Source organism: Ovis aries, chromosome 1, assembly GCF_016772045.2.
Source record: "Ovis aries strain OAR_USU_Benz2616 breed Rambouillet chromosome 1, ARS-UI_Ramb_v3.0, whole genome shotgun sequence".
Classification (NCBI taxonomy): Eukaryota; Metazoa; Chordata; class Mammalia; order Artiodactyla; family Bovidae; genus Ovis; species Ovis aries.
Window position 1 is genome coordinate 76,660,305 of NC_056054.1, and position 72,089 is coordinate 76,732,393.

At 39.1% G+C, this 72,089-nt stretch overlaps 1 protein-coding gene across 1 annotated transcript; it reads left to right on the forward strand.

Moving 5' to 3' along the window:
* The first annotated feature begins 5,622 nt into the window (after positions 1–5,622).
* On the forward strand, positions 5,623–58,366 carry PLPPR4 (phospholipid phosphatase related 4). Its single transcript, XM_042251310.1, has 7 exons — positions 5,623–5,801; positions 36,046–36,231; positions 44,122–44,251; positions 46,383–46,578; positions 48,360–48,417; positions 49,180–49,353; positions 54,513–58,366. The coding sequence occupies exons 1-7, from the start codon at positions 5,724–5,726 to the stop codon at positions 55,839–55,841; spliced, it is 2,151 nt and encodes a 716-aa protein (XP_042107244.1). The 5' UTR covers positions 5,623–5,723; the 3' UTR covers positions 55,842–58,366.
* The last annotated feature ends 13,723 nt before the right edge of the window (positions 58,367–72,089 follow it).

A 72,089-nucleotide genomic window follows, 5' to 3' on the forward strand; every position in this document is an offset into this window, starting at 1 on the left:
TCACACACATAAAGTAACTTTGGTAGTAGTGAGAAACACATCTGGTTAATAACATGATAATTAATAATGGAATCAATTAACATTATTGAACATTTAGTAGGTGGGAGAAGCTGCTACATGATTTTATGTGCATCACTTAACAGACTCATCCATGTTTTTAAACAAATATTTACTGAAGATCTATTATTTTCCAGAAACAGTTCCACTAGCTAGACACATAATGATTTTTTAAAAAGTGCTCAATATTATAGAGCTTACATTCTAGTGGGAGAGAAGGCAATGAAAAAGCTGGGCAATCAATACTTCATAAGCTATCAGATAATTATAAGTTATATGAAGAAAAGAAAATAATCTGTAAGAATAAAGAATAATGGAGGCCTGGGATGATTAATTGGAGAAGGAAATGGCAACCCACCCCAGTATTCTTGCCTGGAAAACTCCATGGACAGAAGAGCCTAACAGGCTACCATCCCTGAGGTTGCAAAGAGTTCAAGTCTCTGAGATAGTAGAAATAGTCCTTGAGATAGTACAAAGCTAGATTGGGATCGCCAAACCAATAAGGCACAAAGCACTATGAATGAGGTCCATGAGTCAGGCAGGGTACCTGGGCTTTGAAGAAGAGGTTTGGATTTTCTCCTGAATGTGATGGAAAGCTCTTACAGGGTTTGGGAAGAATGACAAAACTAATTTTATTTGTCAAAAGATCTTTCTGGTTGCTGAATAGGGACTTATTTGTAGGTTATAAGGGTAGCAAGGGAAGAAGCTGGTAGAACACTTGGAAGCTATGAAGCCAGTCCAGGAAGGAGACAGTGGTGCCTGTGAAGGATGGAGGTTGGAGGGAAGTAGTCAGGTTTGAAAGAAGGCAGAATTCTCTTCTGATTAATTTCATTCTCTGATTAAAATTCAACTCCAGCTTCTTTGGCATTAGTGGTTGGGGCATAGACTAGGATTACTGTGATATTGAATGGTTTGCCTTGAGAGCAAACAGAGACCATTCTGCAAAAGTAGGAAGTCAAGAGATACTTGTAGTAATAGGCAAGTTTGGCCTTGGAGTACAAAATGAAGCAAAGCAAAGGCTAACAGAGCTTTGCCAAGAGAATGCACTGGTAATAGCAAATGTGCTCTTCCAACAACACGAGAGATGGCTTTACACACGGACATCACCAGATGGTCAATACCCAAATCAGACTGATATATTCTTTGCATCCGAAGAAGAAGAAGCTCTATACAGTCAGCAAAAACAAGAGCAGGAGCTGATTCTGACTCAGATCATGAATTGCTTATTGCCAAATTCAGACTTAAATTGAGGAAAGTAGGGGAAATCACTAGGCCATTCAGGTATGACCTAAATCAAATCCCTTATGATTATATGGTGGAAGTGACAAATAGATTCAAGGGATTAGATCTGATAGAGTGCCTGAAGAACGATGAACTGAGGCTCAGGATATAGTACAGGAGGCAGTAATCAAAATCATACCCGAGAAAAAGAAAGGCCAAAAGGAAAAATGGCCATCTGAGAAGGGCTGACAAATAGCTGAGAAAAGAAGAGAAGCAAAAGGCAAGGGAGAAAAGGAAAGACATACCCATCTGAATGCAGAGTCCCAAAGAATAACAAGGAGAGATAAGAAAGCATTCCTAAGTGAACAATGCAAAGAAATAGAGAAAAACAACAGAATGGGAAAGACTAGAAACCTCTTCAAGAAAATTAGAGACACTAAGGCAATATTTCATGCAAAGATGGGCACAATAAAGGACAGAAATGGTATGGACCTAAGAGAAGCAGAAGATATTAAGAAGAGGTGGCAAAAATACACAGAAAAACTATACAAAAAAGATTTTCATGAGCCAGATAACCATGATGGTGTGATCACTCACCTAGAGCTAGACATCCTGGAGTGTAAAGTCAAGTGGGCCTTAGGAAGCATCACTATGAACAAAGCTAGTGGGGGTGATGGAATTCCAGCTGAGATATTTCAAATCTTTAAAGATGATGCTGTTAAAGTGCTGCATTCAATATGTCAGCAAACAGAAAACTCAGCAGTGGCCACAGGACTGGAAAAGGTCAGTTTTCATTCTAATCCCAAAGAAGGGCAGTGCCAAAGAATGTTCAAACTGTAGCATAATTGTAGTCATTTCACATGCTAGCAAAGTAATGCTCAAAATTCTCCAAGAGAGACTACAACAGTATGTGAACTGAGAACTTCCAGATGTTCAAGCTGGATTTAGAAAAGGCAGAGGAATCAGAGATCAAATTGCCAGCATCTGTTGGATCATAGAAAAAGCAAGAGAATTCCTGGAAAACATCTACTTTTGCTTCATTGACTATGCTAAAGCCTTAGATTGTGTGGATCACAACAAACTGTGGGAAATTCTTCAAGTGATGGAAATACTAGACCACCTTACCTGCCTCCTGAGAAATCTGGATGCAGGTCTAAAAGCAACAGTTAGAACTGGATATGCAAAAACAGACTGGTTCAAAATTGGGAAAGTAGAACATCAAAGCTGTATATTGTCAACCTGCTTATTTAACTTATATACATAGTACATCATGTGAAATACCTGGCTAGATGAAGCATAACCTGGAATAAAGATTGAGAGGAGAAATATCAATAACCTCAGATATGCAGATGACACCACCCTTATGGAAGAAAGCGAGGAGGAACTAAAGAACCTGTTGATGAAAGTGAAAGAGGAGAGTGAAAAAGCTGGTTTAAAACTCAACATTCAAAAAACTAAGATCATGGCATCCTGTCCCATCACTTCAAGGCAAATAGATGGGGAAACAATGGAAACAGTGAGAGACTTTATTTTCTTGGGTTCGAAAATCACTGCAGATGGTGACTGCAGCCATGAAATTAAAAGTCACTTGCTTCTTGGAAGAAAAGCCATGACAAAACTTGACTGTGTATTAAAAAGGAGAGACATTACTTTGCCAAGAAAGATCCACCTAGTCAAAGCTATGTGTTTCCAGTAGTCATGTATATATGTGAGAGATGGACCATAAAGAAGGCTAAGCACTGAAGAATTGATGCTTTTGAACTGTGGATTTGAAGAAGACTCTTGTGAGTCCCTTATACTGCAAGTCCAGGGACCAAACCAGTCAATCCTAAAGGAAATCAGTCCTAAATATTCACTGGAAGGACTGATGTTGAAGGTGAAGCTCCAATACTTTGGTCACCTGATGCGAAGAACTGACTCATTTGAAAAGACCCTGATGCTAAGAAAGATTGATGGTGGGAGGAGAAGGCAACGACAGAGGATGAGATGGATGGCACCACTGACTCAATGGACAAGCAAGCTCCGGGAGATGGTGAGGGACAGGGAAGCCTGGTATGCTGCAGTCCATGGGGTCTCAAAGAGTCAGACACGACTGAGCAACTGAACAACAGAACTGAATGAAAGCAAGTTAAAGCCATTAGCTGAAAATGTCAAGGTTTGAAGAGACTAGAGGAGGTGTGAGTTTGTCCTCAGAGAATAAGAAAGTGAATATACTAAGGCTATGTGAGAAATAGTAGAGACTACTTGAAGTTTGTAGTCCTGAGTCTGATCTGGCACAAAACCACATGGTTGTGAGTTCTCCATCCACGTTCTGGTAAAGGCAGAGAATTGGGTGTAACTGTGCTAGGGTTTTGCCAGGTGAGTGTGGTGAACAAGAAGTAGAAACTGAGAGATTATACTTTTGAATTCTGGAACCTAAACCAGTAGGAGAAAGTAATGGTATGAGATGGCAGTGGTAGGTCAGAAATATGGACATTGGTAGATCAGACTGTCCTGATGCTGCCAAAGAGCGCCTGGAGTGTGTGATGGACTGAGTATTTGTGGCTCCTCAAAATTCATATATTGAAACCTAACCCCCAAGATGACAGCATTTGGAGGTGTGATCTTTGAGGGGCAGTCAGATTTAGATGAGGTGATGAGGATGGTTTTTCTAGTAGTCATGTATGGATATGAGAGTTGGACCGTAAAAAAGGCTGAACACCGAAGAATTGATGCTTTCTAACTGTGGTGTTGGAGAAGACTCTTGAGAGTTCCTTGGACTGCAAGGAGATCCAACCAGTCAATCCTAAAGGAAATCAACCCTTAATAGTCATTGGAAGGACTGATGTTGAAGCTGAAGCTCCGATACTTGGGCCACCTGATGCAAAGAGCTGACTCATTTGAAAAGACCCTGATGCTGGGAAAGACTGAGGCAGGAAGAGAAGGGGGTGACAGAGGATGAGATGGTTGGATGGCATCACCGACTCAATGGACATGAGTTTGAGACAGCTCCAGGAAGATGGTGAAGGGCAGGGAAGCTTGGTGTGCCGCATCCAGGGGGTCAGAGAGAGTCTGACAGGACTGAACAACTGAAAAATAACAACAAACGAGGGCAGTGCCCTCATGATGGATTAGTGCCCTCATAAGAAGAGATCAGAAAAGTAGCTCTCTTTTTCCTTTAGGTAAGCATACAGCCAAAAAGAGAATCCTCACCACAACCTGATCTTGCTGGCAGCCTGAACTGGCACTTCTAGCTTTCAGAATGGTGAGAAACTGTTGTTTAAACTACCCAGTCTATGTGTTTGCTTGTTTGTTTGTTTTATAGAAGCCCAAACTAAGACAGGCTAGCAATTGGAGTGAGTTGAAAAGTGCGGTGGGAATTGGCTCTCAGATGCTTAATGTGGAGACTTTGAAATGACCAGGGCCATGTAATCCTGGAAGTGGGTTATCTTACTTAGCATAACACAGTATTTTATATTTTTGAGTTTTTTCTCCTCTATATCATTTGACACCTCTGGGTTGCCAAAATAATCCTAAAGTTGAGACAAGCCAAGAACATCACCAATAAAGTGAAGGACTTAATTTAGATTGTCAATGGCTGAGAAGTGTCTCCTTTTACGGTGATGACTGTAACATTGACGTGGTTCCGGGGGTGCGATGATGAGGTAAGAGCATAATATCGTGGCTTTGGGGCTATATGAGGATGCCCACACATCCGCCTCCACCAGTGCCTCACCATTCCCAGACAGGCAACAGTGAAAGTTTATCAGCAGGTTAAGTCTGCGTCCTAGGGAGCCAGGGAGTCTCCTAGGCAGAGAATCCTCAGTCGGGGAAGTCATTCCTGGATGGCAGCCAGCTCTCAGTGAGTTCCCACCACGGCCTACTTTTCAGTGTGGGATCTAAGTTTTAATCTTGCGCAGGTGGAGGTCGGTTTTCGCGCTGCGGGTCAGTGCGCAAGAGCTGAGCTTCCGCTCTCCAGCAATCCTGAAGTTAGAGTTCCTGGAGGGATCCAGGAGGCTTCCCGGGGGGCCGTGGGTGCCTGGTCTCCTCAGCCTCTCTGCTGCAGCATCCAGGGGTGCGTCCCCCTTTGCCGATTCTTGACGTCAAGCCCCGACCGCCACGAAGCCTCGCCAGGGCTGTGGAGAGCAGCGGGAGGGTGGCGGGGAGGGGAAGCCATTGCAGCAACAGCTTGGAGGAAGGAGCTGGACGTCTCCGCCGAGAAAAACCGGGGGTGGCAGCCAGAGTAGAGGAGGCGGAGGACCTGCTCGCTCTGGGAGCCGCTGGGTTGCTGCAAAGAGGGGCGGGGAGAGGCGGGGGCGCTGCCTGCACCGCGCTGGCTCCAGCGGTGCCCGCGGGGAATGTGACATCAGCGGCGCCGGGCGCTTGCGGCTGGAGGAGGCATCTCGCCTTGGCTGCGCTGTGCACACCTCGCCCCGGGGAGGACGCATCCCGGGCAGGCGGCAGGGATGTCGGCGAAGGAGAGGCCAAAGGGCAAAGTGATCAAGGACAGCGTGACCCTCCTGCCCTGCTTTTATTTCGTGGAGGTGAGTTGGCCCAGCGCCTTGGCGTAATGCAGATCCTCCGGGGGGCTCCGGAGCCAGTTCGGGTCCCGGGAGGTGTTGGAGGCGCAGAGACCGTGCTGGGTGCGCGCTGCTGCCCCCAAATGCCCCCACGCTCCCCTTTCCCCCTAGGTTTCTCGGGATCTCCCCGGAGTGTGCCTGTGAGTGCCCGCCAGCCAGGGCTGGTTGCCAGTAGCGTTGCCACTGCTAGGTGGCCTGCAGACGGGGAGATACCTGTGTGAGTGAGTGTGGGGCTAGTTCCCTGGCCCTCCTGGACTGCCTGTGTGCACAGCGTCGTCCCTGGCCCGGAAGGGCCATGATGCTGATATTTTGGGATTTGTGTCCTCAATCTACGAGTACCTGTCTAGAACTCTGTGAGCTTTCTCAGGGAGTTCAAATACACAGTCATGCCCTGGGTGTCTGAGGGCTGGGGATGTTTATATAGGATTAGGAATATCGATTGCTTTATTACACAAAAACAAAAACAAAAAGCCCCTCCCCTATTAAAATTACTATGGTGTTCACATCTGCTTCTAAAATTGGGCCCACATCTCTAGGTATCAATCTATTGGCTTTTTTCCATGGTTAACAAAAATTATATGCATATATACATGTATATGTATATTTATGCATATGTATACGTATGTATATTTTTAAAATAAATGACATCATCTGATTTTACATGTTTGTACATGTGCATTTATTCTGTGCTGAGCAGTATCACAGATAAGCAGTTAGCATGCAGATATATTCATAATGAGCGTCTAAGTTACCAAAATGCGGTATTTAAGGGAGGAACAATTTATGGGAGGGTTATAAAGATTGACAGGCCCAGTGATTCCATGCACTGTGGTCCATTGCATTAGGAAGACATTTTTAAGCAAGAGGTTTATTAAATCATAGGTAGAGAAAAGATGTGTTGGATATGTTTAGTGAAATCATATGTTTTTTAAGCATAAAACTATATTCTGTGTAATTAGAGCCTGGATTGCAGAGAGAAGTATAAGACCATTGCTGAATTATAAATATCCTTCCTTGGCTGTCTTTTCAGCCAAATATGGAGGTTTAGCACTTACAAGTACAGATAGTAGATTCTGTATCTGATGATTGTGAGGCTTATCTGTGTTGAGGTATAGTCACTGTTTTGAAACTTGAGAGAAGTGACATTGTCAGATTGTTTTTATAGATAACAGTATACCTGCAAGTTTCTCTTAGGTTTTGCAAATTTTTTAAAAAATGGTTTCAGGATTAAGAAAGATGTACATGATTTGCATAAGTCTCAGAGAAATGATGGGTGATTCCTTCATCCATGACCCATAGAAAAGAAGGGAAAAAATTGACCTGTTTATTTAAAATAATTAATTGATTCATTTATTTTTGTCCTTTCTCTTTTCACAAGGGATTTTGAGGCCACGGTTTAGATAATTTTGTTGAAAGCTTATGAAGAGTTTTCCCGAGGAAAAAAATGTGGGCACAGAAGATTTCATGATGAACAGGGTAAAGGGATAGAGAGATGAGATTCCTGCCTTCAAGTTAAATCCTGTCAGGCCACTTGTCGCATTGCTAATCCGCTGTGGTTTTGTGCAAAAGCACGTTCATTCCCTTCTGGATCTATTACATCTGCCCAGGAGAAATCAGTTAATTGCTGGCTTCTGCCTCCAGGACAGAGCACACCTGAGGTCAGCTAGAATCTGACCACATTTAGATTGCAGCTGTATGGCTTCGAGGAAAACACTTTCATGAAAGAGGATGCAAACCAGAGAATTAAGGAGGTACCCTAAAAGAATCTATGTGTGCACTTTTGAGGTGCCTTTAATAGGAATACACTATCTTTTAATTTAAAATTTTAAAAGTAAAAATGCCTCAAAAGACATTTGAAATATGTTCTCTAGGAACAAACATCTCACAAATGTTTGTTCTTTTCCATGAATGGAAACAGCCCAAAATCATTACCTTCACTTTGACCCATTCAGATACCCTCTATGGATTCCCTAGTAGGGCAAGCTATAGAACAATTGCTTGAAAACAATTCATGGAGCCTGGATGTGTACTTATGACATTATGTCTTGAGAGTAACAGATTTCAAAGGAGGAGCCACAGAACTGGATTGCAAATGATCTCTCCGAAATTCATATTCATGATGAACCACTAAAGAGCCTCTCAAAATTGGAAGGAGACATTAGTACACTGATTATTTAAATAGTAATGGCACTTTGCTTTCCAGCATAGTTTCCCCAGACCTTAGTAATTAAAATGGAAGAACGAAATTGAGTGAGTCTTTCACCACATATCAACCCAAAGCACATATTCAAGTCTTTTCTGCTACGTCAGACAATAATGTCAGGAATAAAAAGGTAAAAAAGACCAGAAGTTGAGGAGAAAATGGGGCCTAAGAATTAAGTTAGGTTCCTACCATATCCCATACAAAAATAAATTCCAGATAGACCAATAATTTAAATTTTAAGAAATGGCTAAAAACTAAACAGTAATAATAGCATAACCATATATTTTTTTTAGATTTTACAGTGTGAAAGACCTTTCTTAACATATAACTAAAGTCAGAAATAATATAGGAAAAGACTAACACATTTTCCTACCATCCCAAATAAAGTTTCTCTATAACAGAAGATAAATTTTAGAGAAAAAGTCTCTGGGTCTCAAGTCAGTGATACCATGGACAATTTAAACTTTGCCTTTCTTCTTGGAGTTCAGGCTGTTTTAAATTGCTATTCATGATAGGCATTAAATATGAAAAAACTAGGTCTTCCTTGGTAGCTCAGTTGGTAAAGAATCCACCTGCAATGCAGGAGACCTGGGTTCAATTCCTGGGTCAGGAAAATCCCCTGGAGAAATGAAAGGCTACACACTCCAGTATTCTCAGGCTTCCCTGGTGGCTCACATGATAAAGAATCTGCCTGAAATTCAGGAGACCTTGGTTCAATCCCTAGGCTGGAAAGATCCCCTGGAGGAGGGCATGACAACCCACTCCAGTATTTTTGCCTGGAGCATCCCCATGGACAGAGCAGCCTGGGTCCCTGGGGTCACGAAGAGTCAGACATGGCTGAGCCATTAAGCACAGCACAGCACATGAAGAAACTAACTAGGGAAGTGAAGAACAACATTCATTCCAACCAGAGGGGGCTGAAATCAGGCTAAACTGAACTATGGCCAGAAAGCCTGGTCTGATAGACAGGCTGACCTGGTTCATATACCACCTGTTCTACATACTACTTGGATAATTCTGGCCAAGGTACTTCTCTCATCCTCAATTTCTACATATGTGATAAAAATTATATGATATGACATAAATATGTTTATTCATATGTACTAGAAATTATAATATTCATGTATCTTAGAAAATATGCAGTTAAAGCATGAAGTATACCAGCTATCATACCTGAACTAGAATATGCACTCAGGATGTATCAGGTGCTTTTGCATGGTGACAAGGTATAGAGATTATATCCTATATACAGGCTGAGGTACTCAGTCAGTAAAATCAAGTAATCATGTCTCAGGTGATGTCCAAACTTGATGGTAAGCAAATGGTAAATTAATGGATAGAATTCATTTTTTCTTATGTTTTTGGTTTATGCTGCCAATTGTTTATGCTGATAAAGGGGTTTATGTTTGACAGTAATTAAATATACCAATATTACATGTTAATTTGAAAAACAGAAATGATTTCCAACATGGTACCTCACTTTATGAACATGTTTGACAATTCAATTTTGCACTGTTTAATTTGGGAAGAGAAAAGTCAAGTTATGAAAGGAACTTTAAAACAAGCATACCCTAGGCCTTATCAGGTTAAACAGAAGAGCGGGTGAAAAGGAACATTCCACTGAAGAAAAGGTTTCTGTTGCCTTTGAAGTTCCAAAGCCCTCTCCAAGTGATGGTTGTATCACTTACAGTGCAATTGCAGCCAGCAGCACACCTCAAATTGATAAAAGGTGTTGTAGCTTAGGAACCCAATATTATACATGAGAAGGCTAGTTGTGTGCCTAATTCATTCCCTTTATGCAAAGCTTAACAATGGTTCCACCTGTGCTCAGACTCACAATTTTGTTCTCGTTAGTCATCCTTTTCCAAGATATGAGTTCACATTGACTCAGTATCTACTAGAAACAAATGGAAATTAACCTTGAAACCAAAAGTTGCAAGTTCTTAATAAATAAATGGGGAAAAGATTCTCTGTCCTTTGAATGTGAAATAACTACCTGAAGCCAATTCAAAATATTTTAAAGATGACAGGCTTGAAATCATATAGAAAATTTTCACTAATTGAATATTGTACTTAATGGATATGTTTCAGGATTTTGTTAATGCAGGTTAGTTACTATAGTTTAAATCAATATCTAGACATTGTGTTCAGGAGTAAAAGCCATCATTTCTCTGTTACTGTCCTGCCTGAAGAAGTTCAAAAGGCCTTTGTTTAAGCAAGCAAAGATACCCTGGTTAGTTCAGTCTGAACATCATGCCTAGACATTATTGTGTCTTGACAGAACCTTAATATATTTTTATGTTTTTCCTCACTGGAAAGTGTCCACTGTATCTTAATTGTAGCAAACATTAATTCATAAGATTTCTGTTTAGCTCAAGATCTATGTGAAAATTTTATAACTCACACGATCTTCCTGGGAAATATAGCTAGCTGATTTCCTTTTACATAAACTTTAGCATCAGCAGGAAGTACAAAATGACAACATTTCTACATCGCACATACCAAAATAGTAGTTGTAGGATTTTTCCCTTTTCAGCGTGGCATAGGTGGTCCACTCAAAGAAGTAGAAACCCTACCAAGAGAGACAAGCTGACAGATCTTTCTTCCTTTTTTAAAGTTACAGTGCAGAGTCCTTTGGTGAAAAACGAAAAGGAAATAGAAACAATAATAGAGTCCTGGGTTTTAGAGACACTAAATGAGGACATTTCCACAAATACTGAAACCAGGTCTGAACATAGAACCAACTGTTAGGGAATCCTATATTATTCCTAGGTTGCTCCACTTTATGGTCAAGTCACTCATAGTAATCCCTATCCTAGTAAGGAAAAAAATGGGTGCCTTCTACCAACCTTAAAGGGATGTTTATAATAATGATAATAATAATAAGGAATAGTCGATTTCAAGCCTCCTTTAGATTACAGACTCTATGTATACATTATCTTTAATCCTGAGAACTACTTTAAATGGTAGTATGATTTGTATTTAGGTAGTATCAAGAAGGGGCTTCCCTGGTAGCTCAGCTGGTAAAGGATCTGCCTGCAATGCAGGAAACCCCAGTTCGATTCCTGGGTCAGGAAGATCCCCTGGAGAAGGGATAGGCTGCCCACTCCAGGGTTCATGGGCTTCCCTGGTGGCTCAGACAGTAAAGAATCTGCCTGCAATGCAGGAGACCTGGGTTTGATCCCTCGGTTGGGAAGATCCCCTGGAGCAGGGCATGACAACCCACTCCAGTATTCTTGCCTGGAGAATCCCCATGGATAGAGGAGCCTGGCAGGCTACAGTCTGTGGAGTCACAGAGGGTCGGACACGACTGAGCGATAAAACACAGCACAGCAAGAAGGCATTATTATCCGTATTTTTTAAATCAATATATTGTAACTCAAAGAGCTAAATGTCTTTCTGGGGACACAGCAGTTAAGTGCTTGTCCATCTTCCTCTTGCATTACCATCACCCCCAGTCTACCTCACAATGACTCTAATAATGCTAACCTTAATGAGGGAGTGGGTTGGGGAGACCTCTCCTGTGACTTGGCTAGCTTTGTGATCTTGGAAGTCATGTGTGTGGATGATGTCTTGTGGGGGTTCTACTCTGTGGAACAGAGTTTTCTCTTCATTTAGCTACTGAACTTGGCTTTGATAGTGTTATCTTCTGCAGAGAGCAACTGGTTTAATTCTAACACAGATTTGTAGATGGCACAGGGGCTGTCTACCCAAAAAGATGCTTCCTTTGGGAAAGCACAGGTGGTACCCTTGAGACTCCTGTGAAGGAAGAGTGAACATGGAGCTTTGGGTAGACTGAGAGGGCAGAGTCGGAATTTAAAAAAAAAATTTAGAAAAATAGATTGTGTATGTCTATGAGAATAAAATCCCATGGATGGAGGAGCCTGGTAGGCTGCAGTCCATGGGGTCGCTGAGAGACTGAACGACTTCACTTTTACTTTTCACTTTCATGCATTGGAGAAGGAAATGGCAACCCACTCCAGTGTTCTTGCCTGGAGAATCCCAGGGACAGAGGAGCCTAGTGGGCTGCCGTCTATGGGGTCGCACAGAGTCGGACACGACTGAAGTGACTTAGCAGCTTAGCAGCATGAGAATGATAAAGCACAGAGGAAAGAATTCCTCATAGAAGAGAAATGGAGGGAGGTTAGACCAAGGAGGATTAGGAGAAAAGGCATGTGAAGGCAATGGACATTGAATCTGTGAGCAAGCCATGGGGATTCCTTTAGGGGACTGAGTTGTCTAAATTGGCTTGTTAAATAAAAAGCATTAAGGGTGCAATTTTTAGTGTTTACTTTGGGAATCTGTTACAAATATTATCACAAAGATTTCTTCCCTTCATGTGTATCCATCACAGGCTATTTCTCATGCAACATATTAACAACAAAATGTGAGGAAATGTCTCATTGCTGAATTAGGTCTAATAAAGTCATGTACTCCCGGAACACTTGGTTTGAGTCTCCTATCACAAATGAGAAAACTGTGGCTTGAAAAGGTTAACTGAGTTACCTAAAAACACTATGGTTAATATCAGACAAGAATACAGCCTGTCTCCCCACTGCTGTTCTGGTGCTCCTCTCTGATTATACTATTTCTAGAATTCCTTACATTACAGGGTTTCCCTCTGGATTATAACACAATATAGGTCATTATAATTCTACACATGAGCAAATTGTGTTCACTTTTTGAACTTTATGTCTACATACCTTTACATATTTCATATCACATTGCATTAGCAAGTTAAAGCAATTATGAATGGATCTTCTGCTTTTCCAGATTGTTAGGCTTGTTGAAAAGCATGTTTACAGCTAAAAATCATAAAATTGTAAGTGATGTTTTTATTTCTCATTGCCTAATTGTCTACTTATCATTTCACAATGACTTCTCTGGACATGATGAGGTCTCTGACAGACAGGAAAGGAAAGTGGAAACATTGAAAGGAGTGAGGATATAATTTACAATATCAGTGACAAAATAACTGAATTTTCTTTACAGTTTGTTGCTTTTTAGTCTCTAAGATATGTCAGACTTTGCAACCCCATGGACTGCAGCAAGCCAGGCTTCCCCATACATTACCAACTCCTGGAACATACTCAAATTCATTTCCATTGAGTAGTGATGCCATCCAACCATCTCATCCTCTGTCACCCCCTTCTCCTCCCACCTTCAATCTTTCCCAGCATCAGGGTCTTTTCAAATGAGTCAGTTCTTCTCATCAAGTGTACAAAGTATTTGAGTTTCACCTTCAGCATGAGTCCTTCCAATGAATATTCAGGACTGATTTCTTTTAGGATTAAATGGTTTGGTCCTTAGACTTGCAATCCAAAGAACTCTCAAGAGTGTTCTCCAACACTATAGTTCAAAAGCATCAACTCTTCAGTGTTCAGCTTTCTTTATAGTCCAACTCTCACATCCAACCATAGCTTTGACTAGACAGACCTTTGTTGGCAAAGTAATGTCTGCTTTTAATATGCTGTCTAGGTTGGTCATAGCTTTTCTTCCAAGGAGCAAGCATTTTTTAAGTTCATGGCTGCAGTCATCATCTGCAGTGATTTTGGAGCCCAAGAAAATAAAGTCTCTCATGGTTTCATTGTTTCCCCATCTATTTGCCTCGCAGTGATGGGACCAGATGCCATGATCTTGGTTTTCAGAATGTTGAGTTTTAAGCCAACTTTTTCACTTTCCTCTTTCACTTTCATCAAGGGGCTCTTTAGGTCTTGTTCGCTTTCTGCCATAAGGGTGGTGTCATCTGCATATCTGAAGTTATTGATATTTCTCCCAACAATCTTGATTCCAACTTGTGCTTCATCTGGCCTGGCATTTCGTATGATGTTCTCTGCATGTAAGTTAAATAAGCAGGGTGACAATATACAGCCTTGATGTTCTGCTTTCCATTTGGAACCAGTCTGTTGTTCCATGTCCAGTTCTAACTGTTGCTTCCTGACCTGCATCCAGATTTCTCAGGAGGCAGGTAAGGTTGTTTGGTATTCCTACCTCTTTAAGTTTTCCACAGTTTGTTGTGATCCACAGTCAAAGGCTTTGACATAGTCAATAAAGCAGACATTTTTCTGGAACTCTCTTGCTTTTTGATGATCCAGTGGATGTTGGCAATTTGATCTCTGGTTCCTCTGACTTTTCTAAATCCAACTTGAACATCTGGAAGTTCTCGATTCACATACTCTTGAAGCCTGCCTTGGAGAATTTTGAGTATTACTTTGGTAGCATGTGAGATGAGTGCAATTGTGTGGTAGTTTAAGCATTCTTTGGAATTGCCTTTCTTTGGGATTGGAATGAAAACTGACCTTTTCCACTTCTGTGGCCACTGCTGAGTTTTCCAAGTGTGCTGACATATTGAATGCAGCACTTTCACAGCATCATGATTTAGGATTTGAAATAGCTCAACTGAAATTTCATCACCTCCACTAGCTTTGTTCATAGTGATGCTTTCTAAAGCCCACTTGACTTCACATTTCAGGATAGCTGGCTCTAGGTGAGTGATCACACCATCGTGTATCTCAGTCATGAAGATCTTCTTTGTATAGTTCATCTGTATATTCTTGCCACCTCATCTTAATATCTTCTGCTTCTGTTAGGTCCATGCCATTTCTGTCTTTTATTGTGCCCATATTTGCATGAAATAGTCCCTTGGTATCTCTAACTTTCTTCACGAGATCTCTAGTCTTTCCCATTCTATTGTTTTCCTGTTTCTTTGCATTGATCACTGAGAAAGGCTTTCTTATCTCTCCTTGCTAGTATTTGGAACTCTGCATTCAGATGGGTATATCTTTCCTTTTCTCCTTTGCCTTTTGCTTCCCTTCTTTTCACAGCTATTTGTAAGGCCTCCTCAGACAACCACTTTGCCTTTTTGCATTTCTTTTTCTTGGGATGGTCTTGATCACTGCCTGCTGTACAGTGGTGTCATGAACCTCCATCCATAGTTCTTCAGGTGCTCTGTCTATCAGATCTAGTCCCTTAAATCTATTTGTCACTTCCACTGTATAATTGTAAGGGATATGATTAGGTCATACCTGTATGGTCTAGTGGTTTTCCCTGCTTTCTTCAATTTAAGGCTGAATTTGGCAAGGAGTTCATGATCTGAGCCACAGTCAGCTCCAAGTCTTATTTTTGCTGACTGTGTAGAGCTTCTCCATCTATCGCTGCAACGAATATAATCAGTCTGATTTCTGTGTTGGCCATCTGGTGATGTCCATGTGTAGAGTCTTCTCTTGTGTTTTTGGAAGAGGGTGTTTACTATGACCAGTGCATTCTCTTGACAAAACTCTGTTAGCCTTTGCCCTGCTTCATTTTGTACTCCAAGGCCAAATTGGCCTGTTACTGCAGGTATCTCTTGACATCCTACTTTTGCATTCCAGTCCCCTATAACGAAAAGGATGTCTTTTTTGGGTGTTAGTTCTAGGAGGTCTTGTAGGTCTTCATAGAACTGTTCAAGTTCAGCTTCTTCACCATTACCAGTTCCAGACATAGACTTGGCTTACTGAGATATTGAATGGTTTGCCTTGGAAACGAACAGAGATCATTCTGTCATTTTGGAGATTGTATCCAAGTACTGCATTTGTTTACTATGATGGCTACTCCATTTTTTCTAAGGGATTCTTGCCCACAGTAGTAGATATAATGGTCATCTGAGTTAAATTCACCCATTCCAGTCCATTTTAGTTCACTGATTCCTAAAATGTTCATATTCAGTCTTGCTACCTCCTGTTTGTCCACTTCCAATTTGCTTTGATTCATGGATCTAACATTCCAGGTTCCTATGCAATACTGCTCTTTACAGCATCAGACTCTGTTTACATCACCAGTCATGTCCATAACTGGGTTTTGTTTTTGCTTTGGCCCCATCTCTGCATTCTTTCTGGAGTTATTTCTCCACTTATCTCCTGTAGCATACTGTGCACCTACTGAACTGGGGAGTTCATCTTTCAGTATCCTATCTTTTGCCTTTTCATGCTGTTCATGGGGTTCTCAAGGCAAGAATACTGAAGTGGTTTGTCATTCCTTTCTCCAGTGGACCTCGTTTTGTCAGAACTCTACACCAAGACCTCTCCATCTTGGATGACCCTACACTTCATAGCTCATAGTTTCATTGAGTTAGACAAGGCTGTGGTCCATGTGATCAGTTTGGTTAGTTTTCTGTGATTGTGGTTCATTCTGTCTGCCCTCTGATGGAGAAGGGTAACAGGCTTGTGGAAGCTTCCTGATGAGAGAGACTGACTGAGGGGGAAACTGGGTCTTGTTCTGATGGTCAGGGCCATGCTCAGTAAATCTTTAATCCAATTTTCTATTGATGGGTGGGGCTGTGTTCCCTCCCTGTTGTTTGACCTGAGGCCAAACTATGGTGGAGGTAATGAAAATAATAGGACCTCCTTGAAGAGGTCCCATGCAGGCATGTCACACTCAGTACCCCTGATTCTGCAGCAGGCCACTGTTGACCCATGCCTCCACCGGAGACTCGTGGACAATCACGGGCAAGTCTGGGTCAATCTCTTGTGAGATCATTGCTTCTTTTTCCTGGGTCCTGGTGCACCCAAGGTTCTGGTGTGCCCTCCAAGAGTCTGTTTCCCCGTCCTGTATAAGTTCTGGCAGCTCTATGGTGCGTTTAATGGTGACCTCCTCCAAGAGGCCTTATACCATGCCCGGGTCAGCTGCACCCAGAGCCCCTGCCCCTGTGGTGGGCCACTGCTGACCTATACCTTCTCAGGAGACACTCAAACACAGTTCTGGTCAGTCTCTGTGGGGTCTCTGGGTCCTTGTGCTCACAAGGGTTGTTTGAGCCCTCTGAGCATCTCTGGTGGGTAAGGGATTTGATTCTAAATTCGATTTTACCCCTCCTATCGTCTTGCTGTAGTTACTTCTTTGCCCTTGGATGTGGAGTTTTTTGTTGTTTTTTTTTTGTTTTGATGGGATCTAACATTCTCCATTTGATGGTTGTTCAGCAGCAAGTTGTAGTTTTGGAGTTCTCACAGAAGATGAGCACAATTCCTTCTACTTTGCCATCTTATGCCACAAAAACACTGAATGCCAGAAAGGAACCCTTCCTGCTCACACCTCCCAGGGACACCTTGGGCCTGGTTTTGAAATCAAGATGGCTTCCGTACATTCTGCTAAAACTGACATTAGGTCATTTAGGTACAAATTAAAGAGAAGAGGAAATAAAGGTAATAAAAATCAATGTATTTTCAGGAAAAGGTGAACAAGTTATCAGTACATTTAATGGACAGTTGTTTGTGAGTAATAACCATGGAAATATGTGGGGATGTATGGTCTACAATTTAATGTCCTCACCAAAGCCTGTGCTCTAGGAATGCTTTGGTGGTAAAATCATCATTTAATTAAGTTCTATTCATGCCTCAGAAACTGGGCCTTCATGGATGGTCTAAAAGAGACCATTTTTATATTAAAGATACTCTAAAATGGGTGCCAAAGTAAAATAGCAGAGTGTATTCTGTTTGTACTTTTATGAAAATTCATTTATTCATTTAATAAATACTTATTGATTGTTTATTATATGCTTTTTAGTTAAATTAATGGAAATAATATGGAATCATTACTGGCATACCTTCTAATCTATAGTAGAATTTCAATAAAGTTCTATTGAATGGATGGAGTAAAATAAGACTAATAGTTATGAACATAATTGTTTTTCTTAACTTTCTTTTCTCAGCTAGTGGTGACATTTGTATATGAAAAGTTGTGATGAAGGTTAAGATTGAATCAATCTCTAAGATCTCTAAGTCCTCATTCTTAATTATATTTTTGCTCATTTATGATCTGGAGCATACCTACAGATTATTTGAGATTTGCAACTTCAAAGAGAGGCATATTTAAAAAAAGAACTTGTAGTTTTAATTTTCATAGAAAATTATTTGATATAAAGTACACATGCCAGCAAAGGCATTTTTTTATTGTTGCTTTGGGAGAATAAATTATTAGAATTGTTAGTAATAAAATGTGTTTCTTTGTGAGATATACTTTTATCCCATATTAGATTTTATTTCTTTTATATATTTTGTTCATAATTTGACTTTTTGGTGCATCTCACAATGAAACACATAACAATCATAATTTAATCATACCCTTAGGATGTTGGAAAATTAAAGTTATTAATGTCCCACATTAACAGCCCCCCTTGGATATCTCTTATTCATCAACCCCTTTTATAGACATATTTAAGTAAATAAGGTCTTAAGCAGCCTTGGAAAGATTTTAATCCTGAAGGTTGGCCTATAATGTGCATTTAAATATGATCTAAGAGTCAGACATGACTTAGCAACTGAGCAACAACAATTATATAGGAGACAAATTTGAAAAGACAGTGGCTAATGATATACTGCTGAATTATCATCTCCCAGAGTAGATTAGATCCCTTCTCTGGATAACTTATGGATTGAATGAAATATATCAGGCACATGGTATACACTCAATAACCATTTGCTAGATAAACTAATTAGTTACTACATAATATAAAACATAAACTTTTATAGTCCTTAAATAAAATGGTTTATTTGTAACAGCGTGGATATACCTAGACATTATCATTTTAAGTGAAGTAAGTAACAAAGGAAAGATAAATGCCATATGACATCACTCATTTGTGGAGTCTAAAAAAAAATGTACAAATGAACTAATTTACAAAACAGAAATAGACTCATAGACCACAAACTTATGGTTACCAAAGGGGATAGCTGAGTGAAGCAAGATAAACTAGGAGTTCGGGATTATTAGATGCACACTCCTATATATATAATCAACAACAAAGACCCACTGTATACCACAGGGGACTGTATTCAGTACCTTGTAATAACCTACAATGGAAAGTAATCTGGAAAAGAACACACACATAATTGAGTCGCTTTGCTGTACACCTGAAACTAGCACCATATTATAAACTACCTATACTTCAATTTTAAAAATGGTTAAAGAAAGTGGTGGAAACTACATTTTGAATAAACTTTGAAGTTAGTATGACATGAAATGTTTTAAGGACAAATTTGATACTTAACTTAGTAAACAACTCAAAAGAAGTAGTTTACAAATATTGATGTCTCAAAGTCAATAATTTATGTGTATATAACTTAAGATTGTCACATTAAATATCAAAATCAGAAATTTGTTTCTCTTATTCCATATCTCAAATAGAGAACTTTTAGTTAATTTTATTACTCTGACATCATTGAATATTTTTTCCACTTTTTCATTACCTCCTATTTCATTTGATATTAAGACATATGTGTTGGATCCCAAAATACTATGTGTTCTTTTATTAAACTATTCAGGTCCAAATATATATGTTTTTTCTATATGAATAAAATAATTACACTAATAGTTAAAATATTATTTGAAAGTGAAGGTGAAGTCAGTTAGTTGTGTCTGACTCTTCATGACCCCATGGACTATATAGCCTGCCAGGCTCCTCCGTCCATGAGGTTTCCCAGGCAAGAACTGGGTTGCCATTTCTTTCTCCAGGGAATCTTCCTGACCCAGGGATTGAACACATGTCTTCCACATTGCAGACAGACTCTTTACCATTTGAGCCACCAGGGAATCAAAAAATACTATTTAATCAAAAATTACTATTTAATCTGAGTTTATGAAGATCTTACTTTTTTTAGGAGTATCACTCACAGCAGAAATTGTAGGATGACATTCATAGTATACAAAGGAAAAAATGTGCATTATATTAATTTATTTTCTGCTATTTCTCAATTTCTGCTGGAGAGTAAGGTCAGTGGTAAAAATTTTTAGGAAGAGGGAGTTGGTATACAAACATGAACTCAAATACTAGATTTCTTTATTTTATAATCTAGTTAACAAACTGTATAATGTTGTATAAACCATGGGATACTTCTGTGTTTCAGTTACCTCATCTGTAAGATGGGGATAGTAATAGTACCTTCATCAGATGGGTGTTTTGAAGATCAAATGAATTCAGAAATGTAAAAGTATGAACTTTAAATGATACCTGTCGAATATTAGTAGCACTAAGTTGTGATTTATACTCATGTTTTTAAAAGACAGGTATATGTTCTATGAGCAAAGAAATTATAGCTGTCAAGGCTATGGTTTTTCCAGTAGTCATGTATGGATATGAGAGTTGGACTGTGAAGAAGGCTGAGCGCCAAAGAATTGATGCTTTTGAACTGTGGTGTGGGAGAAGACTCTTGAGAGTCTATTGGACTGCAAGGAGATCCAACCAGTCCATCCTAAAGGAGATCAATCCTGGGTGTTGACTGGAAGGACTGATGTTAAAGCTGAACTCCAACACTTTGGCCAGCTGATGCGAAGAGCTGACTCACTGGAAAAGACCCTGATGCTGGGAAAGATTGAGGGCAGGAGAAGGGGACGACAGAGGATAAGATGGTTGGATGTCATCACCTACTCTGTGGACATGGGCTGGGTAAACTCCGGGAGTTGGTGATGGACAGGGAGGCCTGGTGTGCTGCGGTTCATGGGGTCATAAGGAGTCGGATATGACTGAATGACTGAACTGAACTGAAGAAAATATTTCAAAGCAGTTACTTTTAAGAATTAAAGGTCTCCAGCCTCAGGTCTTAGTCTCAAATTAGCTTTAAAGAACAAAATGCTTTCCAAGACAGTACATATACTTGTGTAATTATGTAAGAGGAGCAAATCAGAACCTGAGGATAAAGCTGGTGACTACAAACTTAGTTCAGTTCAGTTCAGTCGCTCAGTCATGTCCGACTCTTTGTGACCCCATGAATCACAGCACACCAGGCCTCCCTGTCCATCACCAACTCCCGGAGTTCACTCAGACTCATGTCCATCGAGTCCATGATGCCATCCAGCCATCTCATCCTCTGTTGTCCCCTTCTCCTCCTGCCCCCAATCCCTCCCAGCATCAGAGTCTTTTCCAATGAGTCAACTATTCCCATGAGGTGGCCAAAGTACTGGAGTTTCAGCTTTAGAATCATTCCTTCCAAAGAAATCCAAGGGCTGATCTCCTTCAGAATGGACTGGTTGGATCTCCTTGCAGTCCAAGGGACTCTAAAGAGTCTTCTCCAACACCACAGTTCAAAAGCATTAGTTCTTTGGCTCTCAGCCTTCTTCACAGTCCAACTCTCACATCCATACATGACTACTAGAAAAACCATAGCCTTGACTAGACAGACCTTTATTGGCAAAGAAATGTCTCTGCTTTTGAATATGCTATCTAGGTTGGTCATAACTTTCCTTCCAAGGAGTAAGCGTCTTTTAATTTCATGGCTGCAGTCACCATCTGCAGTGATTTTGGAGCCCGAAAAATAAAGTCTGACACTGTTTCCACTGTTTCCCCATGTATTTCCCATGAAGTGATGGGACCAGATGCCATGATCTTCGTTTTCTGAATGTTGAGCTTTAAGCCAACTTTTTCACACTTCTCTTTCACTTTCATCAAGAGGCTTTTAGTTCCTCTTCACTTTCTGCCATAAGGGTGGTGTCATCTGCGTATCCAAGTACTCCAATCTTCATGCTAGATCAATATTCAGGTGATAAAACAACCTGCATAATAAAAGAATCCTGCTTTGCAGGCAGATTCTTTACCAACTGAGCTATCAGGGAACCCCAATAAAACAAGCACATACCATTATTTAAACTTTACTGTTAGATCACAGTGATTTTAACTAGTCTTTTTAGATCTGTAAAGATATAATTTATATTTGGGCATGAAGATATAAGGGGTCTTCCCTGGTGGCTGAGTGGTAAAGAATCTACCCGCCAAGCAGGAGACCCAGGTTCAATCACTGTCAGGAAGATCCCCTGGAGAAGGAAATGGCAACCCACTCCAGTACTCTTGCCTGGAGAATCCCATGGACAGAGGAGCCTGGCGGGCTACAGTCCACTGGATTGCAAACAGTCGGACACAACTTAGTGACAGACTTCACTTTTCATAAAGACATACAATACATTTTCCTCCTTAAACCTAACATATATATTGGATTTGTTCTCTCTTTCCTATCAATTACCATTATTATTTGAAGCACTCAATCTGAGTTTCTTGTGTTCTGTAATGTTGAAAAGAAATTATTAGAATTCTAGAAATTCACAGTAGGAGCATTTTCTACAGTAGAAGTAAACAAGGGTCTTTTAACTCGGGGGTTTTCCTTTAGTCAAGTTAACTACACTTATAAGAACCATGTAAACATTGACATCTCTATTTAAATCATCCACATATGCATTAATTTGGTACATCAAGTTTACCCAGTATGGCAGGTCCTCCCGTAATACTAGGCCCTTTGGATAGAGAAGTGAATGGGATCATTTCCCTGCTCTCAGGATCTCTTCATTGAGTAAGAGAGAAAAGCAAAGAAACAATTGCCATCCCAAATGACAGTTGCTATGTCAGAGGCACTCACTGGGCCATCTCTGTGCAGTTAGAGAAAGTGATCCAAAGGAAACACGATAGGAAAGCATCTGGGGAGCTTGACATGTGCCAATTCCTGGTATCTTGTATTTGAGTCATTTGCTATGGCAAATAGAAGTGAAGATGAAAGTCGACCATGTCCAAGATATAATTAAAGTTCTTAAGATATTTTTTAAAAAAATTAAAGAAAACTGAACAGGAAAAAAATAATCAAGACCTTAGAATACCATATAATTAAGAGCATGATTCAAAAGTGCCTGGCACCCCTTTGCTCTGGGTGTCATTAAACCTCTTTACACATGGCCATCTTGAACTTCTGCCCTCTGATCTGGCATTTCCAGTGAAGCCTGCGGCTATTCTTTCCTGAAAAGCACCAGAATAGTGCCAGATGGCCGTGGTGACATGTACCAAAGTGGCAGCAGGGTGTAATGGGACTCATGCTTCCAGGAATTTAACAGATTGGGTTCCTACAATTGGCCTGTACTTAGAATCCAGGCATGCTGTTCACCTTATCTTGAGCAGGGTCTTCATCTTAAAGTTTATCTTAAGTTCCCAGAAAACTTATGGGAAAATGTTTAAATAAAAAGTCAATATATTCTTTTTTTTTTTTTTTTGGAAGAAATGCTCAGTATATTTTTTTCGGAAACAAAATGAAGAGAGCTCTAGTAAAGATAGATACCAGATTTGCTCAAAAGAAGCAGTTTTCATGTTTGAGTGATACAAAATCGGCAGAGAAGCTGTTAAGCGTATTTCAGCATTAAGAGCAGGGGGGGGGGCGTTTTCATATTGCACACTTCCTCTGGAACACCCTCTTCCCATTTGGGAATCTCAGCCACTGTAGCAATGTCGAGAAGGAAAGCAGTTTGAAACCCAGGAACAAAGCAGTTTAGAGCGTTTTTCCTACACTTAGGCACTTAGACAGGAATCTGGGTGATCCCCTTTACCTGCTTTGTGACCACTGGCCAATTGAGGTGACCTCTCTCAGTTTCCTCATCTGTAAACTGGGGATACCAATAGATGGTATATAGGGTTGCTGAACCGAATGCAGCAGTCTATCATAGAACTAGCCTAGTATCTTTCACCTAGGGCCTCAACACATTCTATGTACCGCTAAGAAGCTGTCCATGTTTTCTGTTTATTTAATAGTAATATCCTGATTTCTTTCAATTAAATTCAGCAAGCATTTTATTGGACACCCAAAATTTTCAAAGCACTGTGTGAATTACAAAGGTCTTACTTTGTAGTACCAGATCTTAAGACAAAGGCTGATAATAAATAACTATAATCCAAGGCAGACTAACAGGTTGTACAATAAAGATATACATAAGCACATGAGGCAAAATCTTCAGTTCTGAAAGGAGACCATGAGGGAGGTTTCAGGGAGAAAAAGGTTATGTGATCTCAGTTTCTATGAGGATAGTTTTTATGGGAAGCAAATGTGAAAATGTAAATCAGAGGCTTGAACATGTCTGTCTGGGACATAAGTGTAAGGGGATCATAAGTGTTTGTGGTTGAGAAAGTGAAGAGTAGGTACAGAGCACAATTAAACAAGAAAGGCAGATGGAAGTTGTAATATGAAAGATCATGTATAATACAAAAGGTTATTCTGGGAAATTTGCATTTTATTTTGTAATTAGTATGGAATCATGAAAGGCATGATTAGAGGTGAATTCCAGAAAAATTAGACTTGAAGTATTATGGAGGATGAAACAAATTATACAGAATAGAGGTAAAAAAAAATCTAATACGTTATATGTGGTAGTAAGAGTATAAAAGAAGTGTGCGGGATGATTTTTACATCATGACACCACATAGAGAATTTTAGATCTAGATGACAATATTAGAAGCCCCCCATTTCAGTGATGACAGATAAGGCCTAGAAAGTTTAAGTGACCTGCTCCAAATCCCAGAAGCCGTGTATGTGCTCAATTCCTCGGTTGTGTCTGACTCTTTGGGACCCCATGGACTGTAGCCCACCAGACTCCTCTGTTCATGGGATTGTCCCAACAGGAACACTGGAGTGGGTGCCATTTCCTTCCCCAGGGGATCTTCCCAACCCAGGGACCAAAACTTCATCTCCTGCACTGCAGGTGGGTTCTTTACCACTGAGCCACCAGGGAAGTCCAAAAGCTAGTGGAATAACTGAGGGAAGAAACTGAATTTTTCTGGTCCTGAGGTCAGCATTGATTTCCCTCAGTCACACTGTCCTGTTTTAATTTGTATCAATGCATGTCTTTGATATAAGCCACATCCATTCTATTTGTGAAAACTTGTTTAGATTTCTAGACCTTGAATACGTTATAGACACATTCTGACCTACTCTTAATGACGTTACAAGTGTTAGTATGCTTTTCATGATCTATATTCTTGAGGTTCATTATAGTTAACCTAAATGTGCTACAATTATGTTGAAGATAAACCATAAAGCCCTATACTGTATTACTAGATATTATTATTTTCAGTATTTAAAGGAAATATTTATCTCTATTAACTATAAGGCAAAAATGCTAAGGAATATCATTAAAGGTTGCACTATAGGAAATGGAAAAGTCTATCACTGTGTGTTGACCTATGACCACATTCTTATTGGCCACCAGTTTTAATAAAATTACTTTCATCTGCTAATATTTCTTCCATTTTGAATTTCATTTGAATAGAATGTGTGTTTTAAGTTTCATATTTTGTGTTACTGGGGGATACTTGAATTGATTCAGAGTCTGACATTTAAAATTTGTTATTAAATAAAAATGTTCTTTTTCTCTTAAATTATCTCTTGCATATAAGTGGTGTGAATATACTCAATTATATTCTTTGATTCTTGTGACATTATTTGTATCAAAACCAAGTTAATTTAAGTTTGAAGTTTCCTGTGCAAGTGGTGCTTTTCAAAACTAAATGTAAGATCAGAAACTATAAAACTCCTAGAGGAGAACATAGGCAAGACACTCTCAGACATAAATCACAGCAGGATCCTCTATGATCCACCTCCCAGAATTCTGGAAATAAAAGCAAAAATAAACAAATGGGATCTAATTAAAATTAAAAGCTTCTGCACAACAAAGGAAAATATAAGCAAGGTGAAAAGACAGCCTTCAAAATGGGAGAAAATAATAGCAAATGAAGCAACTGACAAACAACTAATCTCAAAAATATACAAGCAACTTATGCAGCTCAATTCCAGAAAAATAAACGACCCAATCAAAAAATGGGCCAAAGAACTAAATAGACATTTCTCCAAAGAAGACATACGGATGGCTAACAAACACATCAAAAGATGCTCAACATCACTCATTATTAGAGAAATGCGAATCAAAACCACAATGAGGTACCACTTCACACCAGTCAGAATGGCTGCGATCCAAAAATCTGCAAGCAATAAATGCTGGAGAGGGTGTGGAGAAAAGGGAACCCTCCTACACTGTTGGTGGGAATGCAAACTAGTACAGCCACTATGGAGAACAGTGTGGAGATTCCTTAAAAATTGCGAATAGAACTACCTTATGACCCAGCAATCCCACTGCTGGGCATACACACCGAGGAAACCAGAATTGAAAGAGACACATGTACCCCAATGTTCATCGCAGCACTGTTTATAATAGCCAGGACATGGAAACAACCTAGATGTCCATCAGCAGATGAATGGATAAGAAAGCTGTGGTACATATACACAATGGAGTATTACTCAGCCGTAAAAAGAATTCATTTGAATCAGTTCTGATGAGATGGATGAAACTGGAGCCGATTATACAGAGTGAAGTAAGCCAGAAAGAAAAACACCAATACAGTATACTAACACATATATATGGAATTTAGGAAGATGGCAATGACGACCCTGTATGTGAGACAGGAAAAAAGACACAGATGTGTATAACGGACTTTTGGACTCAGAAGGAGAGGGAGAGGGTGGGATGATTTGGGAGAATGGCATTCTAACATGTATACTATCATGTAAGAATTAAATCGCCAGTCTATGTCTGACGCAGGATACAGCATGCTTGGGGCTGGTGCATGGGGATGACCCAGAGAGATGTTATGGGGAGGGAGGTGGGAGGGGGTTCATGTTTGGGAACGCATGTAAGAATTAAAGATTTTAAAATTAAAAAAAAAAAAAGATCTAGGGTAGAAAATTTAAAAAAAAAAAAAAAAACTAAAGGTAATGGTGTTCAAATCATCCTGTATCAATGACATGCAGCTTTCTCCCTGCAACTTTGGACTCTCTTTAGACCCAGATTGGCATCTTACTCTCTTCTTGGTATTTTGATATCTGAGAGGCATCTCAGTTTGAATATTTCCAAAACAAAGCCTTAGGTTCCTCCTAGTTAAGCTTCTCCCAGCCTTCCTTATCCTAGTAAATGACACCCCCTAGCCCAATCACTCAAGCCTCCAATCCTTAAAATCAACCTTTATTGTTTTCTTTACAATAACCAGCTCATCAACAAGCCCTGTCATTTTTGTCTCTAGAGTCATATCCAGAATCTGCCAGCATCTCTTTGTCTCAGTGTTGTGTGCTGTGTCTTATGCTAAGTCGCTTCAGTGGTGTCCACCTCTGTGCGACTCTATGGACTGTAGCTTGCCAGGCTCCGCTGTCCCTGGGATTTCCCAGGCAAGAATACTGGAGCAGGTTGCCATTTCCTCCTCCAGGGGATCTCCCCGACCCAGCGGTAGAACCCATGTCTCCTGCATTTGCAGGTGGATTCTTTACCACTAGTGCTGCCTGGAAAGCCCTAGCACCTGCTAGACACTCAATAAGTATTTGTTGGGTTTTGAAGAGCCTTCTAATTTTCACCCTGCTTTTACCTTTGACCCATCACAATCATTCTCAACTCAGCTGCCAGAGTGATCTTCCTAAAATATATTTTGAGTCTTACTACATCTCTGCTTAAACACTCCAAAGTTATTTCCAAATGTACTTTGAATGAATAAAATACGAACGCCTGCCATGGACTTTAATGCTCTGCAAAGTCTGGTCCCAAATCCACCTCTCTGACTTTAGCTTTCCGTTTGGCTATACCTTTTATCTGGTTTTTATATGGTTAGTTCATTCTTGCCCACTCGAGTCTCTGTTTTAAAGATACTTACCTAGGTAGGTCTTCCTTGATCTAAAATAGCAATATAGGCAATTACCACAGCCCCCTGTCTTGTCTTCCTTATAATATGTGTTTTTGCTGATATTGTAATTTTTATTTTTTATCTGCATTCTTCAGAAAGAATGAAATCTTCATCAGATAAGGACTTTGTCTTTTACCACGTTGTATTCCCGGGATGTAGAACAATGCCTTGAACTAGTAGGCTTCAAGAGATATTTGTTGAATGAATAAATAAATGAGGCATGGATACAATATATATAACTGATCCCACCAGTTTATGAATATCTCAGTGGACTCCAAATTTACCATGTCTGTGTAAAAGGAAAAGAATGGAATTGATAGGTCTCTAGGCTGAGAGCAAGTGAACTCCCTGAATGAGAAAAGTTTGTTATTATCAAGATGCTAAAAACAAGTAAGCTATCTGATCTAGATAGAATGTCATGATAGATTCCATAAAGCGTTTCACTAATATTGATGTACACCTTGTATCTGTCTTTTTCAAGTTGGCATTAGAAAAATCAATATTATCTAGTAAATGCCATCTTTTGAAATACATTTCTTTTGTTTGCTCTGTTCTCTAAACTATTATAATTTTTTCTCTAAAAATTGCCCTATTATTTTTCTCACAAGTCTCGTATCAGAGGATAATTATAAAAATCAATCTTTTCCTTTTGAAAACCACGTTCCCAATCTTCAGATAATTTCCTTTCTCTGTATTGCTGCATAAAAATAGTGTGGTTTACCCTTTTTCCTTTGCTCTGACATAACTAGAAAATAAAATTCTTAATACTTAACTATATAAGACTTTAAAAATCTCTTTTTAAATCTCATCTTAAATGCAATCAAAAGCTGTCTGTGTGACTTTATGTATATATATATCATTTTATGTATATATATCAATTCTATATCTATGCCAAAGTTAGCACATACTGTCTGTTAAATTTCTTACATTTGAAAGAAAGTTATTGTTGTATACTTCAAGAGGTAAAAATAATCTTTGAAGATAAGTATGTTAGAAACAAACATTGCCATTTAACCCATTGCACTGTCCAGTAGTAAAATACAGTATAGGAAAATAAGGTCTAAAATTACTTTTACCCCAAATATTTTAATAAGTATTTTGTTTAAATCTCTTTCGTAAAAACCAAAATTGATATAAAAGGCAAAGAGTAAAAGATACCTTTTTTAAAAAAGTCAGAGAAACAAATATCAAAAGGGAATGAAAATATGATTCTTATTTTGAACACAGATGAAAATCTTGAAACAGGCTTCAATAGAACCATATAAAAGATATTAACATATGGATAGAAAGATATACGGATTAGAAAAACTGGAAAAATTAGCCATTTCAAGAAGGCTAATGTCTTAAAAGGCTAAACTGCATAATATTAATAATGAAGGAAATTATTTTCACACATATTTGTTTATAATATATATGCATATATATTTGAAAGACACTATGATATTATATTATTAGTTTAAATATTAAAGTGAATAAGCTTAGGCCCCATCTTAAGGATATTTTCATTGGAGAAGCAGAAGAAAGGCTGTAAGTAATCTATACCAGATCACTGTAATAAAGAACAGTGTGTAGAAATTTCCAAAGACAAAGTAGTGGGAAATTAAGAAAGAGGAAATTACTCTCAAAAAGGACTACCAAGTAAGGTAAGCGGGAAAGGTTACATTTGAAAAGTGTATTATTATTAATATGTATAATAGCAACAACCATCTCAAACATGACTCCTGGTTAAAACATATATGTACAAGGTCTAAAATATGAACTAATGGCATCAAGGGGAGAATGTAGATCATCAAATCTGGTTAAATATTTGACATTCAAAATAATTAAGGGATTTTTTTTAAAATTTATTGAAACCACATTTCTAAGATTATGTTTATGCTAAGTGAAAGTGAAGGTGAAGTCGCTCAGTCGTGTCCGACTGTTTGCAACACCATGGACTGTAGCCTGCCAGCTCCTCCGTCCATGGGATTTTCTGAGCAAAGGCACTGGAGTGAGTTGCCATTCCCTTCTCCAGAGGATCTTCCTGACCCAGGGATCGAACCCAGGTCTACCTGCATTGCAGGCAAACGCTTTACCCTCTGAGCCACTAGGGAAGCTAGTGAAACTTACTGTTAACTACAGATTTGCAAATATAAACTCTTATTTAAACAGAACTGCAGGTTAAACAATACCCCCATTCATTGATGCTAACTGTATTTCAGAATACCAGACCACCTGACCTGCCCCTTGAGAAATCTGTATGCAGGTCAGGAAGCAACAGTTAGAACTAGACATGGAACAGCTGACTGGCTCCAAATAGGAAAAGGATTATGTCAAGGCTGTATAAGGTCACCCTGCTTATTTAACTTATATGCAGAGTACATCATGAGAAACGCTGGGCTGAAATACAAGCTGGAATCAAGATTGCTGAGGGAAATATCAATAACTTCAGATATGCAGATGACACCACCCTTATGGCAGAAAGCAAAGAAGAACTAAAGAACCTCTTGATGAAAGTGAAAGAGGAGAGTGAAAAAGTTGGCTTAAAGCTCAACATTCAGAAAACTAAGATCATGGCATCTGGTCCCATCACTTCATGGCAAGTAGGTGGGGAAACAGTGGAAACAGTGTCAGACTTTATTTGGGGGGGCTCCAAAATCACTTCAGATGGCAACTGCAGCCATGAAATTGAAATACGCTTCCTCCTTGGAAGAAAAGCAATGACCAACCGAGACAGCATATTAAAAAGCAGATATGCTGTTTTTTCCAATCCAAAAGAAAGGAAATGCCAAAAAATGCTCATCTCACATGCTAGTAGAGTAATGCTCAAAATTCTCCAAGCCAGGCTTCAGCAATACATGAACCGTGAAATTTCAGATATTCAAGCTGGTTTTATTAAAGGCAGAGGAACCAGTGATCAAATTGCCAACATCTGCTGGATCACCAAAAAAGCAAGAGAGTTCCAGAAAAATATCTATTTCTGCTTTATTGACTATGTCAAAGCCTTTGACTGTGTGGATCACAACAAACTGTGGAAAATTCTGAAAGAGATGGGAATAGCAGACCACCTGACCTGCCTCTTGAGACACCTATATGCAGGTCAGGAAACAACAGTTAGGGACATGGAACAACAGACTGGTTCCAAATAGGTAAAGGAGTCAAGGCTGTATATTGTCATCTTGCTTATTTAACTTATATGCTGAGTACATTATGAGAAATGCAGGGCTGGAGGAAGCATAAGCTAGAATCAAGATTGCCAGGAGAAATATCAATAACCTCAGATGTGCAGATGACACCATGCTTATGGAAGAAAGTGAAGAAGAACTAAAGAGCCTCTTGATGAAAGTAAAAGAGTAAAGTGGAAAAGTTGGCTTAAAGCTCAACATTCAGAAAACTAAGATCATGGCAATTGGTCCTATCACTTCATGGCAAATAGATGGAGAAACAGTGGAAACAGTGGCTGACTTTATTTTTCTGGGCTCCAAAATCATTGCAGATGGTGACTGCAGCCATGAAATTAAAAGATGCTTACTCCTTGGAAGGAAAGTTATGACCAACCTAGACAGCATATTCAAAAGCAGAGACATTACTTTGCCAACAAAGTTCCATCTAGTCAAGGCTATAGTTTTTCCAGTAGTCATATATGGATATGAGAGTTGGACTGTAAAGAAAGCTGAGAGCTGAAGAATTGATGCTTTTGAACTGTGGTGTTGGAGAAGACTCTTGAGAGTTCCTTGGACTGCAAGGAGATCCAACCAGTCAATCCTAAAGGAAATCAGTCCTGAATATTTGTTGGAAGGACTGATGTTGAAACTGAAACTCCAATAATTTGGCCACCTGATGCAAAGAACTGATTCATTTAAAAAGACCCTGATGCTGGGGAAGATTGAAAGCGGGAGGAGAAGAGGACAACAGAGGGTGAGATTGTTGGATGGCATCATCGATTCAATGGACATGAGTTTTAGTAAATTGAGTTAACTCTGGGTGTCGGTACTGGACAGAGAGGCCTGGTGTGCATGGGGTCGCAAAGAGTTGGACAGGACTGAATGACTGAACTGAACTGAACTGATCCTAAAACTCTACTCCCATTTTTGGAAATGAAGCACAGAACTATGTTTAAGAAATAAGACCTTGTGGCTACAATTCGTGGATTCAAAATCCAACCACTTCTACTTGCTAGAGGATACTGAGCTTATCTATCTGAAAAGTATAAATAATTGTTTAGCATAAGTACCTCCCAAATAGTTAGCACTTCTGTTATCATTGAAAGTTTTTAATTAGATGAATTAAAATTAATAAAGTTAATTAAAATTTCAAAAACAGAAAATTATCTGTCATATTGAGTGCTATTTAAAGTATTTGTTGAATTTAAGATAGAATATATTTAACTTGATTTAAATGGAAAAATCTGAATTGTGCACAAAAACCATAAAGTGTTGATTTATTGGTCGAGTCTGGAAGCTACTACTTCTTACAGGGGAGGGAAATGGTGAGGAGGAATGACCAGATATTTAGAGTGGTCAAACGGTCATGGATTTTAATAAGAAAAATGTAAGTGTTTTTACAGGCTTTTGTTCTCTCTATTGAAAAACACCCAGGTGAAAAACAGAAAGATAATGCCAGATTAGTTTCATACATTATTAATTTTTTCAATAAACTTAATTCTCACCTCATTACAAAAACTATATGGGGAATAGAAGACATAATACTGTCTTGTAAATTTATTTATTTTTAAACCAGATGACCGAAATTATGGATGGTCAATAATATTTTTTTTAATAAAACTTGATCTGCTTTGTTAAATAAATATTGTATCCTCCACTAGTAAGTCAGCCTTAAGATAGAAAATTTTTTCAATGTTGTAGAAATCTGTGTCTTCAGATTCTGAAAGACCTGGCATTGGACATTATATTTGAAGTAGCTTTCTCTAGCTGAGAACAGGTGTCTAAGTAAGCTTATGATCTTTATTCACCAAGCCCATGTCTTGTTTGCCATATCACAGTAAGGACCCACATAGTTCCTGACACATTGTAGGTTGAACAAATGAATAATTCAATCAAAGGCTAGAAAGTAAATTGTGCCTAGTTTAGATTTAGTAGACAAACTGGAGGACATCCAGTGAAATTAGAATTTCAGATAAACAGTGTTTAACGTAAGTATCTCCCAAATATTACATGGGGACCACTCTAAAAGTGATTTATTGCCTATCTGAAATTCTAATTTCACTGAGTGATGTATTTTCTTTTGCTGAATCTGGTAACTCTAGTCTAGTTATTGTAATGAATTAATATTTGCTTGTTTATTCAATTAGTCATTTATCAACAGGCATTTATTGTTTTATTAAATTATGAAATGATATATTGCATGCCTACCATGTGCCAGGAATAATTCTATACCTTGGGGACTCAGCAATAAATAACACTGGCAGACTCTCACTTCATGGAGCATGTATTTCAGTGGGAGATGAGGGGAGAAGAAAAATAAATAAGTGAAGTACTAAATCAACAAGACAATTTCAGTTAATGATAAACATCATGAAGAAATGAAATGAGATGATAAGGGTAGGGGGAAAGATGGATCAATGACGAATGATGATACAGAAGTCATCATTAAATAAGGAAAAGCCATTCAGACAAAGAGCTGGGGGAGAGCACAAGAGAAAGAAGAAACAGCACATGCAAAAACCCTAGGCAGAAATGAATTTGACTGCTACAGGGTAAGAGTGAAGACCATAGGACTACATCAAACTGAAAAGCTTCTACATAGCAAAGGAAACCATCAAAAAATGAGAAGATAGCCAATCAGATGTAGTGAAAGTGAAAGTCGCTCAGTCGTGTGTGACTCTTTGCAACCCCATGGACTGTATCGTCTATGGAATTCTCCAGGCCAGAATACTAGAGTGGGTAGCCTTTCCTTTCTCCAGGGGATCTTCTCAACCCAGAGATCGAACCCAGGTCTCCACATTGCAGTCAGATTCTTAACTGACTGAGCTATAAGGGAAGCCCAATCAGATGTAAAAAAGTATGTATAGATCATTTACCTATTATAATGGCATCACCAACTCAGTGGACATGAACTTGGGCAAACTCCAGGAGATAGTGAGGGACAGGGAGGCCTGGTGTGCTGCAGTCCATGGGGTTGCAAAGGGTCAGAAAAGACTTAGCGACTGAACGACAAAATCTATTATAATTAGGGCCAATGTCCAAAGTACATACAAGGGACTCATACTACCTAATAGGGCCTTCTCCAGTGACTCAGTAGTAAAGGATCCACCTGCAATACAGGATACGTGTGTTTGATCTTTGGGTTGGGAAGATCCCCTGGAGAAGGAAATGGCAACCCACTTTAGTATTCTAGCCTGGAAAATCCCATGGACAGAAGCTAGCATGTTGGGCTACGGTCCATGGGATTGCAAAGAGTCAGGGACAATTTAGCAACTAAACAACAACAACAACTTAATAGCAAAAAAAAAAAAAAAAAAAACCTCCCACAAAACAAGAAAACCCAAGCAATTTGATTATAAAATGAGCAGAGGATCTGAATAGACAGTTTTCCAAAGAAGATATACAATGGGCAATAGATATAGGAAGAGATGCTCAATATCACTAATTATGAAGGAAATGTAAATCAAAACCACGTGAGGTACCACCTCACACCTTAGAATGGTTATCCTCAAAAAGACAAGAAATAACAAGTATTGACGTGGATGTGGTGGAAAGGGAACCATTGTGCACTGTTTGGGTGTGGAAATTTGTGCATTCACTATGGAAAACAGTAGTTTTCTAAAAAAATTAAAAATAAGAGTATCATATGATCCTGTGGTTCCACTTCCAGGTATTTATCTAAAGAAAACTAAAACACCAACTGGAAAAGATATATGCCCCACTGTGTTCATTGCAGCAGAGTTTGCAGTAATCAAGACATGGATTCAACCTAAGTGTCCAATGATGGATGAAGAAGTAAAGAAAATGTGGTACATATATAGTATGGAATATTATCCAGCCTTCAAAAAGAAGGAAATACTGACATTTGAGACAATATGGATGGATTTTTAAGGCATTATGCCAAGTGAAATAAGTCAGCCAGAGAAAGATAAATATCATATGATTTCACTTATATGTAGAATCAAAGAAACAACAGCAATAAAAAAATCAAATTCATAGAAAAAGAGAACAGATTGGTGGTTGCCAGAGGTGGGGAATGACAATGGGCAAGATGGGTAAAGGGGGTCGAAAGTCACAGATGCTCAGTTATAAGATAAATAAGTCCTGGGGATGTAATGTTCATATGGAGACTATAGGTAATAATACTGTATTGTATGTTTAAAAGAACTTTGCCCAGGATGATTGATTTTTGACTATTACAGGCAAACTATGTCAATTACTGTTTGTATTCTCAGGTGATGTTGTGTTTGCTAAGAGTGAGTTGGAGATGCTTAGTCATGTATTGTGTGTGACTACAATGTCTGAAGCAGTAAGTTATTGATTGTAGGATTGTGATCATTTTGTAATATGTATAAAAATATTAAATCCTGTGTTGCATACCTGAAATTAATATAATGTTATATGTTGATATATGTGAATTATTTCTCAGTTAAAAGGGGAGACCCATCGGCTTATAGTGGTTAGGGGGCTGGTTGCTACTGCTGCTGTTTAGTCACTGAGTTGTGTCCGACTCTTTGCTACCCCATAGTCTGTAGCCCTTCAGTCTCCTCTGTCCATGGGGTTCTCCAGGCAAAAATGCTGGAATGAGTTGCCATTTGCTTCTCCAGGGGATCTTCCTGACCCAGGGATGGAACCCGCCTCCCCTGCTTGACAGGCACAGATCTTACCACAGATCCACCTGTAAAGTCCAAGGGGACTGGTAGTGGTAGTTTAGTCACTAAGTCGTGTCCAACTCTTGCAACCCTGTGGACTGTAGCCTGCCAGGCTCCTCTGTCCATGGGATTCTCAAGGCAAGAATACTGGAGTGGGTTGCCATTTCCTTCTCCAGGGGGTCTTTCTGACCCAGGAATCAAACCCAGGTCTCCTGCACTGTAGGCAGATTCTACAGTGAGGGGCTGGGGAATAGTATAAATATGGTATAAAAAGATGTAAGAAACTGAAGCAAGAGCCAGATCATGCATTCAATGGTGTGAAATTTGAATTTTATTCAAGCAAAATGGGACCCACTGGAGTAGCTAAAATCAGGATCAATATGACCTAAAATAAAATATTTTCAGAATATTTAGGATGCTGGATAGAAATTGGATAGGTGGGATGGGGAGGGTAAGTGTGAAAGTGGAGCAGCATTTAAAAGTTATCCAAGAGCAAAGGTGAGGCATGCCGTGGGTTCAGAGAAGGCTGGTGAAAGAGGTGGATGAATTGGAGTTTATTTTGAAGGCAGAAGCAATAGTAAGTATGAATGATTTTAATTCTGAGATCAGAGAGGAGTGGTAAGAGAAAATGGAAAACACTTGTGTTTCTAATTTCAAGATGTACTGACTCTATGTATGACCTGTGTAGAAAAATAAATTGATCTTCTCTGTCCTTCATTCTCAGTTGCCTATATTGGCATCATCGGTGGTTAGCCTGTATTTCCTTGAACTCACGGATGTCTTCAAACCCGTGCACTCTGGATTCAGCTGCTATGACCGGAGTCTTAGCATGCCATACATTGAACCCACCCAGGAGGCAATTCCTTTCCTCATGTTGCTTAGCTTGGCTTTTGCTGGACCTGCAATCACGGTAAGAATTGCCCCCAAATTGTGTTTGTCGGCCCCAGAAGACTAAGAATGACCACATTTATGTAATAAATGAGGTGTCCCTGGTGGCTCAGACGGTGAAAAATCTGTCTACAATGCAGGAGACCTGGGTTTGATCCCTGGGTTGGGAAGATCCCCTGGAGTCAGGAATGGCAACCCATTCCAGTATTCTTGCCTGGAGAATTCCATGGACAGAGGGGCCTGTCCATGGGGTTGCACAGAGTCGGAAGGACTGAATGACTAATTTTCATTTTCATGTGATAAATGGGTTCAAAGCAAACAATAAATTTCTGATACACTTTCTCATTAATATATTTTTCATGTTTTCATGGAGAAGGAAATGGCAACCCACTCCAGTATTCTTGCCTGGAGAATCCCATGGACAAATGGGGCCTAGTGGGCTGCTGTCCATGGGGTCGCACAGTCAGATATGACTGAAGCGACTTAGCATGCATTCATGCATTGGAGAAGGAAATGGCAACCCACTCCAGTATTCCTGGCTGGAGAATCCCATGGATAGAAGAGCCTGGGGGCTGCTGTCTATGGGGTCGCACAGAGTTGGGCACGACTGAAGTGACTTAGTAGTAGTAGCAGCCTGCATTCATACCATATCTCAAGTCCTAGAAACTGTGGGAAAGAAACAAATAATTCTATAGCCAACAGACTTTGTTCTCCAAAGTGCGTGTTGCTATCAATTTTAACAGAATAGCACTTTTTATTGATTCTTAGCCCTGAGCATGCACAACTGTACAGAAAAGAGGGTACAACTCACATTCCTGCCCCCCGCAAAATAAAATAATTTAGATTCAGAATAAACATTTGGATTTTAAAATGTGTAACCTAAAGAAATGACCTAACCTAATGAAATTGGATTAGAAATGTAGTTATTTTTAGTTTGCTAATGTACAAATTGGGAATTACATATTTTTCAATAAATTTATGAATAAGTAACACCAGCATAGTCTTTATAGCATCTCTTTTGCCCCCAAAACCTACCTAAAGGACAAGAATCATGTTTCAGGATTAATAATATTTATTTCTAATAGCAGAAATGCTTACTTTACTTTTATAATGCTAATGAATGTCAGAGGAAGTGGTCATTAAATAAAAAGCTGTGTTTGAATGGAGTTTTTATAGGATCCTCTAAAGAACTGGTCTATTCTGGTTCAGTATATGGCAGCAGTTTTAGAAAAGTCTCTGCATTGACCTTTTGTATACCCTTGGATTTGTTTCTTTTTTAATTTCCCCACATTAAACAACAACATTCTATTTACACTATAAATTACATGAAATATTATCAGAAGATAAAACTGAAACTTAATTTTTCTTAGAACTTCATCATACTTAAAAGATGAATTTTGAGACCTTTTGGTCTCAAAACACTTTGTAAGTTTTAAGAAATGAGTTATCTGAACTTCAATAACTCCAGGGTGATTGGAACTGTTAATGATGTACTTGGAAGTAGCTGAGACTCTGACTAAAAGCATATTTAATGTGCAGTATTGTTCAGAGTGGGCTTCCTTGGTGGCTCAGATGGTAAATTGTGTGCCTGCAATGCGGGAGACCCAGGTTTGATCCCTGGTTTGAGAAGATCCCCTGGAGAAGGAAATGGCAACCCACTCCAGTACTCTTACCTGGAAAATCCCATGGACGAGGAGCCTGGTAGGCTACAGTCCGTGGAGTCACAAAGTCAGACATGACTGAGTGACTTCACTTTCACTATTGTGCAGAGTAACAGTATTTTCTGGTCATTTCTCTAATGACTCACCAAAAAATCTATTATCATCCAGTTATTTGACAAAAACAAAAAGTATACATGTTTTAAATCCATGAAACTGGAGCCGATTATACAGAGTGAAGTAAGCCAGAAAGAAAAACACCAATACAGTATACTAACACATATATATGGAATTTAGAAAGATGGCAATGACGACCCTGTATGCAAGACAGGAAAAAAGACACAGATGTGTATAATGGACTTTTGGACTCAGAGGGAGAGGGAGAGGGTGGGATGATTTGGGAGAATGGCATTCTAACATGTATACTATCATGTAAGAATTGAATCGCCAGTCTATGTCTGACGCAGGATACAACATGCTTGGGGCTGGTGCATGGGGATGACCCAGAGAGATGTTATGGGGAGGGGAGGTGGGAGGGGGGTTCATGTTTGGGAACGCATGAAAGAATTAAAGATTTTAAAATTAAAAAAATTAAAAACTAAAAATTAAAAAAATAAAAATAAATAAATCTAGTAGACCAGAAAGCATTTCTCCTAATTGGAATATAATGCAGAAATTTATTGTAATTAATATATTTGAAGTACAATTGTAAAATACAAATGCTTGTGACTCTACTGAAGAGACTATGATGATATTTCATCCATTACATAATTTCTTTTTTATATACCCAGAAGTCTTTCTTCCCTGGGTCTTAGACTAAGTGGCTAGGAGAACACATCTGATTGTGGCTTTTCCTGCCAGCATCATTTATTTCACACTGATCCCTTTGCTGACAGTTACAGGTCCTGGGGCCAATGACTTTGGCCTCATCATTGTGTTCCCGCTTTTCTGACTCCCTCATTTCCAGTAATTCTCAGTATGCAATTAAGGATGCTTTCTGGGGGATTCTGAGTCAACACTTTCTTTCTTGAGCCTTGAGAAGTGAAAGAACAAGTTTGCTATGACTACCTCTACCAAGTTGACCTGGGGAACCCAGTGCCAACTCCTTCAGCAAAAACTGCCTGAATTCCCAGGTTGCCCCTGGGCCTCCATAAGCTCTTGCATGCCTCTTTATGGGAGGAGAGGCAAACTAGGGAAATATTTACACTGCTGGGTCCCTGATCTTCCCCTTATCATTCAGGATATTCCAAGATGTCAGTGATTCTTTTCTTCCACACTTCCTTCATGGATTTTGAGTAAACAACTTGATGGTAAAACAAATCTTGACTTTATGGACATCAAATAACTGTCTTTTACACCTTACTCGCTAAACATACATCTTTTCTGAATTTCTAATTTCATTTTCCGTTGTTTTAAAGGCTTTTCCCAAAACATTGGTTCTATAGTGTCTGTGTGTCACTATAGTCCTAGAATAGGGGTCACCAACCCCAGGGCCATGGACCAGTACCAGTCCATGGCCCATTAGGAACCAAGCGAAGCTTCATCTGCATTTACAGCCACTCCCCATCACTCACATTACCCCCTGAGCTTCACCTCCTGTTGGATCATTGGCAACATTAGGTTCTCATAGAAGTATGAACCCTGCTGTGAACTGTGCATGTGAGGGATCTAGGTTGCTCACTTCTTATGAGAATCTAATGCCTGATGATCTGAGGTGCAGCTGAGGTGGTGAGGCAAGCGGGGTGGGAGTGGCTGCCGCTGTCATCACCCCCAAACCTCATTGCAGGAAAACAAGCTAGGGCCCCCACTGATTCTACAGTATGTTGAGGTATATAGTTATTTCATTATATACCACAATGTAACAATAATAGAAATAAAGTGCACAATAAATGTGCTTGAATCATCTTGGAACCATCCCCCTACCCCCATCTGTGGAAAAATTGTCTTCCACAAAACCAGTCTGTGGTGCCAAAAAGGTTGGGGACTGCTATGCCAGAACCATGATCCTGTCCCTAAACTTTCTACATGTTACTGCTCCAACTTCTTTCCCTACTCTTCCTGAAAGTGAAAATAACAGACTCTCATTCCCCACTTTCAAGGTTGCCATTTTCTTTTTTTCTTTTTGGCAGTATTAATCTGTTCCAAGATGGAATGGTGGGGGAGACAGAGAGGCAGGATGAATGCTTCCTTTGAAAATCACTTTCATAGTCCATTTGTGTAAGGAGAGTTGCTTCTTATTCTCACCCATTCATGTGAAGAGAAGGCAAAGCAAAACAAAAGACCACACATGGGCAGTATTCTTTAAAAGGAAGTTTCTAATTCTTTACAAAAGGAAGATCAACTGATTTTTTTATACAGGCATTTACATATAAATCATTTGATGTTTGCTTCTCAGGTTAAAAATTTTTTTTTTTACTTATTTAGTTATTTTTGGCTGTGCTTGGTCTTTGTTGCTATGTGCTGGCTTTCTTTAGTTGGAGCAAGCAAGCGGGGGCTACTCTTCATTGTGGTATGCGGGCTTCTCTTTGTGCTGGCTTCTCTTATTGCAGAGCACAGGCTCTGGAGTACACGAGCTTCAGTAGTTGTGGTACATGGGCTCAGTTGCTTCAGGGCATATGGGATCTTCCCGGACCAGGGATCAAACCAGTGTCCCCTGAATTGCAAGGTGGACTCATAAGCACTGGACCAACAAGGAAGCCCCTCAGATATTTTTTTTGATGCTGTGAAAGATATTTTAAAAATTACCTGCCTTTGTATTGTTACACAAGAAATTGTAAAACTTCATTTGTGTCTGTGAAATGTATATTCTTATTTTTTGGAACTGTCTTTAAATTTTCATCTTTAACATTAACTTTTAACTTACTTTTAAGTGATAATGAAACAAGCATTTTTGTTTAGTCCTTTGGAGATTCTCAGGGAAAATAACACAGAATATTGAGGCTTATCATAAACCTTTCCAAAATCTATCTGAATAGAAAACATGTGTATGTTCTCTTCTCTGGAAGTAAAGGGATTAAAGCGTAAGTACATCCAGTTTTATAGAAGAATTATATTTAAATTTCTTATTGTTTCTGGGAGGTAACCTTAGCTTTATGAGAGTATATACTCTCCTTTAAGTGGCTTTTCCAAGGGCAGTGTCCATATAATAATAAGCAATGTATTTCCTCTCTGCATCTCCCCTGAAACAGTCACTTTAGAATCTCTTTCAAAAACCTGTCCATGATACTGACATGCACAAAATGGTATTGTTTCTTTTCAGGATTGTGTACGGCATAAACAGAATATTGTGGGAAGATACTTGTCATATACTGTTTTCTATTTCCAAATGACAACAGCAACAAATAATTTTGTTGTCAACACCTAATCCTTTAAACCATATTGCATCACAACAGCATGTCATTCAGAATGGGGAGACAAGCAGGCATATTTGAAAATACATCAGGAAACATCTATCCTTTCCCTGAGGAGAATTCTATCTTTAAAGCAAATTAAATCATTTTGAAAATGCATACAGTGACATGTAGGTCAAGGTTAAATGAATAGTAGTGTGAAGAGAAAATTAATGTGCTCCTTTGAGAGTGGGAGAGTTGGATGATGTCAAAGTACTGACAAGAAACCTCCATCCATAATCAAACCAGGATGTGAAAGCACTCTCCTGACATATGAGTTTTGAGCTTATTAAGCAAAAAGTGAAAACTCTTGAAATTTCAAGGTCACTTGAGATAATGACTGCTGTGTTATATGACAAGAAGCATTTCCCTAATGACACGAAACAAATAAATTCTTACATGCTTTAGCATTCAAGGATAATATGTGAATCACTATTTACATGTATAATTAAAAAGAAACAAAATTATTCACAGAATTATTATTAAAGAAATGGAAATGAAATGAGTCTCTCAGTGCATTTCAGGACACATTTCAGAAATGAGTGGTTAATTTTCTTGAAATGATGAATTTGGGATAACCATGATATTATTCTACTTGCATGGTGCAGCATGTCACATCTGTCTGTGCAGAATATTATAGAATCTTTCGTGTTTCTATGTCTAACTTGAGGTGATGATGTATTATGGTATTTTTCAAAAAGTATAATTAACTTAGTATTCAATGATCTGAAAAAAAATTCCTTCTGATTATTTATATAATTATCCATACAGGAGTTTATCAGTGTATGCCACAAGATTTTCACACTTGTAAGGTTATTGGTAGAATTTTATTAAGAAAATTATTTTTATACAAGTAAAGGTTCTTTATAATTGTACACACACCATATGGAACTAAATATATCAGACAGAACATTTGAAGCATAAGGTCATAGACTTAGTCATGAGTTTTAAAAATCATAAATTTAAGAACTTTATAAAATAAATGTTAAATAGGTGTTGAGAACTGGGAACTTTCCCTTGGAGAGTATATTTCCGTTCCCAGTCACTGTGATAATCTTTAAAGTGACATGATCACTTATATCTAAGGGACTGCCTGTTCCCAGTTTTTCAGTTCCACATTTTTAGTCATACTGATTCTAATTTCATAATAATCTCTGAGGCACAGTAACCCCAAATATTTGATTTTTTGCATTAAAAAAAAACACATTATTTCAAGTCTTACTTTTCTTAATAACTACCAGCCCAAATGCCCAAGGTAATGAGCCAATGAGAATCCCACAGTGAAGGTAACAAAAGCAAACCCACAATGCAGGGCACTTTGCTAGACAGAATAAAAGGTAAGACAAAAAAGATGGTTTCCCCACAGAGGGTCACAGTCAAGTGAGAAATAATCAAGCTATGCTAGAGAGAAGGACAAGATACCAAGGGAGCCACATAGAAGAGGGCATAATTCAGTTTAGGATATAGTAAGAGATTTCAAGGGAAAGTTCTTGAAGGAAATGATGCCTAAATGTATTGAGTTTTTCACTGATGTCCTGTGCCTTAGAATCCAACAGGAAGTGTGCTGTTCCTTATTATAAGTACGGTCCTCTGTTTGCTGAAAACACATTTTCTAAATATTTCATTCTTAAGACGTATTACTGGTACTGGTGGTGGTATAGTTGCTAAGTTGTGTCTGATTCTTGGACCCCATGGATTATAGCCCACCAGACTCCTTTGTCCATGGGATTTCCCAGGCAACTGGAATGGGTTGCCATTTCCTTCTCCAGGAGACCTTCCCTACCCAGGGATTGAACCCATGTCTCCTACATTGTAGGCAGTCTCCTGCATTGCAGGAGGATTCTTTACCGCCGAACCACCATCACTCAGCATTACTCAGTATGAATGGATAACTCTTCGGAAATTAACCACATCAAATTCTGTTTCAGTTGTCCTGGAGCATTTTCATCCAAATGTTACTGCTTACCTAGATAGATTCTCTTATAATCTACATTCTCCAATAAGATAGTTACTAGCCACATGCGGCTATTTCATTTTAAATCTGATTAATTTATATTTTAAATTGCAGTAGCAAAAAAATTTCAAGTGCTCAATAGCCAACAGTGCTATTTCAAGTGCTCAATGGTGGCTGCCATATTGGACAAAGCAGAAAATATGTCCATCATCACAGAAAATTTTAGCAGATAGCTCTGCTTTGGACTGAGTCTTTCTACTTTCACGTCTGCTTTACATGGGTGATCCTCCTGCCCAATCCCAAATTTTATTGGAATAATATGCTAATAAAATATTCCTGATTCTAACTCTGGTACTTATTTTATTCTCTCCTCGGGCATCTTGTTTTCATGGTTTTAAGGATAAAATGACAAGACTCTAAGCGTCAGAGCAGAGTCAATCACCATGTGATTAATCAGCTAAGTAACACTGGGTATTGTTGGGCATAGGGCCAAAGTCTGGGTGCTACAACCACATTGCAATGCCAGGATGCTATCACAATTTTGACCAGTATGTAGGAGCACAGAAGATCCAACAACGCTAGTTACAATGCCCTGATTACTTCTCAGTGCTTCTGCAAATACTCAGGAGAAATCCCCCCGTCTCTAAAGTGCCTACAAAAGGTACATCTTTACTTAATTTAATTGATGGCATGTTAAGAGATAACTTCCCCTGTAGGAGGAAATGGCAACTCACTCCAGTATTCTTGCCTGGAAAATCCCATGAACAGAGGAGCCTAGCAGGCTATACAGTACATGGGGTCTCAAAGGAATCAGACATGACTAAGCAACTGAGCATACATATGTAAGAGATAACTTATATAATTCATGTGCACCCGTTGAATCCATTTTGCATACCCTCTTGTCTTCGCAGATTATGGTAGGGGAAGGAATCCTCTACTGTTGCCTGTCCAAAAGAAGGAATGGGGTTGGCCTGGAGCCCAACATTAACGCTGGAGGCTGCAACTTCAACTCGTTCCTTAGAAGAGCCGTCAGATTCGTTGGTGGGTGTGGGAAACCATAAAGAGAGAAAATGTTTTCCAAATAGAAATGTTATATTTAATTACAGATATTGTCTTTAAAGCTGTAATTTAGATGTATAATGTCAGGTACATGATGAATTTTACATTATACAAAAAAAAAAAAAACTTGTTAAAACACCCTAATTTAAGTTTTGTATCCACAATGTGTTATTTATAGTTATAGTCCTTGTTTTGAGAGCCAGTATGCCATGCATTTCAGTTTATTTTTGTCTTAGCTCTGGTAGAATCATGAATTTACTTTAAAATGGTTTCTTGGGTCTGGGTTCATTTTTTTAAAATGGAGAATAAATATCAGCAGACCAATATAAATGGATAACCCTTCAGAAATTACTTTGGCTGCATCAGCGATTCCATTTCAATTGTCCCGCGGTGTTTTCATCCAGAAGTTACTGTCCATGGAAATGTCACCGTGCAGCACAGCATCAAGGCTATTTTTCCGTGGTTATGTCATCTAACTCTACCTCCCATTTTTATTGGACCTACAGAATATCCATAGGCCTATATCAGAGTCAAATGAGCATCTAAACCCTCATCTCTTCTGATTAGCATGTGACTATCTTAATATTATTTGAGTCACAGACCTTTCTTTTTAACTGAATTGAAAAGTCAAGCCACAGTACATCACACCACTGTGAATGTTTTAATTCATTCCCACTAAATCAGTAAAAAGTTATTTTCACCTGTAACCTCTCAGTTCAAAGGAATAGGTAGCTTCATTTAATACCTAATAGAAAATTAAGTACCATCGTCTCTTCCACTGGGAAAAAAATCTGGTCTAAATCATGCCCTAGACTCTGCCCCACTAAGAAAGGCACATTTTTGCTCCACGAAGACTGTACAGCAAGAATAATCCCCCTACCAGGATCATGGACTAAGACCAAGAAGTAAAACTTTAGGACATCTAGCTGATCTCAGAGGAAGTTTTCCTAATGTAACACAATGCTGTGGCAAAGGGGCATATAACCTCTCTGAAAACCTCATGACTGTGAGGATGCTCCATCTTATCCTGGAGAACCCAATCCCAGAGTCAACCACACCCATGCCCTGGGGGTCTAGAGATGGGTAGGTTTCCTCACTTACTCATACCCCTCCCCAAGATCTTACATGCTGCTAGGAATTAGAATATAGAAATAAAGGTCCAGGGTCACGAATCTGAGGTGAGTAGGTGGAGAAAGAACTGGGAGAGCGGTTGTTAGGTGACAACAAGCAGAGAAGGAAAATGCAAAAGGGGCCAGGCCAGGAGAACACTGTCGGGTTACCTGGCTGCCTGTCACAGTGATTTCTATGAGCAAATCTTGAATCAGAATCCAGAATCTCAAGTCAGAATGACTCCGGGGTGTAGAGGGAGCAGGCAGGCTAGATTCCCAAGGATAAGACCAGGCAAGAAACTCGAAGCAAGAATGGAGTTTGAATGGACAAGCCTGCATCAGGGTTTGTCAGTTTATGGCTTCAAACTAGTCCCGGAAGAGAAAAGAAATAACTTTATCAAGAGGTTTAAGAATGTCATTTCTGTATTCCAAAACGAAGGAAGCCTCCCATAGCCTGGTACTTGTATGATTATTGTTTTCACCATAGGGCTGGCTAGCTGTCTTCTCTGTTTTAATTAGCATTCATAGTATGCTAGTCATCTGTACGTAGTCATACCAGGAACCAATCCGTAGGGTTTGTGTACTGTGGCTGGGGAGAGGAACTACTGGGGAGAGAGCCCTGGAAGCACAATTCTGCTAAACAGTTTACAGTGATTTTGAATTTTGCTTCATTCCCATATTGAATCCTTTTCGAATCACACAGTTGTCACCTTAACATGTTCCAGGTATCTGTCAAGTGACCTACAGTTAATAATATTAAGAATTGGCCTGATGTAACCAAACAGACAAAAATCCTTCAAATGACGACTTTGGAGATACTCATTGCCTTCAGCATCTGTTTGGAAGTTTAGAAATATTCTTTACTATCTTCCTGAAACAAACTCAGAGAAAGTGATTACAGTAGATGTCAAGGTTGTCGTGTTAGTGTGTAATACGCAAGATTGATGATGGCACCACATTGGCATCAAGTGCTCGCTTGGTAACAGGTTTCCTTTTCCTTATAGGTGTTCATGTCTTTGGACTCTGCTCTACAGCTCTTATCACAGACATCATCCAGCTCTCCACAGGCTACCAGGCACCGTACTTTCTGACTGTGTGCAAGCCAAACTATACCTCTCTGAATGTGTCTTGCAAAGAGAATTCCTACATTGTAGAAGACATTTGCTCAGGATCTGACCTTACAGTTATCAACAGCGGCAGGTTAGAAATGGAGATTATAAAGACTTCCATGTTGGTGTTTTTATTGTTCATTAATAGCTTGGGGTATCATCATAGGCATACCCTTTTCAATCACAATGACTTGGATTTTATTTTTCTTTTCAATTCAGTGATCTCTTTAGGGATGATACCATAGAAACCCATGATGGCTCATTCCAACTCCTCCTCTCTCTCCAAATTTCAGCCGCGTATTCATTCCGCTCATCTTCATATCACCAAACCCCAGTCATGTTCTATGATCTCCTCTATACTAATTATGGGTTTAGAAAGAAAGAAAGTAAAGTCACTCAGTTGTGTCCAACTCTTTGAGACCCCATGGACTGTAGCCCACCAGGCTCCTCCATCCATGGAATTTTCTAGGCAAGAGTACTGGAGTGGGTTCCCATTTCCTTCTCCAGGGGCTCTTCCCAACCCAGGGATGGAATTATGGGTTTAGATTATCAAAAATTGGTTTATTTTAGATGTTTATAGTTAGTCACGGCTTATCATCAGTATGTGTCATGTAGTGACTTAAGTAGAAGTTTTAATGATATTTCCAGCTCCATTACATATTTTATTAAAAAAGGAATCATATGCATTTTCCTTTTGGTAGAGTTTTAAAAGAAATAGCATCTAGGATTGCATGTGTCTCCTCTGAATAAACCCAGAAAGTCTGGACATACAGCTCCTGACCTTGCATTTCAGAAAATAAAAACCAAAAAGCTCAAGAAACTACCAAAGCATTAAACTGTTTTCAATCAATAAAAAAAAAAAAAAAGAAAGAAAGAAACTTAGATGGCAAGAGAAGTTCAAAAGAAATAAATTACAGAAGGGTGAAGGCAGCAAAAGACTGATATAAGAATTTTATTTTTCATTCAGTCAGTTCCCAAAGATTGGTTTAAGAGTCAAAAATAATTTAAATACACTTGAAGAATCAGAACCTGATATTATATAATTATATACATATGGTCCATTCAATTCAATTAATTTTGAACTTACATTTAAGACCTATATTCTATATTCTTTCTCAGTTTTTCTACATTATCTTATCTGTGTTGAATAATAGTCCTTTTTATTGGGTACCGAATAATTAGGAGGTCATTAATAAAACTGAATTTTTTCCCAATTTTTATTCATTAAAAGATCTCTGTTCTCCTTCTGTCTATCTTTCACTGTCCTCTGTTCTACCTCTCCCACCTTGCTTCTTATTTAACAAAACAATATACTTTGTGATTCTTGAGATAATAGTCATTTTCAAGTGGGATAGAGAAACATTTTGCTAAAATTAGATTTTTTTCCCATGCTTTCTAAAGTGTAAAAAACACTTCTAGACCCACTACTGCGAGAATATAATTATTCTTTCAAATATTTATGTAAATGAAGCCATATATTTAGGAGCATAAAGAAAGTTTAAAAGCATTAAAATCTTAGGTTTTATAGGCTTTTACTTTAACCTGATGTAATTATAATACCAATAAACAGTTATAATGCTTTCCACCCCATTTCTACTTTCAACCAGCGTTCCGATGGTGCAAAGAAGTGATCCCTTAGAAAGCTAACACTTTATATTGGAAAGTATATCACTACTCTTTTAATACTAATGATGATTAACAGTGTTTATTTTATCACTCAGATCTTTCTCCAGAAAACCAAACAGAAATTAAAGTTATTGCTTATTACCTTGCGGCTTTTTAGTTGAACATTTTAACCACTCAGTGTTCTTGAGATAATTGTTAGCGGTGTATCAGAAATAGAAGGCATAATTTGACTTCTTCCTTTGGCAGAAAATCATTCCCTTCTCAACATGCGACCCTTGCTGCCTTTGCAGCTGTGTACGTTTCGGTAAGTAACTGGGTCTTTTTCATCAAACTGTGTCCTAGAGAAAATCAGAGAAATGAGTGTTGTCTCCAAACACTAATTAGACTATATTATAGCTGGGTAATAACAGAAGAGTATAATGGCATAAAAAATAGAATTTAGATGCTACTATAAACAATATAATAGTAAGATAATTTTTGACACAGTCATAGTATTCATTTAGCCTCGTATTTCTTTTTTTTTTTTTAGCCTCGTATCTCTTTAATGTGATATTATACTTCATGACAGAGTACTGTGAACTACATGAATGTTAAAAACTGTAAAACTGAAAGAATTGTGTTAAGTATATACATACACAGCACATGCTTTCATTTCAATCATTATGTAACAGCAAATGCTAAGTGAGTATAAGTTGATAAATGCTCTGCAATGAATTGTCACTATATCTTATTAATATAATAGTTTGTTAGATTTTATGTGAAAAAAATGGATTGAAATTAAATGACAAGTAACATGGAGACTAACCAGTTATCTGGCTAATTCTACTGCTTTAATTTTTTTCCAGACTTTTCTGTAATCACATAAGTGGCCTGTTATTTATTTGATGAATTTTGTCAGGCATTCCTTTTTTTTCAGGTACAGAAATTAGCCATAGCAGGGGGAAAGGAATAGTAAAATTGACATCAAGTGTATCAGAGATTTGAGTTTACCTTTTTGTTTGATTATAATTAAATGGAAAAAATGACCTTTTAAACATACTTACCCCAGTTCTTTCATTTTTTAAAGATGTACTTCAATTCCACACTAACGGATTCCTCTAAGCTTCTGAAACCTCTCTTGGTCTTCACCTTTATCATCTGTGGAATCATCTGTGGGCTAACACGGATAACTCAGTATAAGAATCACCCAGTTGATGTCTACTGTGGCTTTTTAATAGGAGGAGGAATTGCTCTGTACTTGGTAAATAATTTACTATTATTCAACAAAGCACAGTTTAAAAAGGAAAATATGCACAAAATGTCTTGCACTGTAATAATTTACTTCCAATATAGTTTATATCTATGAGAAAATCGCTGACTCCTTCTCCATTCTAAGCCAAAACATATATTCTACTTTCAGTAAAATAATTTATTAAACTCATACATTGGGCCAGAAAAGGTGATTTTAGAAAGATTATCACATTTTCCCTTATCACTCTCCCACCAAAAAAAAGTCAAGGACTACTATTACTAGTATAATTTTATAGATGAGGAAAGTAAGTTAAAGAGAGTAGAAGTGTAATGGAAAAATTATATATGTTGCCCAATAACACAAATGTGGCACTTGGATATAACTATAATCCAGCTAATACTTAATTTTTTGTGTATGTTTATGCTCAGTCGCGTCTGACTCTTTGCGACCCTGTGAACTATAGCCTGCTAGGCTCCTCTGTCCATGGGATTTCCTAGGCAAGAATACTGGCTTGAGTTGCCATTTCCTTCTCCAGGGTATCTTCCCAACCCAGGAATTGATCCCACGTTTCTTGCCACCTGCATTGGCAGGTGGATTCTTTACCACTGTGCCACCTGAGAAGCTCCATTGAATTCTTTAGCAACCTTCATTTCCAAACCTGATCTTCCTTTAAGGGAAATATCTTCAGCATAAAGGAACTGAAATTGTCCGTTTAATTCACGCATTCATTACCTTTACATTTATTCAAAATCTGATCTGTGCCAGGTACTATACTGAGTATCACGGCACTGATAAATAGATACATTATTTATGAGTTTACAGTGCAAAGATTAAGAAAAGTATAAATGGTTAAAATATGTTAAATGACAAAGTAGGGTATAAACAAAGTACTTTGAGGATAGCAAACTGCCTAAGGAAGCTAAGGAAGGCTTCACAGAGTTATACTTATGTTTTTAAAACATGAGAGTTTCTTAGGGTAAAGAAAGGAGGGCATTCAAGCTGAAGAAACTATATATGCAAAAAGATGGACTTATGAATGATCAAGTCTTTGTGGGGGGTGAAGGAACAAAAGGAATGAGAGATAATGGCCAGGTTTCTAGTTTGGAAGACCAGCAAATGGTGACTTCATTAGCTGACTGATGGATGTGTACAAGCTCAATTTAAAGATCAATAGGCAGTTGAATAGTTGGGTCTGGAGCTTAAAGAAGCAATGACTGGTGGAAGATAGATTTGGAAATCACGGACATTATAGGTGGAAATACCGTTATAGTTATGGGAATATATAAAATTGCCAGGTCCTAAGAATAAAAGGAGCCAGGAAATCACCAATATGCAAGCAGCATGCAGAGGAAAAGGCAATAATGAAAGAAACTAAGAGGATCTACAGAGAAATGAAAATTAACTGTCTGTTGGAGTAGTTCTAAATCTTGTGATCTTAGAATACTTGTGAAAAGCATTAATAAAAATGTGTACAAAAACAGGAAATGTACTAAAGTGAGCAATGATTTATTTTTTTCATTTTTATACACTAGTGGCATAGTCAGGATATTCACTTCAGATCTCATACTTCCTACTCATACTTTCTTCATTGAAGGAGAAAGCCATCGAAGAAACTGCGTGCCAGGAACTGTGCATTAGCCTGGGTTGTCCTGGGAGTGTTCATTGGCAGCAAGTGCTACAGAATAAGACAGAACTGTCACTCTCCAGTTCATGCATTGCTTTTGTACCTGTCTGATTTTCATGGTGTCTTGGAGTCCCAAGGGTTTGGGCTCGAATCTCAGTTCTTCTGCTATTTGGCCAATTTTGCAGCCATACAGAAGCCTGATTCTTCATCTATAAAATGAAGATAATAGCTATTTGCCTTATATCGTACCAAGGAATCAAACAACTATATTTTTTATGCCAACTTCTGGGCGCTGAATTTTGAACAATGTAGGTAGAGGTTACAGCTGTGAAAAGAAGAGAAGTGAAAAGCAAAGGAGAAAAGGAAAGATATACCCATCTGAATGCAGAGTTCCAAAGAACAGCAAGGAGAGATAAGAAAGCCTATCTCAGTGCAAAGAAATAGAGGAAACCAACAGAATGGGAAAGACTAGAGATCTCTTTAAGAAAGTTAGAGATATCAAGGGAACATTTCATGCAAAGATGGGCTCGATAAAGGATAGAAATGGTATGGACCTAAGAGAAGCGGAACATATTAAGATGAGGAGGCAAGAATATACAGACGAACTATACAAAAAAGATCTTGATGACCCAGATAATCATGATAGTGTGATCACTCACCTAGAGCCAGACGTCCTGGAATGTGAAGTCAAGTGGACTTTAGGAAGCATCACTATGAACAAAGCTAGTGGAGGTGATGGAATTCCAGTTGAGCTGTTTCAGTTCCTAAAAGGTGATGCTGTGAAAGTGCTGCACTCAATATGCCAGCAAATTTGGAAAACTCAGCAGTGGCCACAGGACTGGAAAAGGTCAGTTTTCATTCCAATCCCAAGAAAGGCAATGCCAAAGAATGCTCAAACTACCACACAATTGCACTCATCTCACACACTAGGAAAGTAATGCTCAAAATTCAACAAGCCAGGCTTCAGCAATACATGAACCATGAATTTCCGGATGTTCAAGCTGGTTTTAGAAAAGGCAGAGGAACCAGAGATCAAATCCAACATCTGCTGGATCATGGAAAAAGCAAGAGATTTATAGAAGAACATCTGTTTCTGCTTTATTGACTATGCCAAAGCCTTTGACTGTATGGAACACAATAAACTGTGGAAAATTCTGAAAGAGATGGGAATACCAGACCACTGGACCTGCCTTTTGAGAAATCTGTATGCAGGTCAGGAAGCAACAGTTAGAACTAGATATGGAACAACAGACTGGTTCCAAATAGGAATAGGAGTACGTCAAGGCTGTATATTGTCACCCTGCTTATTTAACTTAAATGCAGAGTACATCATGAGAAATGCTGGACTGGAAGAAACACAAGCTGGAATCAAGATTGCTGGGAGAAATATCAATAACCTCAGATATGCAGATGACACCACCCTTATGGCAGAAGTGAAGAGGAACTAAAAAGCCTCCTGATAAAAGTGAAAGAGGAGAGTGAAAAAGTTGGCTTAAAGCTCAACATTCAGAAAACGAAGATCATGGCATCTGGTCCCATCACTTGATGGCAAATAGATGGGGAAACAGTGTCAGATTTTATTTTGGGGGGCTCCAAAATCACTGCAGATGGTGACTGCAGCCATGAATTTAACTCCATGAACTTGCTCCTTGGAAGGAAAGTTATGACCAACCTACATAGCATATTAAAAGGCAGAGACATTATTTGCCAGCAAAGGTCCATCTAGTCAAGGCTATGGTTTTTCCAGTTGTCATGTATGAATGTGAGAGTTTGACTATAAAGAAAGCTGAGTGCCGAAGAATTGATGTTTTTGAACTGTGGTGTTGGAGAAGACTCTTGAGAGTCCCTTGGACAGCAAGGAGATACAACCAGTTCATCCTGAAGGAAATCAGTCCTGAGTATTCATTAGAAGGACTGATGCTGAAGCTGAAACTCTAGTACTTTAGTCACCTGATGCAAGGAACTGACTCATTGGAAAAGACCCTGATGCTGGGAAAGACTGAGGGCAGGAGGAGAAGGGGACAACAGAGGATGACATGGTTGAATGGCATCACCGACTCATTGGACATGAGTTTGAGTAAACTCTGGGAGTTGGTGATGGACAGGGAGGCCTGGCATGCTGCCTGCCATCCATGGGGTCACAAAGAGTCGGACATGACTGAGCGACAGAACTGAACTGAACTGATGTACAGTCTGGTGGAAGATGGTCCTAGACTTATGAATTTAAATACAATTATTAATGTAACATGAGATAGAGACTGTTTACTCTGAAAACTTTTGTAGTGAGAGCATAGATAGGTATTATTTAGAAGAAGGTTTTAGACAGGAATTAAAATACTTGGAGAGGGATAAGCCTGACTTTATTCTGCTCCTGTTTACACTCTGCCCTGAAATTATTAGTTTATCCATTCTAAGCTAATGCCCTTGTTCATTGTTAGGCACTCTACATAATATCACATCGGTGGAATTCCTTTGGCTTGATCTAAAAATTAGACAGTGGGTCCCTTCTGTTGAGATTAACACTCAAATAGTTATCTGCTTCTGGCTCTTATCTCTAAACTGAGCATCTCAAAAACTGAAAATTCAGCAGGGTTAAGACCTTCTACATTTAACAAGTTAAAAAATTCTGAATCTGATCTTTAACCTTTATCAGATTTTTACCCCCCAAATCTAAAAAAAAAAAAAAAATTGATCACGTGAGTATGAAGACAAGATTAAATAAAAATAAGCTCAAGTTTAGTGTAATACTACTGAGTTGATCAAATATTACCTTCAAAATTTAAGATAAGGTTTTAGTTGGAAAAGAACTTAGAACCCAATATAGGGACAGTTTCTGCCCTCTTTTCCCAGAACAGTCTATAAAATGCTGCACACATAGGGCTGAGCTCCATGTCAGCTGTGAAGATGTGTCTCTCTGACCTCAATACAAAACCTATGTCATATTTTATGAATGATTTGTTGTTCTGCATTTCCACATGCAGGTATGATTGAATGGTGTGATTTCAGTCATACCATCATGAGGTATGATCGAAAATGGAAGGTAAAATACATCAGTTAAGCCATCTGAGGTATCATTCAACAAGCAGTTCATAAATCCAGAAAAATGAATTGCTTTGAAAAAAACAGACGATGGTTGATTCACGTTGTTGCATGGCAGACACCAACACAACATTGTAAAGCAATTTCCATCTAATTGAAAAATAAAATTTAAAAAGAAAAACAGAGGAATGCCCTTATTTCTCTCATTGTCTGACTTCTCTTCTCAAAACAGAGGATAAGATTGTCCAAAACATCTGGTGGGATGGAGAAAGGAGAGAAAATCCAACTAATAATGAAAAATAATGGACTTTATAGTTCTAAAGAGTTAGTTATATAACTTACAACTATTTCCTGAGTAATTGCACTTTTAGTTTTGGTTATTTGTGTTAGTCAGTGGTGTACAGTGAACCCATCTTTATGTGCCTCACTACATCCTCCAATGCAAACTCTCAGTAGCCATGTCTCCTAGTGCCTGATGGATGTTTATTGTTTCTCCCAACACTAGGGTCTGTATGCTGTGGGAAATTTTCTGCCTAGTGAAGAGAGTGTTTTTCAACACAGAGAAGCCCTCAGGTCTCTGGCAGACCTCAATCAAGACCCCAGCCGAGTTTTATCTGCTAAAAACGGTAGCAGCACTGACGGAATTGCTCACACTGAAGGCATCCTTAACCGAAACCATAGAGATGCCAGCTCCTTGACCAACCTCAAAAGGGCAAATGCAGACGTAGAAATCATCACTCCGCGGAGCCCCATGGGGAAGGAGAACATGGTTACCTTCAGCAATACCTTGCCTAGAGCCAACACCCCATCCGTGGAAGACCCTGTGAGAAGAAACGCCACCATTCATGCCTCGATGGATTCTGCTAGATCCAAGCAGCTCCTCACCCAGTGGAAGAATAAGAATGAAAGCCGGAAGCTGTCTCTGCAGGTTATAGAGACCGAGCCGGGACAGTCACCACCCAGATCCATTGAAATGAGATCAAGCTCGGAGCCGTCCAGGGTGGGGGTCAATGGAGACCACCACGCTCCCAGCAGCAATCAGTACCTCAAGATCCAGCCTAGCACCGTCCCTGGGTGTAACAATAGCATGCCTGGGGGACCAAGAGTGTCCATTCAATCCCGCCCCGGGTCCTCACAGTTAGTACACATCCCTGAAGAGACGCAGGAAAACATAAGCACTTCCCCCAAAAGCAGCTCTGCTCGGGCCAAGTGGCTGAAAGCCGCGGAGAAGACCGTGGCTTGTAACAGAAGCAACAGCCAGCCGCGCATCATGCAAGTCATAGCCATGTCCAAGCAGCAGGGTGTCCTCCAAAGCAGCCCCAAGAACACTGAAGGCAGCACGGTCTCCTGCACCGGCTCCATCCGCTACAAAACGCTGACAGACCACGAACCCAGTGGGATCGTGAGGGTTGAGGCCCACCCGGAGAACAACAGGCCCATCATACAGATCCCGTCCACCGAAGGCGAAGGCAGTGGCTCCTGGAAATGGAAAGCCCCTGAAAAGGGCAGCCTTCGCCAAACGTACGAGCTCAACGATCTCAACAGGGACTCAGAAAGCTGTGAGTCTCTGAAAGACAGTTTTGGTTCTGGAGATCGAAAGAGAAGCAACATTGACAACAGTGAGCATCACCACCACGGAATCACCACCATCCGCGTCACCCCGGTAGAGGGCAGCGAAATCGGTTCGGAGACTCTGTCCGTTTCTTCCTCCCGCGACTCCACCCTGCGGAGAAAGGGCAACATCATTTTAATCCCTGAAAGAAGCAACAGCCCCGAAAACACGAGGAATATCTTCTACAAGGGAACCTCCCCCACACGGGCTTATAAGGATTGAGTGATAGTCATTCAAATCACTTGAGTCACCCCAAGAGACAACGTGTTGATTCTACCAGTGCTCTGTTCCAGCAAATCGGGAACCTTCTCACCAAACTAGATTATCCACCATCAGCCCGCGTGCGACTCACTAACTCTCGAGAACTATTCCACCCAAGCTTGTAGACTTCACATCAAGGGAGGGGAAAAGCACAATGCAAGAACCTAACTCATGTGATAATGTGAAGACTCTTCCTAAGACCTACCTTCAAACGCAAAACGTTTGCAGAGGGCAATATCAAAAGAAAGCGGTTTCCTTCAGTGTATACTATTGTACTTCCTGAATGTGCCAACTTTAGGGTTCTTTCTTTATAATTAGCTGTGGGAATCCAGAACACACGTTTTCCCTGCAGCAGAGGCCATGCAGTATTATATATTCTTTTTGCAGAATCTGCACCAAAAGCTCAATATGGGTGGTGCTGATTATTATAGTACATATATGGTGTAAACTCTCAATTTCTATTTAGCTGTGAAATAGTGGTGTGCAATTCCTTGTCAAAGAAATGCTACTGTTATTAAGAAGATGTTGGCTTCTTTGTGTTAGAATAGGACACCCTGCAGCTTCTCTGTAGTGGCTCTGTCACAGTCAAAAAATGAAAGGATTTTGTGCATTTCTTCAAAATTTTGCTTTCTTCAGCAACAAAAATTTATAAGGATATTTTCAGTGAAAGGGAATAACCAGTACTTTTCTGCATAGCTTTTTGCTGCTTACTTTTTATTTCAAGTTACTGCTAATGAAAAATCTGTTTTTAGTGAGTAAATTTGCATAATTAAAAACATTATTTTAGAGTTTTTGAAATTGATGTTGATCATATTTTACATTTTACGGCTTCTTTATTTATTGATTTAAATTTTTATGTTATAGATATGTTCTATTTTTAATGAAGAAATAACAGTTGATATTCCTTCAGCAAAATATAATGCTGTGAATTTATGAACAAGAAATATGAACCAAAACTTAACATTGTGGGTTACACTGCCAGCAGTGTTGATCATATGTTAACCTTAGATGTTTCCAGCCAGCTGGCTTAAATTTCTAATTTAAGTAATCCAAAATTTTCATTTTGTTCCAGATTATTAACATTTTTTGATATCCTGATAACCAGTTAGAGTCACAGTGGTTGGGTTTTACCATCTTCTCTAAAATAGTTTGTTATTTGTATACTAACAGGATGAATCTGAAAAAAATGAAAATTGATAAGTAAAAATATCTCACAGTGTACATTAAGAATGTATTTCTTCAAAATAGATAGGCACAGTTTTTGTGCTCAACATACAAATAACAGTTTTTGCTACCTATCCTGAATGAAGCCTTCAACTTAAATCAATGGAAACCAATATTGCCAATAAGAAGAAAGTAAAAGCAAAATATTTTGAGGTGTTTTAAGTATGAAGAAATATTTGGTTCTTGTAATTTCACATTTAACCTTTTTGCACCATTTCTTAAGAATTCTGATGTACATCTCATGATTGCCACGGGGACAAAAGGTAAGAACAGTGCTGGTTAATCTGATCTCAGCTCAGTTTTCACTGAGAACAGAAATAGTTGTTTAGAGATGAGTAGTACCACATTCTTAATCAACTTCTACTGGAAAAGGGCAGAGCTTTCTAGAGTAACCAACCTCCTACGGCATTAGGGATTTAGCTGAAACCATCAGAATTGAAAACTCTGGCAATAAAATACAGATTCAACTATATCCCTTCTGGCAATTTCCTTCTCAGAGAGGGGAGTGGGAGTGAAATGTTGCCTTCCCCACTTCTCACCACCACCACCATTATGACACTCCTACTGGCTTTTGCCAATTTATAGAGAGAAAGGTGGATTGGTTTTCGTGCTCTGAAGAAAAAAAAAAGCTGCAGCATTTCAGGTGCAGTATGATATTTCCTAATCTTTCCTATTTCTTAACAAAAGATTTTAAAGTACTTCTCTAGTCATTGAAGTTTTTTTTTCTTTACATGAATATTGATATATTCTTTTTCTACTCAAAGTGCCAAAGGCTACAGTTTTTAATGACTTAAATTGTACCACATTGTTAAGGAAATATATGATAGTCGCTAGAACTCAGACCTCTGCATGTGTATTTGATAACACATCTTTTGTAAACAAAAGATTACAAAGAATTATTTGTTTACATTCCACTGGTACCTTAATTTAAAACAAATGAGACTAACAGGTGGTATCTCTTCTTAGTGTTCTATTTATCTTATTTGCTAATGAGAGCACTTCTTCCTTTGTTAGGCTGTGCTTTATTGATAAAACCAAGTATTGAATAAAGAGAGTTAATTATCTTTTTAAAGTAAATAAAATTATGAAGATATATATGATATATATAAAGTATTGTGTTTAATAAAATGTTATGCAATGTTTTCCAAACTGATAAAGTTTGTAAAGTGCTATAATGTATTTTGTTAAGTACAGATCAGAGCTATTGTGTGAGTATATTGTGCTAACATCATAGAAATAAAGATTAGATTTCTTCATCAAAATTGGAGCATTTTGGTCTTTTACTTCAGAGTATGAATTGATAATACTTTATAGGAAAACAGCTGAAAAAATCAGAATGACTCAGAACTGATTATAATTAGAAGAAAGAGTATTGCACTAAGAAGGAAAAGCTTCTCAAACTATGACATGTTTCCTTATTGTTTAGAATTTTGGTTTTATGCTTATTAAAGTTCTTTTAAATTTATTTAGAGCTAGATTTTTCACATATCAATGTTACAGAGTATTGAAAAAGAAAATATGAAAGAATCATTTGTGTAAGTACCCCTTATACTATGACTGGATAAGTAACCCTGATCCTGATACATTTCTCATGAGGTATCAGGTGAGTGGTTTCTGGGTTATACACATAAGAAGTTATCATTAGAGCCATATCATTTATGCCTTTTACAGGTCAAGTCTTTACTTGATATCTATGGGTTACTTCATATTCAAATTCAAATGGAATATGGAAATTCATTATTCAGAAAGCAATTTAATTGAAATAATTGAAGGAAATCAAAAGGAAATGGTTTAATCTAAAAGGGAAATGTGGCCTGGAAAATGGGTAATGGTTTGTTTGTGACTGACTGTTTCATTTTCTCTGCTTATTAAATGTCTCCTGTCTTTATTCTGTAGAAAGTTTCTACTATGCTCTAAGAACAAATGCTACAGTTTGAAGGAAATGTAGATTTCAGTCGTAGTATATGATATTATAGGCTTCCCTGGTGACTCAGATGGTAAAGAATTTGCCTGCAGTGTGGGAGACCTGGGTTTGATCCCTGCATTGGGAAGATCCCCTGGAGGAAGGCATGGCAACTCACTCCAGTATTCTTACCTGGAAAATCCCCGTGGACAGAGGAACCTGGTGGGCTACAGTCCATGGGGTCTCAAAGAGTTGGACATGACTGAGCAACTTCACTTTCACCTTTCACTTTCGTGCATTGGAGAAGGAAATGGCAACCCACTCTAGTGTTCTTGCCTGGAGAATCCCAGGGACGGAGGAGCCTGGTGGGCTGCCGTCTATGGGGTCGCACAGAGTCGGACACGACTGAAGTGACTTAGCAGCAGCAGCAGCAGAGTGGCTAAGCACAGCACATATGATATTACAAATGAGACCCAATAATGGGAGATTCCCAGTGACAATGCTTCCTAATAGTTAAAAAAAAAAAGTAACAGAAGAAAACAAATGTCTAGATGGGTCCTCTGATACAGAAATGACTCTCATTTCACTGGCCATACAATTATCAATAAAATTCCCTAACTGCTAGTATTTATTCACTATCATCAATGAGAAGGAGGGGCAATCTGAGCAAAGCTATAGTGCTGCCACCAATTCTATTTAACAAACTTATTGAGTGTTCATTTTGTCTTCTTTACTCCTTCTTCATTAAGATTTTCAGTCATAGCCTAAGAGAAAAACATATCTAAACTCTAGGGTTAGATTTTACAAGTAAGACAGTTGACAAGTAGATGAATGAGTTTAAAGAAGAAAAAAATATGAAATCATATTCATGTATAATCTCGTTTTCTCTCAATCACCTCCTGACACTTTACACCTGACTACTAACTTGTTCTATTCCTGGGTTGGGGGTTGGGAAGATGCCCTGGAGAAGGAAATGGCAACCCATTCAGTATTCTTGCCTGGAGAATTCTATGGACAGAGGAGCCTGGAGGGCTACAGTCCATGTGTTGGCAAAGAGTTGAACATGTCTGAGTGACTAACACACACACACATTAACTTATAGAAAGAAAGCTAGACATTCTCTATAAGAGGAATTTTCCCCCCACAAACTCCCTTGTTGTAGTTTGTACCTTCTAGCCTGTGATATCCTTCTGAAGAAAGATATGTAGTTTTGAGTATCAGGTAAACCTATTTCACTCCATCTCTAGCCCAGTCTTTCCCATTTTGCATCTAAATTAAATAATCACAGATATTTCTGGAGGTATGTGTGTTTGTGTTAGTCATTCAGTTGTGTCTGACTCTCTGTGTCCCCATAGACTGTAGCCCAATAGGCTCTTCTGTCAATGGGACTTACCAGGCAAGAATACTGGAATGTGTTGCCATTTCCTTCTCCAGGGGATCTTCCCAACCCAGGAATTGAACCCCCTTATCCTGCATTGCAGGTGGATTCTTTACTATCTGAGCCACCAAAGCATAAAAAGAGGCATTAAAAAAAATCAAAATAAGTCAAAAACTTAAATGTAAAATGTAAAACTAAAACATATAGGAGACAATATTTAGGATATAGAACAAAGACTAGCTGCTAGTCCTTGGTTAGATATGTGTTTGCAAATTTTTTTCTTCAGTCTGTAGTTTATCCATCATCCTTTGAATAGAGTCTTTCAAAGAGCAAAGTTATTATTTTTGATGAGGTTCAATTTATCTTTTCTCTTTATGAGTTATTTTTTGAAAGTCAGATCTAGACTATATAAAAAAATCCTCAAAACTCAACAGTAAAATCTTCAATAACAGTAAACAGAAGAGACTAAAAGAGAAAAACAGTAAAATAAAAATGGACAAAGACATGAACAGACATTTCAAAGAGGATATATAGATAACAAGCATGTGAATAGATGTTCAAAACTACTAGTCATTTCAGAAATACAAATTAAAATCACAATGAAATATTACTACATACCTATAAGGATGAAATTTAAAAAATGTTAATACCAAACACTAATAAGAATGTGGACAAACTGCATCACTGACACATTGCTGGTGGGAATATAAAATAGTATAACCTCTTTTTAAAACAGTTTGGCAATTTCTTTTAAAAAAAAAAAAAACTAAACTTACATTTATATTTCCTAGGATTTGTACTCTTGGGTATTTATCCACAGAAATAAAAATTTATGTCCACAAGAAAAATGGTACCCATGTATTCATTCAGTTTTATTAATAATAACCCCAAACTGAAAAAAATCCTAATGTCCTTTCTTGAGTGAGTTGTTAAACAAACTGTTATATAACCATATCATAGACTACTATTCAGCAATAAAAAGAAATGAACTATGATACATGCAACTGAATGAATCTCCAGAGTGCTATGCTGAATGAAAAAGCCGAAAGGTTACACCTGTATGATTCCATCTCACACAACACAGATAGGAGCAGTCCATGGCTAGAGAAGTTGTTTTTATCATCTTTAATATATGGCTTCCAAAGTTGCTCTAGTTGACATGATTTCCCAGAATGATTGGGGTTGGGAAGGGGGAAGTCAAGGATAAGCAGCTTTGTCTTGAATAAAATGACACTGAAGTTGTATCTGTCATGCATAATCCACCCAGTGGGAGCAAACTGGACTATCCTGTGGCAAAAGATGCCAGAGAATCTAGTCTCTTGGTCAGAGAACTTATTACCAACTAAAAGTTTGTGTCTTCTCTAACCAGATGGCAAAGAATCAGAATGGTTTCTAAATGGGAACAATCAGTCTCTGTCATACAGCTTCAAGACTCTTCATAGTACAACCTATAGACCCTTATAAGCCACTACTTTTCCATACAAGCCTATTGTGCAACAGGCTTCACTTCTACATTTGTGAGTGTATTTGGCTGTATGCCTGTGCTTTATTTTTAACTCTCCTTCCAGAAAGTCTTTGCATTCATTTTTAAATCTCTTTTGCCCTTCAAGACTAAATTTCAATTTTTCCCTATACAACTTTAGAACTAGAAGGGATTTCAGATATCTCACATCCTTTTAGGTATAATAGCCTAATTATCCATGTCTCAAGAAAAGTAAGACACATGAGAAGTGACTTACTCAGAGTCACACAACTGGTAGGTTCCAGGAGGGTATTGAGAGCAGGAAACAACTACCTTCTGTTCATTTTGTAATTCCTACTGTTTAGCACATCACCTACCACATAGGTTAGACACTAAGAAAACATTCACAATGAATGAATGTTTGAATGAATGAATGAAATATTATGACACCAGAGTTGGTACCTTTTTCAAAAAGGTCACGTGATCTCTCTCTTTTGAGAATGTTTGTGGAGCTGTGTTTTTCATGACCAATCTATTCACACTTATATAATTTGTACAATTAATCACCAATTAATAAGACATTGAATATTTACTACACACTAGACTGTAAGCTCCTTATATGCAGCACCTAACACAATAAATGATCAACAAATATAAGAATATTTGAAAGAGTACAGTATGTTCTACCTACTATGTGTGAAAAATTCATGAAAATAAGTAAATAGAATTTATTATATAAAGGAGAAAATACAAAGGGTCTTGGAACAGAAAGAAAGAGTTGTTCATTTGATTGCTCTCAGAAGTTCCACAGTTCTCAGAAATCCCTTCACGATTTTGAAGCCAAATTTATTTATATTTTTCTCTTTTTTCTTATTTGAAGCATCTTTTAAAAATGTTGACATGGTGTAAGCCAGATTTCTTGGAACAAGCTGTCTTCTCACAATAGATGTGATTTTGCAACAGTTGTTTGTTCAAATGTTCCCACCTCCACAGTAATTTCTGCAGAGGCAAGTGCCAATGAAGAATACTTATTATACTTAAGCTATCACTAAAATGTGAAAGTTGTTCAGTCCTTTCTGACTCTTGGTGACCCCATGGACTAGTTTTCCAAGCCAGAATACTGGAGTGGGTAGCTTTTTCCCTTCTCTAGTGTATCTTCCCAGCCCAGGAATCAAACCAGGGTCTCCTGCATTGCAGGTGGATTCTTCACCACCTGAGGTATCAGGGAAGCACCGTGTGTTTTTCATGGCCAATGTAGCCACACTTATATAATTTGTACAATTAGTCACCAATTAATAAGACATTAAGTATTTACTACACACTAAATTGTAAACTCTTTATATGCACCAGGACCCAGAGACCCAACAGAGACTGAGCCAGAACTGTGTTTGAGTATCTCCTGCAGAGGTATGAGTCAGTAGCGGCCTGCTGCGGGGGCAGGGGCTCTGGGTGCAGCAGACCCAGGTATGGCAAAAGCCTTCTTGGAGGAGGTCACCATTAACCTCACCATAGAGTCCCAGAACTTACATAGGACTGGGGAAACAGACTCTTGGAGAGCACAAACAAAACCTTGCATGCACCAGGACCCAGGAGAAAGGAGCAGTGAGCTCACAAAAGACTGACCAAGATTGCCCATGAGTGTCCAGGAGTCTCCAGCGGAGGCATGGGTTGGTGGTAGCCTGCTACTGGGTCAGGGGAACTGAGTGTGGGAGTGTCTGCATGGGACCTTTTGAAGGAAGTCTCCATTATCTTCATTACCTCCACCATAGTTTGGCCTCAGGTCAAACAACAGGGAGGGAACACACCCCCGCCCATCAACAGAAAATTGGATTAAGGACTTACAGAGCATGGTCTCACCCATCCCATCACAACAAGACCCAGTTTCCCCCTCAGTCAGTCTCTCCCATCAGGAGGCTTCCATAAGCCTCTTGTTCTTATCCATCAGAGGGCAGACAGAAGAAAAACCGCAAACACAGAAAACTAACCAAACTGATCACATGGACCACAGCCTTGTCTAACTCAATGAAACTATGAGCATGCTGTGTGAAAGTGAAGTCGCTCAGCCATCTCCAACTCTTGGCGACCCCATGGACTGTAGCCTACCAGGCTCCTCTGTCCATGGGATTTTCCCGGCAATAGTGCTGGAGTGGATTTCCATTTCCTTCTCCAGGGGATCTTCCCAACCCAGGGATCGAACCTAGGTCTCCCACATTGTAGACAGACGCTTTACTGTCTGAGCCACCAGGGAAGTCCAAACACAGAGCATGCTGTGTATGGCCACCCAAATGGATGGGTCATGGTGCAGAGTTCTGACAAAATGTGGTCCACCAGAGAAAGGAATGGCTAACCACTTCACTATTCTTCCTTTGAGAACCCATGAACAGTATGAAAAGGCAAAAAGATAGGACACTAAAAAATAAATTCCCCAGGTCAGTAGGTGCCCAATATACTACTGGAGATAGGTTGAGAAATAACTCCAGAAAGAATGAAGACATGGAGCCAAAGCAAAAGCAACACCCAGCTGTGGATATGACTGGTGGTGATGGAAATAAAGTCCAATGCTATAAAGAGCAATATTGCATAGGAACCTGGAATGTTAGATCCATGAATCAAGGCAAATAGGAAGTGCTCAAACAGGAGATTACAGGAGTAAACATTGACATTTTAGGAATCAACAAACTAAAATGGACTGCATTGGGTGAATTTAACTCAGATGATCATTATATCTACTACTGTGGGCAAGAATCCCTTAGAAAAAATGGAGTAGCCATCATAGTAAACAAAAGACTCTGAAATGCAGTACTTGGATGCAATCTCAACAACAACAGAATGATCTCTGTTCATTTCCAAGGCATATCATTCAATATCACAGTAATCCAAGTCTATGCCCTGACTAGTAAGGCTGAAGAAGCTGAAATTGATTGGTTCTGTGAAGACCTATGAGACCTTCTAGAACTAACACCCAAAAAAGATGTCCTTTTCATTATAGGGGACTGGAATGCAAAAGTAGGAAGTCAGGAGATACCTGGAATAATAGGCAAATTTGGCCTTGGGGAACAAAATGAAGCAGGGCAAAGGCTAACTTAGTTTTGCCAAGAGAATGCACTGGTCAGAGCAAACACCCTCTTCCAACAACACAAGAGAAGACTCTACAGAGGGACATCACCAGATGGTCAACACCAAAATCAGACTGATTATATTCTCTGCAGCCGAAGATGGAGAAGCTCTATACAGTCAGCAAAAACGAGACTGGGAGCTGACTGTGGCTCAGATCATGAACCCCTTATTGCCAAATTCAGCCTTAAATTGAAGAAAGTAGGGAAAACCACTAGACCATACACATATGACCTAAAATTATCCCTTACAGTGGAAGTGACAAATAGATTCAAGGGATTAGATCTGATAGATAGAGTGCCTGAGGAACTATGGACGGAAGTTCATGACATTGTACAGAAGGCAGTGACCAATCCCAACTCGAAGAAAAAGAAATTCAAAAAGGCAAAATGGTTGTCTGAGGAGGCCTTACAAATAGCTGAGAAAAGAAGAGAAGTGAAAGTCAAAGGAGAAAAGAAAATATATACCTACTTGAATGCAGAGTTCCAAAGAATAGCAAGGAGAGATAAGAAAGCCTTCTTCAGTGACTGATGCAAAGAAATAGAGGAAAACAATAGAATGGGAAAGACTAGAGATCTTTCCAAGAAAATTAGAGATACAAAGGGAACATTTCATGCAAAGATGGGCTCAATAAAGGACAGAAATAGTATGGACCTAACAGAAGCAGAAGATATTAAGAAAAGGTAGCAAGAATACACAGAACTATACAAAAAAAGATTTTCATGATCCAGATAATTACGATGGTGTGATCACTCACCTAGAGCCAGACATCCTGGAATGCGAAGCCAAGTGGGCCTTAGGAAACATCACTATGAACAAAGCTAGTGGAGGTGATGGAATTCGAGTTGAGATATTTCAAATCCTGAAAGATGAAGCTGTGAAAGTGCTGCACTCAATATGCCAGCAAATTTGGAAAACTCAGCAGTGGCCACAGAACTGGAAAAGGTCAGTTTTCATTCCAATCCCAAAGAAAGGCAATGCCAAAGAATGCTCAAATTACTGCACAATTGCACTCATCCCATACGCTAGCAAAGTAATGCTCAAAATTCTCCAAGGCAGGCTTCAACAGTATGTGAACTGAGAACTTCCATATGTTCAAGCTGGTTTTAGAAAAGGCAGAGGAACCAGAGATCAAATTGCCAACATTTGCTGGAGCATCAACAAAACAAGAGAGTTCCAGAAAAACATCTACTTCAGCATTATTCACTATGCCAAAGCCTTTGGCTGTGTGCATCACAACAAACTGTGGAGAATTCTTCAAGAGATGAGAATACCAGATCACCTGTCCTGCCTCCTGAGAAACCTGTATGCAGGTCAAGAAGCAACAGTTAGAATTAGACATGGAACAACAGACCAGTTCCAAATTGGGAAAGGTGTATGTCAAGCCTGTATATTGTCACTTTGCTTTTTTAAACTAATATGCAGAGTACAACATGAGAAATGCCAGGCTGCATGAAGCAGAGCTGGAATCCAGATGTCCAGGAGAAATATCAATAACCTCAGATATGCAGATGACACCACCCTTATGGCAGAAAGCAAAAAAGACCTAAAGAGCCTCTTGATGAAAGTCAAAGAGGAGAGTGAAAAAGCTGGCTTAAAACTCAACATGCAGAAAGCTAGTCCATGGCATCTGGTCCCATCACTTCATGGGAAATAGATGGGGAAACAATGGAAACAGTGATAGACCTAATTTTTGCAGGCTATAAAATCATTGCCGATGGTGACTGAAGCCATGAAATTAAAAGACGCTTGTTCCTTGGAAGGAAAGTTATGACCAACCTAGACAGCTTATTAAAAAGCACAGACATTACTTTGCCAACAAAGGTCCACCTAGTCAAAGCTGTGGTTTTTCCAGTAGTCATATATGGATGTGAGAGTTGGACTAAAGAAAGCTGAGCACCAAAGAATTGATCCTTTTGAACTGTGGTACTGGAAAAATCTCTTGAAAATTCCTTGGACTCCAAGGAGGTCCAACTGGTCTACCCTAAAGGAAATCAGTCCTGGGTGTTCATCGGAAGGACTGATGCTGAAGCTTAAACTCCAATACCTTGGCCACCTGATGCGAAAAACTGACTCACTGGAAAAGACCCTGATGTTGGGAAAGATTGAAGGCAGGAGAAGGGGATGACAGAGATGGTTGGATGACATCACTGAATTTATAGACATGAGTTTGAGTAAGCTCCAGGAGTTGGTGATGGACAGGGAAGCCTGGTGTGCCGCAGTCCTTGGCATCCAAAAGTTGGACACAACTGAGAGATCGAACTGAAATGATCACTAAAAAAATAGCAAGCACCGCATAGACAGCATTCAAGTTTATTTTATTTTTCAAATTCAAAATTAGTTATTAGAGTCCATGAATTATAGCAATTTATTTAGTCCACTAATCTCATATTCTCACCCCATCTGCTGCTAGGATATCACAATTATTTTTAGAATTATGGGGTAGCAAAAGAGTCTTTGGGATCAGGCTGACAAGTATTCAAATTCTAAATCAGCCTACTGTGTTCCCATTTCCTATAAAATAGGGATAATAATTTAGAGTTGTTATGGTGATTAAATAAATAAATATATGTAAATTGTTTAAAATACTCTGTGGCAGTGGCAATATATTTGTACTTAATCTTGAGCATTGTTTTCTGATTTCTTTAGCTCTAGTCCTCATCTCTCCTGCTGCTGCTGCTACTGCTACTAAGTCGCTTCAGTCGTGTCCGACTCTATGTGACCCCATAGACAGTTTGTTCAAAATAACAATAGCAATGATGTGTTTAATGATCATAACTTATAAATAAGTGCAATAAATGCCAGCAATGGGGTAAGGAACAGGAGAGAGAAATTAAGATACTCTTTTTTGAAGTTGCCTATCAGTTCAGTTCAGTCGCTCAGTCCTGTCCAACTCTTTGCGACCCCATGAATCGCAGCACGCCAGGCCTCCCTGTCCATCACCATCTCCCGGAGTTCACTCAGACTCACGTCCATCGAATCAGTGATGCCATTCAGCTATCTCATCCTCGGTCGTCCCCGTCTCCTCCTGCCCCCAATCCCTCCCAGCACCAGAGTCTTTTTTAATGAGTCAACTTTTCGCATGAGGCGGCCAAAGTATTGGAGCTTCAGCTTTAGCATCATTCCTTCCAAAGAAATCCCAGGGCTGATCTCTTTCAGAATGGACTGGCTGGATCTCCTTGCAGTCCAAGGGACTCTCAAGAGTCTTCTCCAACACCACAGTTCAAATGCATCAATTCTTCAGCGCTCAGCCTTCTTCACAGTTCAACTCTCACATCCATACACGACCACAGGAAAAACCATAGCCTTGACTAGACGGACCTTAATTGGCAAAGTAATGTCTCTGCTTTTGAATATGCTATCTAGGTTGGTCATAACTTTTCTTCCAAGGAGTAAGCATCTTTTAATTTCATGGCTGCAGTCACCATCTGCAGTGATTTTGGAGCCCCAAAAACTAAAATTTGGCACTGTTTCCACTGTTTCCCATCTATTTCCCATGGAGTGATGGGACCGGATGCCATGATCTTCGTTTTCTGAATGTTGAGCTTTAAGCCATCTTTTTCGCTCTCCTCTTTCACTTTCATCAAGAGGCTTTTTAGTTCCACTGCACTTTCTGCCATAAGGGTGGTGTCATCTGCATATCTGAGGTTATTGATATTTCTCCCAGCAATCTTGATTCCAGCTTGTGTTTCTTCAGTCCAGCATTTCTCATGATGTACTCTGCATAGAAGTTAAATAAGCAGGGTGACAATATACAGCCTTGACGTACTCCTTTTCCTATTTGGAACCAGTCTGTTGTTCCATGTCCAGTTCTAACTGTTGCTTCCTGACCTGCATACAGATTTCTCAAGAGGCAGGTTAGGTGGTCTGGTATTCCCATCTCTTTCAGAGATTTCCACAGTTTCTTGTGATCCACACAGTCAAAGGCTTTGGAATAGTCAATAAAGCAGAAATAGATGTTTTTCTGGAACTCTTTTGCTTTTGCGATGATCCAGCGGATGTTGGCAATTTGATCTCTGGTTCCTCTGCTTTTCTAAAACCAGCTTGAACATCAGGGAGTTCACGGTTCACGTATTGCTGAAGACTGGCTTGGAGAATTTTGAAAATTACTTTACTAGCGTGTGAGATGAGTGCAATTGTGTGGTAGTTTGAGCATTCTTTGGCATTGCCTTTCTTCAGGATTGGAATGAAAACTGACCTTTTCCAGTCCTGTGGCCACTGCTGAGTTTTCTAAATTTGCTGGCATATTGAGTGCAGCAACTTTCACAGCATCATCTTTCAGGATTTGAAGCAGCTCAACTGGAATTCCATCATCTCCACTAGCTTTGTTCGTAGTGATGCTTTCTAAGGCCCACTTGACTTCACATTCCAAGATGTCTGGCTCTATATTAGTGATCACATAATCATGATTATCTGGGTCATGAAGATGGTGGAGAGGTCTGACAAAATGTGGTCCACTGGAGAAGGGAATGGCAAGCCACTTCAGTATTCTTGCCTTGAGAACCCCATGAACAGTATGAAAAGGCAAAATGATAGGATACTGAATGAGGAACTCCCCAGGTCATTAGGTGCCCAATATGCTACTGGAGATCAGTGGAAAAATAACTCCAGAAAGAATGAATGGATGGAGCCAAAGCAAAAACAATACCCAGTTGTGGATGTGACTGGTGATAGAAGCAAGATCCAATGCTGTAAAGAGCAATATTGCATAGGAACCTGGAATGTCAGGTCTATGAATCAAGGCAAATTGGAAGTCATCAAACAAGAGATGGCAAGGGTGAACGTCGACATTCTAGGAATCAGCAAACTAAAATGGACTGGAATGGGTGAATTTAACCCAGGTGACCATTATATCTACTACTGTGGGCAGGAATCCCTCAGAAGAAATGGAGTAGCCATCATGGTCAACAAAAGAGTCCTAAATGCAGTACTTGGATGCAATCTCAAAAATGACAGAATGATCTCTGTTTGTCTCCAAGGCAAACCATTCAATATCACAGTGATCCAAGTCTATGCCACAACCAGTAACGCTGAAGAAACTGAAGTTGAATGGTTCTATGAAGACCTACAAGACCTTTTAGAACTAACACCCCCAAAAGATGTCCTTTTAATTGTAGGGGACTGGAATGCAAAAGTAGGAAGTCAAGAAACACCTGGAGTAACAGACAAATTTGGCCTTAGAATATGGAATGAAGCAGGGCAAGGACTAATAGAGTTTTGCCAAGAGAATGCACTGGTCATAGCAAACACCCTCTTCCAACAACACAAGAGAAGACTCTACACATGGACATCACCAGACGGTCAACACCGAAATCAGATTGATTATATTCTTTGCAGCCAAAGATGGAGAAGCTCTATACAGTCAACAAAAACAAGACCAGGAACTGACTGTGGCTCAGATCATGAACTCCTTATTGCCAAATTCAGACTTAAATTGAAGAAAGTAGGGAAAACCGCTAGACCATTTAGGTATGACCTAAAGCAAATCCCTTATGATTATACAGTGGAAGTGAGAAATGGATTTAAGGGTCTAGATCTGATAGATAGAGTGCCTGATGAACTATGGAATGACGTTTGTGACACTGTACAGGAGACAGGGATCAAGACCATCCCCATGGAAAAGAAATGCAAAAAAGCAAAATGGCTTCTGAGGAGGCCTTACAAATAGCTGTGAAAAGAAGAGAGGTGAAAAGCAAAGGAGAAAAGGAAAGATATAAGCATCTGAATGCAGAGTTCCAAAGAACAGCAAGAAGAGATAAGAAAGCCTTCTTCAGTGATCAATGCAAAGAAATAGAGGAAAACAACAGAATGGGAAAGACTAGAGATCTCTTCAAGAAAATTAGAGATACCAAGGGAACATATCATTCAAAGATGGGCTTGATAAAGGACAGAAATGGTCTGGACCTAACAGAAGCAGAAGATATTAAGAAGAGGTGGCAAGAATACATGGAAGAACTGTACAAAAAAGATCTTGACGACCCAGATAATCATGCTGATGTGATCACTCATCTCTCCTAGAACTCTAGAAACAAATAAACAACTGACTAGTTGATTGATATCTCTACTTACATATCTATCAGTTCAGTTCAGTTCAGTCGCTCAGTCGTGTCTGACTCTTTGCGACCCCATGAATCGCAGCACACCAGGCCTCCCTGTCCATCACCAACTCCTGGAGTTCACTCAGACTCGCGTTCATTGAGTCAGTAATGCCATCCAGGCATTTCATCCTCAGTCATCCCCTTCTTCTCCTGCCCCCAATCCCTCCCAGCATCAAAGTCTTTTCCAATGAGTCAACTCTTCGCATGAGGTGGCCAAAGTACTGGAGCTTCAGCTTTAGCATCATTCCTTCCAAAGAAATCCTAGGGTTGATCTCCTTCAAAATGGACTGGTTGAATCTCCTTGCAGTCCACGGGACTCTCAAGAGTCTTCTCCAACACCACAGTTCAAAAGCATCAATTCTTCAGTGCTCAGCCTTCTTCACAGTCCAACTCTCACATCCATACTTGACTACTGGAAAAACCATTGCCTTGACTAGATGGACCTTAGTCGGCAAAGTAATGTCTCTGGTTTTGAATATGCTATCTAGGTTGGTCATAACTTTTCTTCCAAGGAGTAAGAAATGCAAAAAAGCAAAATGGCTGCCTGGGGAAGCCTTACAAATAGCTATGAAAAGAAAAGAAGTGAAAAGCCAAGGAGAAAAGGAAAGATATAAGCATCTGAATGCAGAGTTCCAAAGAATAGCAAGAAGAGATAAGAAAGCCTTCTTCAGCAATCAATGCAAAGAAATAGAGGAAAACAACAGAACGGGAAAGACTAGAGATCTCTTTAAAAAAATTAGAGATACCAAGGGAACATTTCATGCAAAGATGGGCTCAGTAAAGGACTCAGTAAAGAAATGGTAGGGACCTAACAGAAGCAGAAGATATTAAGAAGAGATGGCAAGAATACACAGAAGAACTGTACAAAAAGAATCTCCACTACCCAGATAATCACGATGGTGTGATTAGTCATCTAGAATCAGACATCTTGGAAGGTGAAGCCAAGTGGGTCTTAGAAATCATCACTACGAACAAAGCTAGTGGAGGTGATATAATTCCAGTAGAACTATTTCAAATCCTGAAAGATGAA

Excerpts from the sequence above, each read along its gene's own strand:
- PLPPR4 (XM_042251310.1), top strand. The coding sequence starts at position 5,724 with ATGTCGGCGAAGGAGAGGCCAAAGGGCAAAGTGATCAAGGACAGCGTG. Across the intron at positions 46,579-48,359 it reads ACAGTTATCAACAGCGGCAG|AAAATCATTCCCTTCTCAAC; the intron begins GTTAGAAATGGA and ends TTCCTTTGGCAG. Across the intron at positions 48,418-49,179 it reads TTGCAGCTGTGTACGTTTCG|ATGTACTTCAATTCCACACT; the intron begins GTAAGTAACTGG and ends CATTTTTTAAAG.